Source organism: Piliocolobus tephrosceles, chromosome 2, assembly GCF_002776525.5.
Source record: "Piliocolobus tephrosceles isolate RC106 chromosome 2, ASM277652v3, whole genome shotgun sequence".
NCBI lineage: Eukaryota > Metazoa > Chordata > Mammalia > Primates > Cercopithecidae > Piliocolobus > Piliocolobus tephrosceles.
In genome coordinates, this window is record NC_045435.1 from 100760169 (window position 1) to 100830019 (window position 69851).

Genomic DNA, 69851 nt, shown 5'->3' on the forward strand with positions numbered 1-69851 from the left:
TTTTTTTTTGAGACAGAGTCTTGCTCTGTTGCCCACGCTGGAGTGCACTGGCACAGTCTCAGCTCACTGCAATTGCCACCTCCTGGGTTCAAGTGATTATCCTGCCTCAGCCTCCCGAGTAGCTGGGACTACAGGCATGCGCCACCACGCCTTGCTAATTTTTGTATTTTCAGTAGAAACGGGGTTTTACCACATTGGCCAGGCTGGTCTAGAACTCCTGATCTCATGATCAGCCCACCTCAGCCTCCCAAAGTGCTGGGATTACAGGCGTGAGCCACTGCACCCAGCCTTCATTTGCATTTCTATGGATAAGAATCTGTTGCATTATTATCTATTTGCTACAATTTATAGAGTTATAAATATCTTAAAAACAAGGAAAGGCTCACAAAACTGATAATGGTGCCTTGGGTAAGGACACCCAGCCGTCTTTGTTTCCCATTTCAAAGTCTTTCACTATTTTCCTTGACAAGATGATATCAACAGGATTTTGGTGATTAACTGGATGTGGTGATGATGAGCAGGGAGGATTGAGAGAAAAGTCAAGTGACCATCTATTCAAAGAGGCTGAGGGGTCATTTAGCAAGATGCTGATGTTGGAACAGAAGGGTACCATGAGAAGGTTTTGGAGGAAAGGGAGTCTGAGATGTGGGGTCAGGGAAAGGATGCATGGAGAAATATAGGGTTAAGACTCAAAACCAGAGGGGCTTACATCTTGGGCAGTAATGAAGGAGAACAGGAATGTGATGCAAGGTGGTAGTAGCTGGCTACAAGATTTGAAAAATTAATCAGATTTGAAAGATGATTCTGTTTAAAGGTAGAACATGGAGAGAAGGCAAATGAGTGTGGAAAAAGCTTTTAAGAGGGAGAATGGAAAAAATCTGAGAGAGATTTAGGAGACAGAATTAATAGAGTGACTAGCCACTCCCAAAAATCTTATCCAACTGCTTCCCCAGTCTCTGGATGCCTAGTTGGCAATTCAAGTTTAATGAGACCAATTCAAGTTTAAGGAGCTCCTGACCTTCTCCTCCTCCCCACTGTCTCCCATATTTCAGTGAATCTCAACTTCATTCTTCCAGTTACTCAAGCCATAAAACTTCAGAGTCATTTTCAACTCTTCCCTTCTTACCCCTGATGTCTGGTCCAACAACAAATCCTGCCAACTCTGCTTTTAAAACCTCCACAGAATCTAACCACTCTCCACAACCTCATTGCTACCACTCTGGTCTAAGCTACTATCATCTTGCCTATTTTATGACAACCACCTCCTAACAGGTCTCCCTGCTTCAGTTCTTACCCCCTATAGTCCCTTCACAAAGTATAAGCTAAAATGATCCTTTTAACACCAAAGTCATGTCATTCCTCTGGTCAAAATCCTTCAATGCCTGCATGCTGTTGCAATCCTGCCATCCCAGCTACTTGGGAGGCTAAGGCGGGAAGATCACTTGAGCCCAGGAGTTTGAGGCTGTGTACTACGATGGCTCCTGTGAGAGTTACCATACTCCAACCCAGACAACACAGTGAGACCCTGTAGCTAAACACAAACACACTGAAAAAACCAAACCCTTCGATCACTTTTCTCTTTCAGGAAAAGCCAACATCTTTACCATCACTCTAATGCTTAATAGAGTCATCCCTGACCCCATCGCCTCTTCTTCTCCTTTTAATATCATACTTGACTGTTGAGTTTTGATAATTTATTTCGCTCTGCTTCCTGTTTTAGCCCTTGACTTCCTCCAGACAAATTCCTGTTCTCAGAGAGCTTATATTCTAGTGTGGAAAGACAGGCAGAAATAGAAGAAATCAAGTAAGGAAGGGAGCCAGACATGGGCAGGGTGGAAGCAGAGTTGCAATTTCAAATATAGAGGTCTGGAAAGTCCTCATGGAAAAGGTAACATCTAAGCAGAGACCTGAATGACATGAGGAAGAAAGCAGTGGGTAACTGTATTAGCCCTTTCTCACGCTGCTGTGAAGAAATACCCAACACTGGGTAATTTATAAAGAAAAGAGGTTTAATTGACTCACAGTTTCACATGGCTAGGGAGGTCTCAGGAAACTTACAACCATGGCAGGAGACACCACTTCACAGGGTGGCAGCAGAGAGAATGAGTGCTCAGTGAAGGGGGAAGACCCTTGTAAAACCACCAGATCTCATGAGAACTAACTCACTATTGATACGAACAGGAGACAGGGAAATACTGGGTAGAAGAGGGCGGTTCCTGGCAAAGGCCCCACCCTCAAGCCTGGATACCTACTGTCCTAAGTGAGAAATAAGCATTCCTGTTTTTGAACCCCAAAAGTCGCCTTTTGGCCTGCCATGCCCCCTATCCTGTACTCATATAAGCCCCAAACCCCAGGCTCCAGAAGCAGACTAGGAGACGAGGAGACAAACAGACGACACAATGATGCAGCATCGGAGAGAAGAGAAGGAATGTCAGGAGTTTGGGTGGGGATGTTCGGAGAATCGGCCAAACTCCAGGAGAAGGTCATATTCCTACTCCATCCCCTATCTAGCTCCCCATCCATCCCACTGAGAGCCACTTTCACCACTCAATAAAACCCCTGCATTCATCCTTCAAGTCCATGTGTGACCCGATTCTTCTGGGATGCTGGATGAGCTTGGGATACAGAAAACTGTCACACTAGCCCCCTCCTTTTGCAAAAAGGCAGAGGGTTCACTGAGCTGGTTAACCCTTAAACCACCTGCAGATGGCAAGGCTAAAAGAGTGCACTGTAACACATGCACACTTGGGCTTTGAAAGTTATAGACACCTACCCTTAGATGCTGCCATAGGGCGGGAGCCCAAAAGCACTTGCCCCAGTTCCTGCACCTGCCTATATGCATGCTCCCCCTCCCTTAAAGGGTTTGAGCTTGCAGTGGCAGAACAGAGAGCCACACCCCCGTCGCACATCCTGTGGCAGGGGACCAGGGAACTCTCCCGTTTCACTATCACGAGAACAGGATGGGGGAACCACCCCCAACATTCATTTATCTCCACCTGGTGACTCCTATGACATGTGGGGATTATGGGAACTACAATTCAAGATGAGATAGTAACAGAGGGAGATCATTCTAGGTTGAAGAAGCAGCCAATACAAAGGCCAGAGGCTTTGTATTGTGCGGGTGTTTTGGAGGAACAGCAAGCAAGCCAGGGTAATGAAGCAAGTGAGGGAAGAGTGGCAGGAAGAGAGGTCTGATAAGGCATTTCCAAGGCCCTGTTGCAGGGCATTAGCAGGACTTTGCACTTTACTGGGAGCGCCATGGGGCTGGGAGTTTTTAGAGGGTTTTGAGCAGAGACCTGACATGATCTGACAGTTTCACATGGATCCTTGGGAGGCTGAAATGAGAATAGATTGAAGGAGAATAACCTGATTTGATTTACATTGTACAAAGATGGCTCTGACTGTTGAGGAACAAACTGTAACAGAGCCAGGAAGGTAAACTCCCCACACTGCATGCTTGCAGACTCCCTGGAGGATTGGTCAGGCGTTGGATATTCACTACAAACCCACAGGCCTCTCACACTTGTACCTTTTGCTTATTAGGAAGTGAGTGGAGAGAAGACTTCAGAGTATAGCTTATGTAAGCTTTAGCTTACACCAACAAGTTAGCCCCGTGACTGGGAAAGGGAGATAACGTCAGTGGTCAGTGTCGTTGTCCCGCTGAGATCAAGTTACAAATCAAATCATGCCACCCCTTTACCACATCAAGAACTAAAGCAATAGGATACTTTAAAAAATTTCTTCCAAAGGGCTCTTTGTTCAGCCCACTCTTGCAGGCTCTGAAATTACAAACAGGAAGACAAGAGAGTGAGCAAAGTCAGCAGGCCCTAAAAATTAAAGACTTTTTACCTGTTGCTCCAAACACTGTAATTACTTTCTTGTTGGCCATGTCACCAGGAAAAGAGAGAGTCGGTGGAGTAGAAGAACTTTCCCTGGAGCAGCAACACCAGCTGAAATGCCGTGTTTCTTCTCAGGTGAGAATTATAAACCCACTCCAATGACCACACCTTTTATTGTGCCTCTCTTTGTTCCTGTTACCACTAGCCTGCTTACTCACTGTGACACTGCAATTTTCAATTTTCTTTTTTTCTTTTTTTTTTTTTTTTTTTTGAGATGGAGTTTTGTTCTTGTTGCCCAGGCTCGAGTGCAATGTCACAGTCACAGCTCACCGCAATCTCCGCCCTCTGGGTTCAAATGATTCTCCTGCCTCAGCCTTCCAAGTAGCTGGGATTACAGGCACGTGCCACCATGCCTGGCTAATTTTTTTTCTTTTTTGTATTTTTAGTAGAGACAGGGTTTCACCATGTTGGCCAGGCTGGTCTCAAACTCCCAACCTCAGGTGGTCCACCCACCTCGGCCTCCCAAAGTGCTGGGATTACAGGCATGAACCATGGCATTCAGCCAACACTGCTGTTTTCTTTTCTCCTTCCTTCCTTCCTTCCTTCCTTCCTTCCTTCCTTCCTTCCTTCCTTCCTTTTTTGAAATGGAGTTTCACTCCTGTTGCCCAGGCTGGAGTGCAATGGCGCAATCTCAGCTCACCGCAACCTCTGCCTCCCAGGTTCAAGCAATTCTCCTGCCTCAGCCTCCCAAGGAGCTGGGATGCACCATCACGCCCAGCTAATTTGGTATTTTCAGTAGAAGCAGGGTTTCACCATGTTGGTCAGGCTGGTCTCAAACTCCTGACCTCAGGTGATCCGCCTGCCTCAGCCTCCCAAAGTGCTGGGATTACAGGCATGAGCCACTGCATCCAGCCTGACACTGCAATTTTCTAAATGAAGACTTATTCACTCATCTATTTATTTGTTCAACAAATGTGTCTTGAGTGCCTTTGGTATACAAGGCATTGAACTAGATGTGCTGGTGATGTGGATCTCGTAAGGGGGCTAAGCTCATAAATAAATAAAACTGTAGTACAGGGGAATGGCAAAGGGACCTAGGTCATGGAGGAAAAGCACAAAACCCAAAATTAGGGAAGGTTTTCTCAGAGAAGATAATGCTGCAATTGGTCTGAAGACCCAACATGAGTAATTCAATCAGGGAGTGTAGGGAGAGAAACCATTGCAGGCAGGAAAAACTTCACACAGCCAAGCCAAAGGCAGGGCAATGATCCCACAGGGTCATGATGGCTACAGCAATGCTATGTGAGCAGCAGGAAATAAGACGGAAGGAGAGCAAAGGCCCAGAACACAAACAGCATGCTAGGCATGGTGAGGAGCTTGGCTTATCCCAACAGCCACAGCAGTATTATGAGATCTTCTGGCAGCAGAGTAGTGGCTGGGTTGAAATAAGACAACGCTGGAAGCCGGGACAGTCCTAAGCTTATCCTGAAGAAAAGACATAGGTGAGAAGTACTAAAGGCTTGAACAGAGGCAGTGTTGCGAGTTGTATTGTGTCCTCCCTCCACCACCAAAATCCATGTTGAAGTCCTCATCCCCAGCACCTCAGAATATGACCTCATTTGGAGATAGGGCTTGTTTGTTTGTTTGTTTGTTTGTTTTTGAGACGGAGTCTTGCTCTGTTGCCCAGGCTAGAGTGCAATGGCGCGATCTCGGCTCACTGCAACTTCTGCCTCCCAGGTTCAAATGATTCTCCTGCTTCAGGCTCCTGAGTAGCTGGGACTACAGATGCGTGACACCACACCTGGCTAATTTTTTGCATTTTAAATAGAGACAGGGTTTCACCATGTTGGCCAGGCTGGTCTTGAACTCCTGACCTCAAGTGATCCGCCTGCCGGGGCCTCCTGAAGTGCTGGGATTACTGATATAAGCCACCACACCCAGCCTGGAGATAGGATCTTTACAAAGGTAATCAAGGTAAAATGAGATAATTAGGGTGGATCCCAGTCCAATTGACTGGTATCCTTGGTAAAAGGGGAAATCGAGACACAGACAGGTACAGGGGAAAGGCAATGTAAAGATACAGGGAGAACACCTATGATCATGAAGCTAACTATCTACCAGCCAAGGAGAGAGGGCTGGAGCAGAGCCTTCCTTCATAGCCCCCAGAAGGAACCAACTCCACCAACACCTCCACTTCCAGCCAAGAGGAGACAATGGAACAATACGCTTCTGTTATTTAATCCACTCACTTGGCGATACTTTGTTATGGCAGCCATAGCAAACCATTATAGGTGGTGACAATGGGAGTAAAGCGAAAGAAATTTAAAAGGTAAACTGAGAAGGTCTTCATGATTGACTGGATGTGGAGAAAGGGGAAGTAAGGAAGAGGAAGGGCTAAAAAAAATGACTCTGCCAACTGAATGGGGAATGGTGAGGAGCAGCAGGGGTCACGGGGAATGACTTCAGAGTTGGACTGGCTGGAATTTAAACTACAGCTTGGGAGGTGAGGAAGTGAAGAACACAAGTACAGCTGCCTCCTTTGAAGAGCCCTGCCATGAAGGAAGGACAAGTGAACTGTGGTTACAAGATGAAGTGGATTTTTTTTTTTTTGAGACAGCGTCTTGCTCTATTGCCCAGGTTGGAGTGCAGTGATCTCGGCTCACTGCAACCCTGTCCCCTGGGTTCACGTGATTCTCCCACCTCAACCTCCCAAGTAGCTAGGACTACAGGACCACTATGCCCGGCTAATTTTTGTATTTTTTGTAGACACGGGGTTTTGCCATGTTGCCCAGGCTGGTCTCGAACTTCTGAGCTCAAGTGATCCTCCTGCCTCAGCCTCCCAAAGTGCTGGGATTACAAATGTGAACCACCAGGCCTGGCCCTGGAATTATTTCAATAGGAAAGATATGAACATGTTTATGAACTCTGCCTCCATGCCCTTCAGCTTTCTCAGGAACCTAACTCCACCAGTTATACATTCATAATAGCATATGCATGGAATTGAAAATAGCAGTTGAAATAGAATGGCATATGAATGGAATATAATACCATATGGATGGAAACTGCAAATAGTGGTTACCTAAGTGATACCTGGGCCTTGCTGCCAAACAGAAATGAATACAGACCCAAAACAGGGGCAAATCATGGATCCGCAGCCCCTCTGCTCTTTGCCTGTCCCTCTACTCTTTCATTTACATCTCCTGCTCCTGCCTGATTATTCTCCCAAGAGGAAGCAATTCTAACTTCCCTCCTACACAATTGTAAACCACACAAAACTGAGAGGAAAAATCTGGAGCTGTCGAGATTAAAAGAGTTGGTCGTACGCAAGTGTTCATTTCTTGAGGGCAAAGATATAGTCGCTGGCCTGGACAAGCTACATCCAGAGGACCCAGGTAAGTGGGAAACTGTATGCTCTCATTTCCAAGATGAAGATACTAATGGAATAGAGTGAGATATGTCACAAGAAAGATATATAGTGCCTCTGCTACCCTAAACTACACACAATCCTACACTAACCATACGGGGAATTTTCACTCCCATTCAAAGTAGAGGCGCAAAAGAGACAAAGATTGACATCCAAGGTAGTTTATCCACAGCATTATTTGTATTGACAAGAACTGCAGATAAGCTAAATATCAACCATTATAATGTGAGAAATGCTCACAATGCAAAGTCATATGGAATCATGATATAGGAGTTAAAAAGAAAGTATTTAGGCAGATAGTGAGGGGAAGGAAGTCCTCAGTAATGTTTTCCTTTTAATGAAAAGCAGCCCCAACATCATTTTCTTCTCTAACAAAGAGCAGCCTGTAAAATCAAGCTGCAGACATAGACAAGCAAGCTGGAAACTTGCACAAGTGAATGCCACCAGTCGTGCCAATAGGAAAAGGCTACCTGGGACTAGGCATGATCGCAATGGCGGCTCCATCTTCCCTTCTCTTTGCCAGCCACACGTACAGTAAGGAGCAGACAAGATGGCACTGGCCAAATGGAAAGCCCATTTGCATAATAAGATTAGGGTGCAACTCGCCTGTTCCATCACCTTACACCTCCCAAGCTGTAGTTTCAATTCCAACCGGTCCAACTCTGAAGTCACTCCCTGTGACCCCTGCTCCTGCTCACCATTCCCCATCCAGTTGGCAGAGTCATTTTTTTAGCCCTTCCTCTTCCTTACTTTCCCTTTCTCCACATCCAATTAGATAGTTGTAGTGAGGATTAAATAAAATTAAGCCACTTAATCTATATGGCATATTCAAAAGAAATTAACTGTTGTTATTTCTCAATACACACTATGTAAATGTCACACCTGGTCAAACCAATCTATGGGCCCTACATAAATCAGACATTGCCTCTTCAAGCCTACCTGTAAAATCAGCTGTGGTCCACTGCAGGCCAGCTTTTCCCTTTCAGATGTCCCTCTGTCTGGTAAGAGAGAGAAAACTGCTCTCCTTTCTCTTTCTTTTGCCTATTAAACCTCTGCTCCTAAACTCACTCCTTGCGTGTGTCCATGTCTTTAATCTTCTTGGTGCGAGACAACAAACCCTGGATATTTACCCCAGACAATGAAGCTGCTTCATCAGCAGTATAGGGAACTTCATATGTAATGTGATTCACGGATGTAATGGAAAAAAAAAATCTATACATGCACACACACACACGCACATGTACATGCACACATATTACCTAAGACTAATCGAGTGGTTTTATGCAATACATTGGTGGTGGAGCCAAAGGACTGGGTGGCATGACATGATATTATTGTTGTCACACCTTGATTACAGCATGATACAATGAGCTGCACATCTTAAAAGTTGAGTGAAAAAAAAAAAATCAAAAGTCTGCGAGGACATAACCACACTACCTATGGTAGCCAAAAGCTGGAAGCAACTCAAATGGCCAATTCTAAGGAGTAAAAGGGTAAAGTGTGGCATAGTCATACAATGACATACCATACAGCAAAAAGAATCAATTAACTTTAGCAACAGCAACAACCTGGAATAATCTCACAAATATAATGTTGAGCAAAAAAAAAGTAAAGGAGTATCTAGCACATGATTCAATTTCTATAAAACTCAACCACAGGAAAAACTAATCCATGCTGTAGACATCAGAATAATGGATACTTTGATGGAAAGTGATTGAAAGCCACTTAATGGGAAATTCAGATTTCTTAATCTGGGTATTGACTGCATGTGTGCATTCATTTTGTAAAAAATTATCCAGCTTTACAGTTAAGATGTATGTAATTTTCTATATGTATCTTCAACTTCAGTAAAAAGTTTATTTCTGAAATAATCTTTAAGGAAAAATGAGAAGTACAAGTGACTCAACAAGCAAAGCTAAAATGAACAAGCACCGGTCTATAAACATTTACACTGGGAGCAAGAAGCTGTGGCTCTTTACCTAGGCTAATCTCTACCAGGACAAACCCACTAAACTTACAAACCATTAAAAAGCACTGTGCTCACAGAGCATCATCAATGATGCCCTTTTTTTTTTCCAGTTTGTTGAACTGAGGTCAAGGTGTTTATTTAGGGTCCCTTTGATGAAAGAAGTCTGCTTTGGGGTCTATCCAATGAAGAAAATGAGCAGGATTCTTGACTCCTAACATTCAGCTGTATAATATTTTGCCTACGTTATCTCTTACTTCCAAGTATAATTAGCTCAGCCCAGCCTACTCTGAACTGGAAGGCTGTATATCATAAAGATTACAGCTTCTGAGCATGACAGTCCTGGGTTTAATGTTTAACACCAAGTTCTACCACCTACAGACTATGACCTTAGGCAAGTTTTACTATTCCTCCCAGCTTCAATGTCGTCATCTATATAAAATGGGTGTAATAATGGTATTTACCTCATATAGTTGTAGTGAGGATTAAATAAAATTAAACCACTTAATCTATGTGGCACATTCAAAAGAAATTAACTGTTGTTATTTCTCAACACATTTTTTTCACTCTCAGCCTAGTTTCCTGCCCCAGCCAGCCTCTCACACTTTATCTTCTCCCACCTCCTGCCTAAAATGGTAGTGCTCAAAAACCAACAATTCACTTATAAAGAGAAATAAGGCCAGGCGTGGTGGCTCTCACCTGTAACCCCAGTACTTTGGGAGGCTGAGGCGGGCAGACTGCTTGAGCCCAGGAGTTCGAGACCAGCCTGAGAAATATGATGAAATCCTATCTCTACAAAAAAATACAGAAAAATTAGCCAGTTGTGGTGGCATGCACCTAAAGTCCCAGGGAAGAGGGATCGTTCCCTGATTTCCCCCTTGAAGGACGTGCGACAGGGGTGCAACTCGCCTGTTCCATCATGCTCAAATCCCTAGGGGGAGCATGCAAACAGGCAGGTACAGAGGCTAGGGCAAGTGCTTTGGGCTCTCAGCCCTGCAGTAGTGTCTAGGGATGGGTGCCTGCAACTCCCAAGTTACCAAGTTCTTTCAGCTTTGCTGTCTGCAGATGGCTTGAATGTTAATCAGGTCTTATCACAAGGGCAGAGGGCCAGTGTAACAGCCTTCCATATCCCCAGCTCTTGCCCAGTGCTCCGGAAGAATCGAATCACACACAGGCTCCAAGGATGAGTGCAAGGTTTTGTTTGTTTGTGTGTGTGTTTGTTTGAGGTCCACCTCACTCTGTCACTCAGGCTGGAGTGCAGTGGCATGATCTTGGCTCACTGCAACCTCTGCTACCCGGGTTCAAGTGATTCTCCTGCCTCAGCCTCCCAAGTAGCTGAGATTACAGGTGCCTGCCACCAAGACTGGCTGATTTTTGTATTTTTAGTAGAAACGGGGTTTCACCATGTTGGCCAGGCTGGTCTCAAACTCCTGATCTCAGGTGATCTGCCCACCTCGGCCTCCCAATGTGCTGAGATTACAGGCATGAGTCACTGCACCAGCTGAGTGCAAGGTTTAATTGAGTGGTGGAGGTGGCTCTCATCGAGTTGAGTGGGGAGCTGAAAGCGGGGATGGAGTGGGAAAGTGATCTTCCCTGGAGTTGGGCTGCCCAGCAGCTGGCCTCTTCTCCAACTGCCCCTGGCCAAACTCCCCTCAGCATCCAGATGTCCCTCCTCTTCTCCCTTTCTCTGCCATGTTGTTCTGCCATTGCTGGTCTGCTGGTCTCCTCTGGAGCCTGAGGTTTGGGGTTTCTGTTGGGGCAGGATAGGGGGCCTGGCAGGCTAAAAGGCAAATTTTGGGGCACGAAAACAGAAATGCCTGTGCTCATTTAGGGCTGCAGGTATCCAGGCTTGAGAGGAGGGCCTTTGCCAGGGAGCCGCCCTCTTCTACCCAGTATTTCCTTGTCTCCTGCCTGTGTCACCAGCTACTTGGGAGGCTAGGTGGGAGGAATGCTTGAGCCTGGGAGGTTGAGGTTGCAATGAGCCATGATCATACACTGTACTGAGCCTGGGCAACAGTGCAAGACCTTGTCTCAAAAAAAAAATCACAATTCTAAATGAAGACAAGATCCAAGAGGGCCACAACCTGTGCATCCATCAGTGGATGAATAGACTTTTTTTTAATGTGGTATATATACACAATGGAATACTATTCAGTCATAAAGAATAATAAAATCATGTCATTTGCAGCAATATGAATGGAACTGGAGATCCAGTCCTTATATTAAGTGAAATAAACCAGGCATAGAAAGACAAATATTGCATGTTCTTACTCATATATGGTAGCTAAAAAAGTTGATCACAGCTGGGCACAGTGGCTCACGGCTATAATCCCAGCACTTTGAAGGCTGAGGCAGGTGGATCATTTGAGGTCAGAAGTTTGAGACCAGCCTGGTCAACATGGTGAAACCTCATCTCCACTAAAAATACAAAAATTAGCTGTGTGGTAGTGGTGCATGCCTGTAATCCCAGCTATTCAGGGGGCTGAGGTAGGAGAATCGCTTGCGCCTGGGAGACAGAGGTTGCAGTGAGCTGAGATCACGCCACTGAACTCCAGTCTAGATGAAAGAGTGAGACCATGTTCAAGAAAAAAAAAAAAGTGATTCTCATGAAGGTAGAGAGAGAGTGCTGGTTATTACAGGTGAGGTAGAGATGAGCAGGCTGAAGACAAGTTGGCTAAGGGATAAAAATATATATAGTTAGATAAAAGGAGTAAGTTCTAGCATTCAATATAGTACAGTAGGAAAATTATAGTTGATAGTAATTTATTGTATATTTCAAAATAGCTAGAAGAGATGTGAAATGTTCCCAGCACAAAGGAAAGATAAGTGCTTGAGGCGATGGCTATCCCAATTGCACTAATTTGATCATTACACATTGTATGAAGTTATCAAAATATCATATGATCCCAAAAATATGTACAACTATTATATATCAATAAAAAAGAAAGAAAATCAAAATTTTACATTTTTTTGAGGAACTCAATAAACATCTCTACAATTTATTTAGAAGAATAAAGTTTCATAAATAACTAAGTCAATCTTTTTAAAAAAAAATTATAAAGAAAGTGTATCGGGGTTAAGACAGAAAAACAGAACCCTCCCTATATGGAAGATATATATTAAGAGAATTATTTCAAGAAATTGGCTCACAGGATTTATGTGTGTTGCCCCCAACAAGTCTGAAATCCATACAGCAGCGTGTCAGGAAAGGCAGGCTGGGATTCTCAGGGACAGGACTCTGCAGTCCATAGGACTAATTTTTTCTTTCTTAGGGAAGCCCCACCTCCGCTCTTTAGACATTTAAACTAATGGAATTAGGCACACCCAGTTTATGTGGGATAATTTCTCTCACTTACAAGTTAACAGAGTAATGGATTTTAATCGCATGTACAAAATACCTTCCTGGCAACACCTAGATTCATTTTCATTGAACAACTAACCAAGCTGACACATCAAAAAGATGATTGCAAAGGGAGTCTTGTCTTACCAGTTTTAATGACACACCCATAAAGCCTTAGTAATAAAATGTTTTTTTTTTTTTTTTTTTTTTGAGACGGAGTCTTGCTCTGTCACCCAGGCTGGAGTGCAGTGGCCGGATCTCAGCTCACTGCAAGCTCCGCCTCCCGGGTGCACACCATTCTCCTGCCTCAGCCTCCCAAGTAGCTGGGACCACAGGCGCCGGCCACCTCGCCCAGCTAATTTTTTGTATTTTTAGTAGAGACGGGGTTTCACCGTGTTAGCCAGGGTGGTCTCGATCTCCTGACCTCGTGATCCGCCCGTCTCGGCCTCCCAAAGTGCTGGGATTACAGGCTTGAGCCACAGCGCCCGGCCGTAATAAAATGTTTTAAGCAATATTGTTGCAGGCACAGTCAAGTAGACAAATGGGAGTAGATAGCTTAGAAATAGACATGTGCATATATGGAAATATACAATAAAAGTAGCACCACAGAGGAGACAAGGACAAGTTACTTCATACCCAATGTTGGGAAAACTGGTGATATCTATATGGAGAAAAATAATACGATCTATATCTTATACCAAAGTTCCTAGTATACTGGTAGACAGTTTAAGACTTAATAGAGAGGTGCTACAACAAAAGTACCTTAAAAACAACAACAAAAAACGCCTTAATAGAGAGGGTATCAAATAGAAGAACTATATCAGCAGAGTCTCCGTTAAGACACTTAGAAGTAAGCTACGCAGTCTGAATTAGAGTCCCCACTTCCCAGGGTCCTGGCAGGGAGTATTAGAGAAATGCCAAAAAGAGAAAGCAAGCACCTCCCTAGGGACTCCCGAGACTAATCAGGAAGGGTTGGGGCTGACTGGATATGGGAGGCAGGGTTTTAACTAGTCAGTATCGAAACTTTTTTATAACTGGTCATGTGACTTTTCACCTTGTCATACTGCTGTTGTCTGTGAATATTTATGTTACTTTTTTCTTTTTTTTTTCTTTTTTTGAGACAGAGTCTCGCTCTGTCAGCCAGGCTGGAGTGCAGTGACATGATCTCGGCTCACTGTAACCTCCGTCTCCTGAGTTCAAGCAATTCTCCTGCCTCAGCCTCCTGTGTAACTAGGATTACAGGCGTGTGCCACCACGCCCAGCTAATTTTTGTAATTTTAGTAGAGATAGGGTTTCACCATGTTGATCAGGCTGGTCTCGAACTCCTGACCTTAGGCAGTCTGCCTGCCTTGGCCTCCCAAAGTGCTGGGATTACAGCCGCTGCGCCTGGCCTTTTTTTTTTTTTTTAATGTAGAGATGGGGTTTCCCTCTGTTGTCCAGGCTGGTCTTGAACTCCTGGGCTCAAGTGATCCTCCATCTCTGGTCACTCAAAGTGCTGGGATTACAGGCATGAACCACTGTGCCCGGCCTTTGTTACATTTTTTTAAAAACTCAGTCCACTCTTTGGGTCTTCTTTTAATGGTGTTGGCCCCATAAATATTCTATCTTAGCAAAAAAGTCGCTTAAGGAATCTATCTTTTTTCTTCTTCTTCTTCTTTTTCTTTTATTATTATACTTTAAGTTCTAGGGTACATGTGCATAACGTGCAGGTTTGTTACATATGTATACTTGTGCCATGTTGGTGTGCTGCACCCATCAACTCGTCAGCACCCATCAATTCGTCATTTATATCAGGTATAACTCCCAATGCAATCCCTTCCCCCTCCCCTGCCATGATAGGCCCCAATGTGTGATGTTCCCCTTCCCGAGTACAAGTGATGTCATTGTTCAGTTCCCACCTATGAGTGAGAACACGTGGTGTTTGGTTTTCTGTTCTTGTGATAGTTTGCTAAGAATGATGGTTTCCAGCTGCATCCATGTCCCTACAAAGGATGCAAACTCATCCTTTTTTATGGCTGCATAATATTCCATGGTGTATATGTGCCACATTTTCTTAATCCAGTCTGTCACAGATGGACATTTGGGTTGATTCCAAGTCTTTGCTATTGTGAATAGTGCCGAGGGAATCTATCTTAAGCAAAAAAGTTCTGGTGAGGACAATACTAACATTAAGACATGCCATTTGCCCATAGAAAATCAGTAAAAGACAATCTCTCATATCAAATTTGTCATCCTCTTTCTCTTCTGTTCAATTCAGAAAATTCGTTTCTTCACTGAACCTTGTTTTCTGTCATATCTCCAGTGTTTTCAAAGTGAGAACTTCACAACTGCTGTCAAATGTTTAAAAGAAATCACTTTTTAAAACCTAGAGGAAAATGTTAAGGATACATGTCATCTCAGAGTGAGAAAAGACATTCTAAGCCTAAATGTAATAAACTTTTAACAAAGAATATTTGTAGGTCTGAGTACAGAAAAATTTAAAACTTCCTGTGACTGACACAAATTGAAATAGCTACTCAGCTCACAACGATTTCCTACTAACTATATTTATGTCACTCTTTTTTCCAGTGATAGACCTGCCTCCAAGGAAGAGGGGTAGACACACGACCCAGGTTAGCCAATCATAGTACCTTTCCTTTCCTACTTCCTATTCATTTTTTTCATGCATTCATTCATTCCACAACCATTTATTGAATGGAAATTCAACGATGAGCAAAAGATTCTTACCTTCTTGAAGCTTATAGTTTTGGGGGAATAAGCATTAATTGAACAATTCCATTAGTAAACATAATTTCAAGTAGAAATAAGTGGCTCAGGAGAACACGAGTCTATGAGAACATCTGTCAAAAAAATCAGACATATTATTGGAGGCAAGAAGAGGGCAGTCAATACTGAGGGGTGTCACTGGAGATGAAAGATGAAGAATGGGTAGGAAATAACCAGATGAAGGAGATAGTGTGGGTGCAGAGAGCACAGCAGGCAGGGAGAACCACAGCCATCATTTCATGGTAAAAGCAGTAAGAGATTAGCAGTGATAATCCATGTCACTTGTAAAAGAAATGCAAATTAAAACTACAAGATGCCATTTTTCACCTATTAAAAAAGTTTTTAGTTATTATGGCAATGGTGTAGTGAACAGTCATTGCTACTAGGAGTGTAAATTAATGCAACTTTTCTGGAAAGTAAGTTGACAATATGTTTCAAAAGTCCTAAAAAAGATCATACTTGTTGACAAAGTATTTTCTCTAAGTATTCTTCTTTTAGGAATCTATCTTAAGCAAAAAAGTTTAAAACTCAGATATAAATGTATATATAAAAATATTCAATTTTGTTATTTAAAATGTTGAAAAACTAGAAAAAAACAAAGAAAATGATTAAATAAATTATGTACAACCATATGGTAGAATATTATGCAGACAGTATTATACATGCAAGATATAACATCACTTTCATAATCAGGACAAAAAAGCCAATTACAACATTCCATTGCCAACAAAAAAAAAAATTCAGTGTTCAGTGTATAATTAGTCACTTAATTACTCCATGCTAAATAAAAATTCATGGATGAAAGCAAATATGATTTATAACTTCCAAATGTATAATAATATCCAATTTTATATTTGTATATTCAACTGCCTACTTGACAACTTCCACTCTGATGTTTCAAAGCATCTCAAACTTAATTCAAAATGAAACTCTTGTCCCTTTAGCCCTGCACAAACTCCTTCTTCCTCAAGCTTCCCCAGAGCTTCCCCATCTCTGTCTGGGGCACCATAGCCCCTCTTGAGTTCTTGACATCTCTATCCCCTTACTCTATTACAAGTCCACTCAATTCTGGCCCCAAAATAGATCTACCACTGCCCTTTTGTCTCTATCTCCTTTGCTATTACTGTGTTGCAATAGTCTGTTGCCTGGACAAATGCAATAGCTTCCTAACTGGTCTCCTAGCTTTTAACGCCTTCCAACACATTTTCCATCCAATGGGGAATGTGATTTTATAAAAATAAAAAACTGAGTCAAGGCAGTCCCCTGATTAAAACATTTCAATAGCTTCCCGTTGCATTTTATGTATGTATGTATGTATGTATGTATGTATGTATGTATGTATGTATTTATTTATTTATTTTTGAGGCAAAGTGTCACTCTATTGCCCATGCTGGAGTACAGTGACATGATCTTGGCTAACTGCAACCCCTGCCTCCCGGGTTCAAGAGATTCTCCTGCCTCAGCTTTCTGAGTAGCTGGGATTACAGATGCCTGCCACCACGCCTGGCTAATTTTTGTATTTTTTTAGTAGAGATAGGGTTTCACCATGTTGGCCAGGCTGGTCTTGAACTCTTGACCTCAAGTGATCCATCCACCTGTCTTGGCCTCCCAAAGTGCTGGAACCACCGTGCCCAGCCCCCACTGCACTTAAATAACATCTGACATCCTTTCCATGCTGCACAATCACTGCTGACTTATTATGGGTTAGACATTGTTCTAAGGGCTTTATGTATAGTAATTCTTTGGATCCTGACAACAAGCCTAGGAAGTAGGTATTATTATCATTCCTATTTTACAGATGAAGCCACAGAGGCATAGAGGTTACACTTGCCCAGGATCTGTCAGATAGCTACTGTGGAGGCAGGAAACAACCCCAGGAAGTCCAAGCCCTGCTCTCTGCACCACAGTCTCTCTCCGGTCCTCAGATGGACCCACTGGGATCCCACGGTTTGGTCTCTCTGTTCCTGGAACCCGACAAACATCCTCACCCCAGTGCCTTTGTGACTTTGCTCATCCCTTCCCAGGAACACAGTTTTCTCTGCTCTTTAAATAGCTGGCTTCTTACCCTCCAGGTCTCCATAAATAGGGAATGGTAAGACAGGTTATGGCATATATTTGCAACGGAATACCGTACAGCTGTTTTAAAATATGAGATAAATCTATGTGTACTGACGTGGAACAATATTTAGCATATTTTAGATTGCTAAGTGAAAAAAGCAAGTTACAGAAGACCATGTTAAAATTTAAAAATATGCGCCGGGCATGGTGGCTCATGCCTGCAATCCCAGCACTTTGGGAGGCTGAGGCGGGTGGGTCACCTGAAGTCGGGAGTTTGAGGCAACAGCCTGAGCAACAGAGTGAGACTCTGACTCAAAACTAAATAAATAAAAATTTGAAAAAATTAAAAATATGTATAGCATGATTCAATTTGTTTATGAAAAGAAAATTTTCAAATTTATCTATCTAAGGTCTAGAAGGTTACACACTACATTTTTTAACTAGGGTGACCTCTGAGGAACGAAACTGGGAAAGAGAGGATAGAAAATAGGATTTGCATTTTTCAGTTTGCACATTTCTTATTGTTTGAATTTTTATCCCTACCCTATATTAGTAACATAATAATAATTCTAAGACAAAACATTTTCTTCATATGTTTAACGTTTGAGCTCTAAATTTTGTTATTTGGGTATTCTAATTTTTATTCTCTTCCTCTCTTTCCCAGATTTATCTTAAGTATCTGGAGAAAGTCTTTTATTTAATTCTTCTCTCTCTCTCTCTTTTCTTTTGAGACAGTTTCGCTTTTGTCGCCCAGGGTGAAGTGCAATGGCGCCATCTCTGCTCACTGCAACCTCTGCCTCCCGGGTTCAAGTGATTCTCATGCCTCAGCCTCCCGAGTAGCTGGGATTACAGGCATCCACCACCACGTCCGGCTAATTTTTGTATTTTTTAATAAAGGCAGGGTTTCACAATGTTAGCCAGGCTGGTCTCGAACTCCTGAGCTTAGGTGATCCACCTTTTTAGTGTTCAGAACATTGAAAGTGATTGGTTGTTTCAACTCGGTTATCTACAATATGTAGCCATAGTCAGCATAGTAACTCAATGTTGTTCTTAATCTCCACTCAGTCCTAAGCTGGTTCATGAAGACCTGCCTTAACTAAGTCTCAAAGTTGTTTTGAGACTTTCCATGTAGTGAGTGGGTGTTCAGTCACTTTATATACAGAGATGCAGTGCCATTAGTTCTCTGAGAGCACTCCTACACCACTACCTTGAAGATCTCACCTACTCAAAGTAAGGTTTCTTTGACTATCTCCATATTAGTAATTTCATTTCTGTATATTCCACTCGGCTATCCCCTGAGCCCCAGGCTGCTATAACCAGTACTCACTTGATGTCTCCATTTGGAGATGGTGCCATTGATACAATTAACTAGGAAGAAAAATGAGGAGGGATAAAATGATGAGAAGTTACTCTAGCTTCCCTCTCTCCTTCACCTCCGCATCTCAGTAGTATTTTGAGAGACCACTTCTGGCAAAAATTCTGAGTCTGTCCATTCTGAATTCTGGTATCTCCAATCAGGAGAGATCAAATACACAGTAATTTGAATAGGAGAAGCTACATATATGTAATTACTAACTATAAGTTAGTAATAGGGGTACTGAGGTGAGTGAGGATAAGGGTAATGAGGGATTAACTAGTAAGAAGTAAACAGAGCTCTTAAGAATACGGAAATAGCAAATATAAGGAGGAGCCCTAGCTCTAGGTCTGAGATAGAGTACCCAAGAAGAACCTCCTTTTCCCTCAAGAGCTGAGATTCAGACTTTGGAGAGGGCACAGTAATGAATCTCTGGAACACAGAAAAGTTTCCATGACACCACATTGGCAGAACTTGATGAAAACCCGCCCCTGGGATTTTCCAAAAACCTTTAAGGTGCCAGGGACAGTTGTTTATGTGGGGTATCTCACCTACAACTACCTGATGTGGCTCCAGGAGAGGCTGCCCTCTGCTGGTTGCTGCTGGGAGCTACACACTGCAAGAGCCAGACACTGAAGAAGCTGCAAATGCTGTTAGGAAACCTGGCCAGGGGTGGGAACGGGTGCTCTAGAGGCAGCTGCTGGCCACTAGGTGCTACTGGCTGCCAGTCACTTCAGGAGCCGGGAAACTAGAGACACTGTCAGCATACTACAGAAGCTCAGTGCTGGAGAGAGCTATGCTCTGCAGGAGCTGGTCCCTGGGGAAGCCTCATGTGCTACAGGAGCCTGTGGCACATACACAGGAATCAGAAAGTAAAATCTTTCCTCCTGTAATGCCTGTCCAATTCTGACAAAACTTCTGTGCCATCTGGCAAAGAAAAATATTGAAAGATTCCAGATCTGTTTTCACAGAGCGGGCAAAAAGTATGAATTGGGAGCAACTCGCGTAGCAAGTCATCTCCATCCTCTCTAACCTCATTGGCCACTGCCTTAGGTCAGGTTCACTTACTTGCTTGCTCTTTTTATTCCTTGTCTAGACTGTTGAAAAAGTCTAGGAACTGGGCTCCCGGCCTGGCTGCCACTGGCCCAAAGAATGATATGCGAATGTGAAAAAGGAGGCCCTTCCTTTGGGTGTACAGAGCACAATGCCTGGCTCTCAGCTCTTATTGACCCTTGCTAGGTACACCAGGCACAGCTCAGAACAGAAGCCTGGCTCCTCACCTGCTCCCGGTCTCCAATCTTCCCTGCCCAAATCCTCGTCAAGCCCATGCACCACACTGCTACCACTTTTCTCGAACTTGAAATTGAAAGTATAATTCACCTTTTCAACACCCTTCAATACTTCTCTACTGTCCATTAAATAAAATCTGAACTCCTTAGCTAGGCATACATGGTCATCATGCTCCTTGCCTGTTATCCAGTATGTTGAATGACTAAATGAGAGAAGGCAAAACAAAACAACGACAACAAAACCCCACTAAAGACGGAATGCACTAGTGAATTCCAGGGCAGAAGTTGAAAATTAAACAAGAAATGTTGGAGGAGAGAGTTTATGACTCTGGAGGGAGATGACAACAAATTTGAGTGCAGCCTCTGGCTTGGCTCTGAGCTACAGGAGTAAGTCTGTTAGACAGCACTCCCAATTGGGTGCATTATTTTCTCCTGTATATATCTCCCCTACCAGGACTAGAAATTTTTGTTGTTGTTTTTGTTCTTTGAGATGGAGTCTCAATCGCTTCTCGGCCTTTTGGCTAAGATCAAGTGTGAGATGGAGTCTCACTCTGTCACCTAGGCTGGAGTGCAGTGATGTGATCTCGGCTCACTGTAATCTCCACCACCCAAGTTCAAGCGATTATCCTGCCTCAGCCTCCTGAGTAGCTGGGATTACAGGTGCCCGCCACTACGCCCAGCTAATTTTTGTATTTTTGGTAGAGATGGGGTTTCACCATGTTGGCCAGGTTGGTCTCGAACTCCTGACCTCAGGTGATCCACCTGCCTCAGCCTCCCAAAGTGCTGGGATTACAGATGTGAGCCACCTCACCCAGTCTAGGGCTCAAAGTCTTTACAGTCATTTCTGACTGTCCCTTTCCCCATATTCCTATCACATTGGCCAGTCAAGCCCACCCTTTCACAGTCTCCTTACTCCCTCCTTAGTCCTCATTCTTGCTGCCTTGGGAATCTAATCCTCACTGCCTCATATTTACAGTACTGGATCCATATCCCACATGGCCACTCATTCAACAGCATGGCCTTGTGCTAGATGCTGGAGATAGACATGAATGACACAAGACCTCCAGCCTGACCTCCCTATCTTTGCCGGGACAATCTTGCCTACTTTTAGCAAGTTAGTCTCCTGCTCAGGGACTTCTAAAAGCACCCTGATGCCTACCCAATCAATTCTAAATTCATACGTTGCTTTCTTTTAATCACTCAACAAGTACTACTAAAGGCTTACTGTGTGCCAGGCAAACCATGTATAAGGCAGTGGTCAAAATAGGCACCAGCCCTACCCTTAAGGAACCTACTATCTAATGTGGAAGACAGACCTAAAAGCCATAATCACAGAAATAATGAAAATAGGGCTGAGCGCAGTGGCTCACGCCTGTAATCCCAGCACGTTGGGATTTTATTGAGTTATAAGGGCTTGCAATTTGGCTCTTGGTTGGTGTAAAATAGTCGTCCGGAACAGAATTAGTATTTGAGGTACCTGAGACCCAAAGATTTGGTGATGACTCAAGTGTTAAGTGACTAAATAACTGTTTTTTTGAGACGGAGTCTCGCTCTGTGGCCCAGGCTGGAGTGCAGAGGCTGAGGAGGATGGATCACGAGGTTAGGAGATCGAGACCATCCTGGCTAACATGGTGAAACTTCGTCTCTACTAAAAACACAAAAATTAACTGGGCGTGGTGGCATGCGCCTGTAGTCCCAGCTACTCCGGAGGCTGAGGCAGGAGAATTGCTTGAACCCAGGAGATAGAGTTTGCAGTGAGCCAAGATAGCATCACTGCACTCCAGCCTGGGCACCAGAGCGAGACTCCATCTCAAAAAAAAAAAAAAAAACACACACACACACACACACACACATGCAAAGAAATAATAATGTAAATAAAATAATTATATAATTATTATTCTTTAATGATAGTTGTAATATGAATGTCAAGGGGTGCCACAAGAATGTATAAACAAGAGATCTAATCTAAACCAAAAAGTAAGAGAAGGCTAGAGAACTGAGTAGAAGTCCAGGTTTTGGTGTGTGTTGGGATTACAGGTGTTCTCAGGAAAAGGGCACAGCTCGTTCAAAAGTTATTTAGTTAGCAGCGCGGTAGGTCGCGCCTGTAATCCCAGCACTTTGGGAGGCGGAGGCGGGCGGATCACGAAGTCAGGAGATCGAGACCACCGTGAAACCCCATCTCTACTAAAAATACAAAAAATTAGCCGTGCGCGGTGGTGGGCGCCTGTAGTTCCAGCTACTCGGGAGGCTGAGTCAGGAGAATGGCGTGAACCCGGGAGGCGGGGCTTGCAGTGACCGAGATGGTGCCACTGCACTCCAGCCTGGGCCACAGAGCGAGACTCCGTCTCAAAGAAAAAAAGTTATTTAGTCACTTAACACTTGAGTCATCACCAAATCTCTGGGTCTCAGGTACCTCAAATACTAATTCTGTTCCGGATGACTATTTTACACCAACCAAGAGCCAAATTGCAAGCCCTTATAACTCAATAATAAAAAGATAAATAACTCAATTAAAAATGGGCAAAGCATCAGAATATTCGTTTCTCCAAAGATCTACAAATCACCAATAAACACATGAAAGCATTATCATTATCGCTAGGGAAATGCAAATCAAAACCACACCGAGATACCACTTTACACCCACTAGTGTGGTTATAATTTTTTTAATGCAATATAACAAGTATTGGTGAGGATGTGGAGAAATTAGAAGGCACATACACTGCTGGTGGCAGTGTGAAATGTAAAATGAATGCAGCCACCGTGGAAAACAGTTTGGCAGTTTCCCCCCAGATTAACCGTAGGGCTACTGTACAATCCAGCAATTCCATTCCTAGGTATATACCTAAGAGAATTAAAAACATGTGCTTGTACAAAAATTTGCACATGAATGTTTACAGCAGGATTATTCATAAGTTAAAAAATGGAAACCATCCAAATGTCTATTAAATGATGGATAAATAAAATGTGATATATCCATACAATTGAATATAACTTGACAATGAAAAAGAATGAAATAGTAGTACATTCTACAATATGGTTGAACCGTGAAAAGGTATGCTAAGGAAGCCAGTTACAAAAGATACATATTATATGATTCCACTCATATAAAATGTCCTGAATAGGTTAATCTATTGAGAAAGAAAGATTTGTGATTGCCTAGGACTGGGAGGGCTGTGAGGAGTGGAGAGGAGGAGGGATGCAAAATGATTATTAATGAGTGTTTCTTTTCTTAATGTGATAAGACCGTTCTAAAATTGTAGTGATGGTTGCACAATTCTGTGAATAAAAGCCATTTGAATTGTACACTTTAAATAAGGGAATTGCATAGTAGGTGAGTTACATCTCAATAAAGCTGTTTAAAAAAAAAAAAAAAAAACCGGAGTTGGGGATATGGGGTTGAGGCAGGAGGATCACTTGAGACTGGGAGGCAGGCGGAGATTGCAATGAGCCAGGGCACTCCAGCCTGGGCGATAGAGCGAGACTGTCTCACAAAAAAATAAAAATAAAAAATCAAATGGCCCTTTATCAGTATCAAAGTGCCTCATCAGCCAGGTACCACCTTTTCAATGGATGGGGAGACTGAAGTGTAGAGGAATTAAGTATCCGACTTGGGGGTTGGGAGCAGTGGCTCACGCCTGTAATCCCAACACTTTGGGAGGCCGAGGTGGGAGGATGGCTTGAGTCCAGGAGTTCGAGACCAGCCTGGCCAATATGGTGAAACTCCGTCTCTATAAAAAATACAAAAAATTAGCCTGGCGTGGTGGCGGGTGCCTGTCATTCCAGCTGCTCCAGAGGTTGAGGCAGGAGAATCACTTGAACCCGGGAGGCGGATGTTGCGGTGAGCCGAGATCCCGCCATTGCCCTCCAGTCTGAGCGACAAAGTGAGACTCCGTCTCAAAAAAGTATCCGACTTGGTCTTTGGCTCTTCTCACGATAATCCAACACATTCTCTTACATAATGGCAGAATTAATGTTCCCTCCTTGTGACACCCCTGTAGTTGTACATGCCTCTAGCACTTACAGTTTGTAATTGTGTTTAACGGTTCTAGCATATTATTTCTTAACTTCAGAATAGATATTGTGTCTGATTCCTGTGTATCAAGATCTTACCTTTTTTAATTTTTTTTTTTTTTTTAACTGGAGTCTGGCTCTGTCGCCCAGGCTGCAGTGCAGTGGCGCGATATCGGCTCACTGCAACCTCCGCCTCCCGGGTTCAAGCAATTCTCCTGCCTCAGCCTCCCAAGTGGCTGGGACTACAGGCATGTGCCACCACCCCTGGCTAATTTTTTTTTGTATCTTTAGTAGAGACGGGGTTTCACCATATTGGCCAGGCTGGTCTTGCACTCCTGACCTTGTGATCCTCCCACCTAGGCCTCTCAAAGTGCTAGGATTACAGGCGTGAGCCACCACGCCCGGCCGATCTGACCTTTTTTAAACGAAGACACATGCAGGAAGGAAATATCTACAAGTAAGACAAAATGAAATAAGAACCCAGTGCACGAACATTCACTTCTCTAACAAAGACACAAAACGAGAAACTAATAAGGCGGAGAAAGGTATTGAGATTGGGGAAAACAGCATCTCCTCCCTCCCCGCACTCTCGACATGTTCCCTGGAAAGTTCTAGAAGGGATTCAGAAGTGATTGGTGACATCACCGTGGCCCCGTGGCGCCCACCACAGCGGCCAACTGACACGCCAGCTTTCCCGCCTCATAGAGGCCAGGAACGGGGGTGGGGCCCTGCGAGGGGCGGGGTCACGTCACTTCCTGTGCGGGACGCACTACTGCTGGAGAGGAAAGGCAGAGCGAGGAGGGGCGAGGCCAAGAAAGCGCGCGTTTCTGGGAGGGGAGGAGCCTGGCTAAGGAGGGCCGCGTCACATCCGGTAGAGTTAGAGCCCGTGCGGAGGCGGTGCGGGGCGGTTGGGCTCTGAGCGGCTGGGCGACCGGCGCGTCGTGCGGGGCTGCGGCGGAGCCTCCTTAAAGAAGGTGCAAGAGGTTGGCAGCTTCGATTGAAGCACATCGACCGGCGACAGCAGCCAGGAGTCATGAGCGACAGCGGCGAGCAGAACTACGGCGAGCGGGTACGTAGAGCTGCTGTAGGGGGCGGCTGTGTGGTCCTAGCTCCTTGCATCTTTTTCTAGGCCCATCGGCCTCGGGCCAGGAGGCAGGGGCGTTTTAGGCTCCGAAGTCTGAAGCCGGGAGGGCAGGCAAGGGAGACAGCTTTTAACCAAAAAAAGCCCTTGTGGATAGTGCCTTAGTGCCTTTGGTCGTGAAGGAGGGAGGCCACCGGCGGGTTTATGTGGCTTCTGCCCGAGACGGCCGTTTTTCCCGTTATAAGCGGGGGAAGATGAAAATGGCCGCTGCGTCCCCGCGGTCTTGGGGGAGGGGAGCGATATCTTATTTCGGCGTTGCTCTCCTGCGAAGGTCCGCCGCAGCCATCTTGGGCTGGCGGGCTGGGCGCGCTGCCAGAGGCACAAAATGGCGGAGGAGCCGCGCGGCAACGCGGGCCCGACCCACCGCGGGCCGTGCTTCATAAGGTCGCGTGGTGGGGTGGAATGAGACAGACGACGTTCTTTGGGGTCTTTGGGCCGGTGTTTAGGTTAACGAAGGACCGTCTTTGCCTCCACGGAAAGGACGGAGTCTGGGATGTCCTTGGGGCCTCTTACGATGAAAACTAATCTGAGGCCGACTTAAGTTTGGGCCCGTTAGGTGGAGGGGATTGCGTGAGGGCTTTGTGTTTGGCCTAAATGAAGCGCTTTTCTCTGATAGAGGGCTTCCCAGGCAAAAGTCTGCATCAGTATTCTGTTAGAACAGACCACAAAATCGCTAAGATTATTTTGTGGACATCGCCTTTCCACGGGATTGTGGAGGAGAAATTGGCGGGCAACAATTTACGGCGCCGTTATTTCCTTTGTTTTGAGGCGTTCTAATACTTAGAACCACAGCGTGTGTTGGGTACACTTTTCTTTCCCTTAAGTTTCCACCTTTTAAAGGTGTTTAGTGAGGGTTGATTGAATTGCAGGAACAAGACAGTTCTAGGATTTAAGCAGCATACCTAGCTGGTCTGTGAGGCTCTGGGTATTAGATTCGGAAAGCATTGAATGATGCGAAGATACGAGGCTTGCTAGAATTAAGAGGAATCTGTTAGAAGGGTAATAGAAAAGCACCATAGAAATTGATTTTTGAGGCTGTTACCGGGAATAATTTGTGCTTTAAAAAAAAATTGTTACCTAAGTTTTCCCTTGTTGGTAGAGCTACCTTAAGATCTGAGTATGATTTATCAGGTAAATAAGGTTATTAAATATCTTAGCAAACTTTTGATTAAGATTTTAGATGATTCGTTAGAGTATTTTAGGAAGAAATTTTCAGTGATGAAGCGTGAGTTTCCTGTGTAATTTTGGAGCCCAAACTGCTTAATTTGGTTTGAACTAATCAAGCCTTGCGTTTACATACTCGGAAGAGCATAGAGTTTTTAGTTTTTGATGTTTTTCCCTAAGCTGGCTGACTGCAACGTCACGAGTGTTACAGATTTTTTTTTTTAAGTTCTTGCTTTCTTGGGTAACAAAGTTGGGATTGAGCTCAAAAGTTGTTAAAAAGTTGTGACTTCTGTTTTTTGGCAGTTGAATCTGTTAAAACTAGTCATAAAGTCTTTTGTTATTAAACAGAACAATTACTGAGTACCTTTGTACTCCTTCAGAAATACAAAATGACTGGCTTCTGACTAAAGGAGCTCTCGGTTGAATACACGTGAAGAATGCTTGAGAATGGAAAATTGCCCAAAGAGTTCATTAGTATATTTTACGTGAGAAAGGAAACAATTGAAACTGGGTTCCAGTTTGAGACTCGGTTCAAGAGAAATTTGAAATTTTCTGATTGGTTATCTTTTTACTAGTAAAAGTACATTTGTTTTTCACAGTCTTTGAATTGTAGAGGGAGGTTAAATTAACTTAATGTGATAAAAATTGAAATTATTTTATTACATAAGAGTCTTCGCTTTCTGGCCGAGATCTCTAAACTTAAAAGTTGTGAAGTACTTCCATATTGTTGTGTTTGGTGTTTGTGTTCCAATTGGAACCTTTAAGAGTTGGAATACACCTGAATCAAACACGTGTCTAGGCTTCCAAAGCAAGCTTGGGAAAACCATAAACCTCAGTGGAACAGTTTAATCTTAGACATGCCTGTATGATGCTTCTCTGGAGCCAGAAAAATGAGTGTCATTCAACTCCAGGCTTCTGGACTGGGTCTTAATGTAAATCACTAATCTCTTCAAATCAGTGAAATTCTCCCTTTTTTATCTGTCTCTAATCCAGTCTCACCCCTCTGTGCCCCACCTTTTCCAGTGACTAGGAGTTTGTTGTTGTGTCCCTCCCCTATAAGGTTGGGCGTGTGGGATAAATTATTCTCAGTTTGATCACTCAATACATTTGGGTGGATATAATGACATTTAAAGAACTGGTGTGTCCCTCATCCCTTGTTGGTCTGTGGGATTTATTTTTTACCCCCATCTCAAAGGTAATAGATTTACACTATATAGGCGTCTAATTAGCAGACTTAACCCGATCTGGCCAAACCACTTTCAAAAGTAAGATCTCATTTTCATCTCCAGATTCAAGCCTCTTCCCCCCAAATTGCTTGCATTTTGTAAAGGGGTTGACTAGCACCCTTTCTTTGTAAAAAGAGGCACTCCTAGCTGTTAAGTCACAATTACAAGAACTTGAATAAAAAGTTGATAACAAATTTAGAAGTGCAGGGTAATGTTTAGAGCCCAATAGTGGTCACAGTGTATAGGGTGTGTGAGATTTGTATGTTGGTCTGGCACCTTCAACATTTTAATGAGTTTCTACAAGTGAGTGTTTACTATTGGAATCCAAAAACTAAGGAGATACTGATGTATGCACCAGATGTTAAAGAAAATGTTTTGACCCAGCAGATACTCGGATAGAATACTGGCTGTTAATTTTTGTAGAACCGATGTGTTTGTAACATAGGCACATTATCTTTATCATTAGAGATGAATAACAGCATCTGGACACCAACCCATCAAACTGCCTTTCAAATTCTGCAGTTTTTCTCTTCTTCTGCTTAATCTTGGGATGTCTTTTTGTATTCCTTGGTTTTAGCTCCTAAACTCTAAATTCTAATTTTCAAAACATCTCTGAATCTACTTCTTTCTAAAGAATTGTAGCCATCTCACCAAATTCCTTTAAAAGATTGAATTGTCAAATAGGAAATTGTATTGTTGTGAGTCTGGTTAGGTTTATCAGTCTCTTGAAACCAGGTTGAAATATTTTTTTTCTTGGTTTTAAACAAGAATGCTTTAATATTGTGGATATTGTCTGGAACTAGAACGTGACATTTTCAAGCTGACATTACAAGTGATTTTATAAGGTAAGTACCACTGGTTTTGCCAAGAGGTTGAAGAGGAATTTAGGTGGTGGGGGAAGTGTTAATGGGATTTGCCTTGCACAGCCTTTTTTCCTTCTTTCTCTACAATAAAACCCAAATCTAGGTGGTAAACATTAATGCTTTCATAGTTATTTTGCCCAGGACTAGGACAGAGCTAGTTGTGTATATTTATTGAGCCTTAGCGTTATGTTTTATGTTGATCAGTGTTTTTACATATGCGACTGTTAACAAGGCATGGTGACTGATGTTTAGGAATTTTAAGTGTTTTGACCCATGTTAGTATTTGGGGGTGTGGGATATGTAGAATTAGATACTGAAATCACTTAGTATTGTTTTTAAACTGCAAGCCAAAGCAAGTTCTTCACCATAGCAAATTACAGTCTTGAAATTCCCCCAAAATCTCTGCTTTGAATTGGGTTTTGGAGGTTACACTGAGATTGATGTTATCAACATAGATTGTTATGTGACAGTTTGGATGAGGGGCCCCTTTTTCTCTTTAATTTTTGTGGTTAGAAATTAGGTTAAAAGGTAGTCTTCTGGAAAGTCAAAAGATACTTAATACTTTTGTTGGGGAGTACTGAATGTTTTATGAATGTAAATTTAAGAGTCTATGCTATATTTGCAAGAGAGTTTTTGTAAGCACGGGCCTACAACTAATTTCAGGTGATGGTTTTTTCCAGACACTATTCTCCAGTTTTTGAGGGTTTTATCTATCCATTCACCCTTCTGGTAGACATTTTGTCCTTATTATATTGATGTGAGCATTGACGTTTCCGTAACAGGATTAATTAGTTTTTCTTTTCCCCATCCCTCCCAATTTTTAAAATACTGCCTTGTCTGTCACCTTAATGAGTTTGTGCATGTTTAATGTTAAATGGATTCCAGTTGTATCCCCTAGAAACGTTTTAACAAAAATGTGTTGATAGGACAAGTTTCTGTTTATTTCTAACTAGGATCTCTTAACTAAATGTACATAACACTAGCCCAATAGTTGGTCTTCTGGTTTTATAAAGTAGCCACTCGAACTTAGCTGAGTTGAAATAAATCTAATATTTATATTAATTTAGTAATGGTTTTGTTTTTAAACTATAAGAAAAGGAACCAGGTTAGGAAGGGGTAATGAAATAACAGCGGGAAGGTATCCATATTGGAAACAGTTGTGATAGCTACAGCTATGGTCTCTATTCCTGTATCTTCTGCATCTAAGTGCCCTATTTGTATCGAACTTTTAGGAGGCCCTAAGGAAACCTGCTTGGGCATTCTGATTCCACGATTACATTTGTGCTGCTAGAAAACATTTCCCATTGCATTTTAGTGATGGATATTTAAAGAAAACCAATTACTGTAACTCCCTTAAATAAAAATGTATTTTAAAATTTTTGGATTAAACAATAATTGACTTTAAAACTAGACTGGAAATTATCCTTTTTGTTAGGAAAGACATCCCAGCACTTGCCAGGTTAACAATGATTGTCTTTATGCCCAGATAGGTATAAAGACTTGCAATTTTTTTTAATAAAGCCTTACATTTTTTTCAGGAGGAAAAACTAAGAGAGGAAATAATTGACAATAAAATGAAAGATCATCAAGGTGAAATGTAGGATAACAAGAAAAATAGAATGTTTTATGGAGGCAGTATTTATTTTATTTAGCGTGTTCAGACATTTAGAGATCAGCTAAATTCAATCTTTTTAATTATTTGAGGAGGTGAGCTATAATTTTAATAGTGCCACCTTTTAAAGTAGTATTTCTCCTTTGGACATCCAGAAGACTTAATATTTTCTTCATTGAGGGGGAAAATGTACAACAAAACTCTTCGAAAATACCAGTGTTGGATTCAAGTTTGTTCTGCTTTCCTTCATAGCTACTGGCATATTGTAGGTGGTTGACTTGATTTTGTCTTTTTGTGATTCATACTATAATATACCATTAGAGCAGCTTTTCAGGGGGTGGGTTACACTTCAGTTCCAAATTGTCAGGTTCCTTGACACTGTCTTTCTACAGAACTCTTAAATACTCCTAAGTACTCTTAAGTACAAAAGTGTGTGACGCTAAATACGTTTCTTTATCCTACCTAGACAAGTCACAATACTGTAAACCTCTTCAACCCTGAGCCTTTGTCATCGTACAAATGAATTGTCCGTGCTTTCCTTTCTTGCACTTATGTATTAATGTGTCACTTTTTGACTAGAGGTGTGCTTTTGACACTTAACCTATTTTCTATTGAATATAATAAGTGTGAAATGTAATAGTTCTTAAAATGTTAAATGAACAGTAAATGTTCAGTTGCGCACTTCACATTCAACTTAAGCATGATAAATCTATTTGGAGTAGAGAAATGAGATTGATTACCATATATTCTAGAACCAGCAGAAAACTATGTAGTTTCAGTTTTTTGAGCTGCATATTCTAGTTTCTTTTTTAATCCAAATCAACAAAAGGGATTTTTTTTTTCTAGTTTCAGTTTTGGCACTGGATTTTATCCTGGAGTTTTAAAATATTCTTCATCCTGTTCTTTTTCTATTAAGGTTAATGTTGAAGAAGGAAAATGCGGAAGTCGTCATTTGACAAGTTTTATAAATGAGTATTTGAAGCTCAGGAATAAGTGAAGCTGAAATTTGAAAAAATAAAAGAAAGAATGCATGCTAATTATCAGACCAGAAGTCCCACTTGTAGAATATTGAGCAATTTGTGTGAAGTGGGGAAGATGAAAGAAGTCAGAATTTGAAACGGAAGAATGAAGAAAAGAAATAAAAATGAAGTTAAGATAAGAAGTAATCTGGAATCAGAAAGCACTACGCTAAGTAATTACTAGTCTGTTTATGTGTCCCTGTATATTTTGCTAAACATGCATGCATTATTTGTTTAATAGAAGAAAATATATACAGGGTAAAGAAGTGCCTTCCAGGGGAAACGTTTAAATTAGGTAATTCTGATTTTAACTGCTTAGTCAAATGATTGAAATGCAATTTTTAAAAAACAATATTTAGTAGTCAAGCACCAGGCAGCAATGAGCTCTCCAGCATGGGTAACAGTGGGCTTCATGTTGTCCTCTCTAGATAAACTTTTTACCTATCTAATGTTGCTGGTCCTGGGGCATGAGTGAATACCTCCAGGGTTGGAACTAGTGGTCTTTGCCACCTCCCTGGACTCTTAGATTGCACTGATCCCTTTCCTTCAGTACTGAGCAATGTGTAGTAGAATATTTTCTGTTAAATGATTTTCAAAAGAATGTCACCAAGATGGTTATGGAACCAAACCCCCAAAATCCAAACAAAGCATTGAATAAAATAGTTCCCTTTGGCATTAGTGTGTTAGTTTTTTCCATATGGCAGTAGTGGAAATCTATGAGCATTTGGGCCCTAAATTTAAGATGCATATTTGCTAAATACACAGGGATGGTTTTTCAAATTCTGTTTCTGTTTAATGCCTATTCCAGCTGATTGACTAGGGTTACTGATAAAATACAGTAACTTCCCCTTAGAAGAGATGGGTCACACAAGTGAACAGGATAGCTAATACAAATTGTAGTAGTAGCAGATGCTTTCATTCCTGTTTCTCCTTTTCTGCTATCAACATTTAGTTATTGTAATATTAGAGGTATAGGTTACAAAGTAGCTTTATTCTGGTTACCCATCCCTACCACTTACTGAGAAATTCGACCCAAAAACTGTCTCTTCCTTTTCTGTGTGTTTTGTTTTAGCTGAGTAGAAGGGTCAAGTGATTGTTGTAATGTTGTTACTCTCCGTTGGATGAAACAAGTACACACATCAAAATAATATCCAGTAGTAGCTGGCCAACAGTTTCCTACCCAGTTGAGAATGCCAAGAGTATCATCTCATACAGTTCTTCCTGAAATAAACTTTCTCTGAGAGTTGTCAGGTCTTCATGCTCTTGGAGAAAGTGACTTAAATGGCATTTCTTAGAGAATCCATTTTCTGATGCTTTCAGGCCTGTTTATTTCTGTATCTTGCAAGCAGAAGAAAATTTTCTCATAAGAAGTTTTGCATTCCTTTGTCAGATTTCTTGCCATAGATAAACTAATGATAACATAAATATTACTTTTATGTTCCAAATTACTCAAAGAACAGGCAGGAAGCTGAGGTAAAAGTGATGTGAATGAATATTACATTTTAATTCCAAGCCCATGGATTCTTTTATCAAGAAACCTGACAGGTCCTTGGGGTGCAAAAGAGGAAAATACCTCTTAACCCCCCAGCCCACTAAAGGAAAGAAAGCAATTTGGAATCCGGTTATGACCCAAGCTGGATAGACTTAAGGTGAGAAAACATTACTAGTGGACTATTGTGTCCATTTGTTTTTGTTTTCCCCCTTGACCAAAGCATCTGTGGGTCCTAGTGTGTCTCCTCCTCGGACCATAGGGAAGATGAAGAGGAGGCTGGCTTCTGTTCCTGAGAACAGGCAGGCAGTGTGTGAAAGACCACCTTAATCAGAGGTCTGATTAAAGCTAGGGGGGAGTCAAAGCAAGGAAGTCGGGATAACAGCGTTTCAGGAAGGTAACCTTTGCCAAGAGAGAAAAAATCAGTAGGAAGCATGTAACTTCTGAAGTTGACTAAGTCAAGTAAGTCAGACTTAATTAGTATGATAAATAGTGTTTTAAGAGATGCAGATGCCCAATTCCAGGCCACCTAAAAACAGACTCCAGTTCAGAGTTCTTGTATTTGAAAATGCTGTAGACGTTTAGTGCATACCTGTGTTTATGAACCACTGTTTTAAATCTAATAAACTACATTCAGTTTTTAAAATAATACAGGGATTGGATGGTGATTCCTTCTTTCAAATACGTTTTTGTAAGGTGGTTGCTGTTCTCAGAATAGGGAGATATAGATTATTTTGTTGGAAGGCTAAGTGTGCTGTATTTTTACTTGATGTATTCCCTGCAGGTTTTGTATTAGGATGTGGCTGAGATCCAGTCTGTGAGAGCTTGATTGATTCCCTGAGCATTTTGCAGGGAAATTTTGGCTTTATTCACGCTAATTTTCGGTTCATGGTCCCTTTTTGTGAGGCAGTGGTGTCCAGTTCTGTCTCTTGGTGTGGTTTTAATGTGTTGACCATGTCAACCCTAACAGTGGAATTTGAAGTATCCTTAGATTTAGGGGCTTCCCCAACTGGTTTTACAGATTTGCCTGTCTGCATTAATATTTAAAGTTAACATTATGTTTTCGATTTGGGTGCTAATTTTAGGTCTTATTTTTTGTAGACAAGCTTTATTTATTTCCTTGCATATGTATTTCCCAGCCAGTTAAATGGCCAAAATAACTTTAGAAGACTTTACTTTTTTAAGAAAATATCACTGATAAAGGTGGAGACGTTTAGGTGCTATCCCAAACACGTGTCAGTATAGAAAAGGAAGCCTCTGCATTCTGGTATTTCCGTTATTCCTGGCCTAAGAAATGATTGCTTACAAAATATATCTGCGTAGTTCGTTAGTTTTGGAGGCTGAGTGAAAACTGTGGTTTCCCAAATATTGTATCTGTGATCTGCTGGAATTTAAGGAGAAAACTTCACTAAGTCTTATTTTCTAGGTTAGGAGTAGTATCTCTTCCCTCAGTGGACAGGCTGCTGAAACATCTTAGCTTAGAATAAAGGCTTTTCTGTTAAATAAAGCCAGGAGCTTATTAAAGAGAATCTTGACTTGACCCATTCTTCCTTTATACTCAGATTCCTGGGCCGACTGATTTCTGTTAACTACAGTTACTTTATTGGTAGTCTTTTAACTGTTAATGTGAAACATCCATATTCTGCTTTCACTTTCATTGAGGTAATCTTTCTAGTGTTGGAGTAAACAGGCGTTTAGCAACTTTTGGGTTCCCCATTTCTATCTTCTCACCTGTATTAATTTTTGCCTGTGGTAAAAGTAGCAAAAACTACACCCTCATTTTTGAGTCTCAGAGTACTTGATAGGGAACTCCAAGGGATTGTTATTTATTGGAATCCCCAGAGCATCACTACAGCCTTTAACCATTTCTTGATGTTAAAGGCAGCTGTCCTCACTAATAAAGAATGGTATCATATTTTTCTTTTAATCTCTTTACAGTCGTTCATGGAGGGAGGTAGAGGGGAAAGGCTGTCACATTTCATGTCACCTCACCAATGTTTTATAATGGCCTTGAACTCATTTTACTGAATGAGTTAGCCTTTCCTTCTCTGTTAAACCTCAAACCTTGATTTGTCTCTTCTGTGTTACATTATACATTTTTTCCGTGAGCATCAAAGGATCATCCAAATTTTACGTTATGCTGTAAACCACAAAACTATCTTCTAAAGTGTTTTGAGGTGTAATTTAAAATAATCCTCTATCTTCTATCCTTTCAAGAATGTCCAGAATACTCTGAAGATGTATCACACAAGGAAATCTCTTGTGATTAAATTTTATCTGGAAGCTTCACCTTTGATTCATGCCATATAGTGACTTATTGTAATACTGCTTCCTTTTGAGTCTTGCTATTTCTGCTCTCTTGAGTAGAAAGGCTCACCAGGCTTCATTTTGTCTAAGTTGGATAACCTAAAATAAAGGTAGCCTTATTTGATAATTTTATCTATCAGACTGATGAGGAGTAAGTAGGTTCTGTCCCTTCCTCATCTACTGTTTTGGTGCCTTGGCAGAACTTTTCCTTGGTTTCGTTACTTAATATACCTTTTGTTGATTAATTTTGACCATGTGTCTTTAACTCGATGGTGACCTAGTTGTCCTGGTTAGCCATTCCTTTGCTATTTTTCATTACAGATCCCCCCACTCCTTAACATGCCAGCCAATCTCAGTTTTGATTGGGAAAGCTTTGGCTTTTGTATGTAGTTTCTATTCTCTTTTGCTTCCTGGGCCCTAGATTAGGAGCTCCTGATTTAGCTGCCCTGGTTTTAATGTGTGCTTAAGTTAACTAGCTAAGTTAGGATAATTCCTGGTTTCCCGTAAGTTTGCCCTGGCTCGTCTCCATGTAGCTGGAGAAACTGTGAAGGATCTCTGATATCTTCTCTCCTCTTATTTGTGTGTAGTTCACTGTTCTGTTGTAGCTCCATCTGGTTGCTTTCAGTTTTTTAGGGGGCCTCCCACCATGGTTAGATGCAATAGGGTTTTACAGGGTTTAGTGTTTTTCAAGCTAGCCTTTGCTTTCCACTAGGTTTCTGCCTTTCTCTAGGATTTGAAACTGAGATCATCATCTTTATCTCTTTTATCACTGAATTATAAATAATAACTTGAAAGGTCAAGGTCTATTTTTTAAAGTAAATTATATAAATTTTATAGGGTTTGTTTTATTGATTGCAACTTGATTGAAATAGGTATAAAGTATAGGTGTCGTAGTTAATAAGGTTCCGTCTCACCCTAGTCTTTATGGAGTAACATTCTGAAACACAGTCCTTGGACAGTTCCCTTAACTGCTTGACTTTGGCACCCCTTTCTGAAGGAAGTGGGGTCAAATAATTCTTATCCCTGCTCCAAAAAGGTGGAAGAAAGGACAAGTTAATTGACTTATGTCATTTGGAGCAATGAAACTATTAACACCAGGTATATTCAGTTCCTGCCCTTACCTATATTTTCTTATCTTGGAAGGGGATTGCTGTCCCTCGCCATTTATCTCACAGCAGCTTATTTGTTTTTAAAGTTGCCCAGAAAGTGTGCAAATTAAACTTTTAACATCTACGTGTAGGAATCCCGTTCTGCTTCCAGAAGTGGAAGTGCTCACGGATCGGGGAAATCTGCAAGGCATACCCCTGCAAGGTCTCGCTCCAAGGAAGATTCCAGGCGTTCCAGATCAAAGTCCAGGTCCAGATCTGAATCTAGGTAAGAAAGACTGGGATTTCCTCGTTACTCTTAGCTCTGAAATTGGTGCGTGTTTTGTAAACCAGGAAGTTAGAGAGGGTTAGATTATTTGTTGGCCTATTAAATATTGGTACTAGAAGTGAACTTAAGTTCTGGGAGGCAAGACTAAAAGCGGTTAAGAGCCTGGGCTTTTGGAGTCAGGGTTCTCTATTTTTGTTGGTTTGGGCAGATTATATAACCTTTCAGCATTAGCTTCTTTATAAAAGGCAAATTAGAAATACAGTACCAGTTCTTCAGGGTGGTTGTGAGGATTTACTGAATGTAAGTAAATTGCTTATTAGTATGGCAAATACACTGCAGAACATTGTCTTTCAGTAATTGCAATTCTTGATAAATAAGTATATACGTGGTGCGCTTTTTTTTTTTTTTTTTTTTTTTTTTTTTTAAGTGTTGGTGAAGAGTAGGCTATATATATATACATCCTGGTTTGCCTGGGACAATACCAGTGTATGCCTGTGGTCAGGCATAATTAACAGCACCCCTTTTCTTAAATGTGTCCTGGTTTCGATGACAACTTAGAGTCACTCTAGTTAGTCAAGAGCCACTCGATTTTTTTTGTTTTTGTTTTTAACTGATGGAGAATACTTGTGATTTTGTTACTGTATTAAGTTAATGGTGGGCATAATGGGAGACAGAAAAGTAGAGAAATGGTTTTCTGAGGGGGAAAGATGGGCACAAGCCAACCTAGTAAAATGCTGCATGCCTTGATTTGCAAAAGATAAGTAATGTGTCTTTAATTGGAAGAAATACTGGAGGAGAGCTTGTGGTTTTTAGAACGCTTCCTAGCAAAGTTGAAATGACTTAATAATTAGAGAAGAAAAGTATTGATCCTATTAAGTTGGTAACCATGTTAGCATATTCCTGGATTGTTCCCTCTTTTGGAGTTTAACTTTAGAATAGAGTAATAAAGAAGATAGTATCTGTTGTCAATCGTAACCTTAGGGAGATGTCTTTGTCTTGCAGGTCTAGATCCAGAAGAAGCTCCCGAAGGCATTATACCCGGTCACGGTCTCGCTCCCGCTCCCATAGAAGATCGCGTAGCAGGTCTTACAGTCGAGATTATCGTAGACGGCACAGCCACAGCCATTCTCCCATGTCTACTCGCAGGCGTCATGTTGGGAATCGGGTAAGGCGAAAAACTGGTTTTGAAGCAGTGAACTGCCTAAATTTACTTTTTCTTAAAGTTAGAGCTATTTTGCCAGTAGAGCTTTAGCAGTGGGTGCCTGAGTGGACTTTTTAGTGTTTTGAGACTGTCTTTTAAGTTCATCTTCATGATGGGGTCTGCGTTTGGGCTACCTGTCATTTAAGCATAATACTGACACAATGGTGTAAACTCCTTAGCCCATCAAAAGAAACTTCCCACTGTGCATTACTATACTGTACTATAGTATTAGCACATTAGTTCAAAATATAGTTGTATGCTAACGTTACTCTTTTTTTCCAGGCTGCATAAACCCAGTTAGATGCTCTCCTAACTTTCTCATTTAGTTTGAAGCTAATTTCTTTTTGGTGGTGTTAAGGTGTTTTTTACATTTCATGAAAGACTTCAAATAAGATGATATTTATTGTGATTTCATTGTATAATCCAAGTAGTTTAGGAGGAGGGTGCGGGGGGACTTAATGTTTTTACAGTAGAGTAGAATTTTTCCCTAGTAAATTGTTAGTTTATGAAATAAATGGAATCTTTAGGTAAATTCATCACAGCATCTGGAATGTTAGCAACATATGGTTCATTCTTTATTCTTCCTCTGTCATCTTTTTTTGAGACAGGACGTCACTGTCACCCACTCTGGAGTGCAGTGGTGCAATTTCAGCTTACTGCATCCTCTACCTTCCAGGCTTAAGCGATCCGCTCACCTCAGCCTCCTGAGTAGCTAGGACTACAGGCATGCACCATCACACCCAGTTACTTCTTGCATTTTTGTAGACGTGGGGTCTCTGTGTTGCCCAGACTAGTCTCAAAACTCTCCTGAGCATCAAGCAGTCCATCAGCCTTGGCCTCCCAGTGTTTGGATTTCAAGCGTGAGCCACTGCACCTGGCCAACTCTTGTTTCTTATGATTGCAAGCTGTTTATGACCTGTAAAATGGTTTGGTACACATCCCCTTGGGCTTCATTTATGTACATACACTTGTGTATTGTGTTTCTTGAAAAATCAAACCATGCATGCTCATCAATTCAGAGCATTCTATTGAATGGAAAGTGTGTCAACATTAAAATTTTTTCTAGCTGATGGACTCTGTGGTTCCAGTTATCCTTGTGTGTCATTACGAATATGTGGATTTTTCTCAAGAGCAAATTCATAGAAGGAAAGATGCCAGGTTGCTTGTCACCAGCACGAGTGCTTGTTTCCCCACTTAATTCTAAGGTTGAAATTTTTCTTTTGCATTTTTCCTACCCATTCCCAAAAATGCTTGTAGTATTTGCTGTAATTTTGTAATTTCTAAGTGGTATTTGGTCTAATTATTGTGTAATTTTCTTGTTAGTGACATTTTGGCTAGTATCTAGCTCCCTTTTTAAAAAACTTTGATTTTATGACACCTTTCCAAAGTTTAAAATTTTTTTTTTCCCTAGGCAAATCCTGATCCTAACTGTTGTCTTGGAGTATTTGGGCTGAGCTTGTACACCACAGAAAGAGATCTAAGAGAAGTGTTCTCTAAATATGGTCCCATTGCCGATGTGTCTATTGTATATGACCAGCAGTCTAGGCGTTCAAGAGGATTTGCCTTTGTATATTTTGAAAATGTAGATGATGCCAAGGAAGTAAGTAAAAGTCAACCTGTTCCTTTGTAAACCACCAGTTCAATTGTTAACGCCAAGTACCAGTGACCAGTTGCTAGGATAGGGACAAGAACAAGTCAATAATACTTTGAACTTTTTCTCCAGCCTCTTGTGGAGACTGAGGTACCTGCACAATAACAGAAAATTTTGTATAATTTGGGGAAGTTGGTCCTACCACCTACTTGATTAGTTGCCACCTACTGGGGTCAACTATACCCCAATTCCACCAGGATATGCAGGATATGTAGTCAGTGTTTACATTGAGTTTACATTCTAGAGTCGAAAATAACCAAAAGCAAAGTTATGTTCCTTTTTTGGCAAGTGAATGATGTCGTATTTGGATTTTGATTTGAGGCAGAATATAGAAGGAGTCCAGATTTTATAAGTGAGGCTAGATCCCATTTAAGAAATTCAGACTTCAGGTACAGTAAGGATGGTAGCTAAAGTCGTCTGCAACATAGAGAAGAGGAAAAACTGAGAAACACTTAATGACAAGCTCTCTCATAGTCAATGTTGAGATTAGGTATTGAGCTCCAGGTAAAATCACTTTAAGTAGGTCTTTATGGAAATTAAAATTTTTTAAAATGATAAATTTTTAAAGGGGTAACCTACTAATGGAACAATTAAAAGCTGAATGCAACTAGTTACAATGAGTGACTTTGTGGAATTGTAAGATTTGAAGAGACCTCTTAAGTTACACAGCTTCATTTTAGGAAGAATTGAGATGCCAAAGGTGTAAGTAGGATTAGCTTGAGTTCGCCCATTTCCTAATTAAATTTTTGCAATGGGATCATAGCTCTCGGAAGATAACATAAATTTTATCTTAATCTCTAGTGCCAGAAACTAACTGGGGCATAAACACTAGTTTGAACATCTGAACTGGAATATAGCATAGTATTGGAATTGGAAATTTTAATTGTATTTAGGTAAAAGGATGTTTCCTCAAATTATGAACAAACTTTAATGTGTTCGAAATGGGTTATTTTTATTTTTTAAATGTATGCTGTTAATACGGACTCTGGGAAAAGGATCTATGTACTTAAGACTTTGCTTCAGTCTTAGCTTTTGGCTTCCAGAGAAGGGCTAAGAAAACTTCAAGGGTTAAATAATATGTTCAGGTTTCAGTCATAGGATCTCAGTCACAACTATTTAACTCTGCTGTTTGAACCCAACAGCAGCCAGATAAATGAGTAGGGCCCTATTCCAATAGAAGATTATTTTGGGGCACTGGAATTTGGATTTCGTGTGTTTCTTCACTTGTCATGAAATATTTTTTTTTCCCCCTAGTTATTTAAATTCTTAGCTTATGGGTTATACAGAGACAGCCAGCTGGCCAGATTTGACCTACAGGCTGTAATTTGCCAATTGTGTGCTGCTTTGGAACTGGAAATACTGTCAGGATTATAGTTAGGTAAAATAATTGCTTCAAGTTTTTATGAGTAGCTTTTACAAATGAACATTTAGTGGAGGGAACAACACATTGTAAGTGTTGTAAGCCAGAACCTTAAGTGTTGTAAGCCAGAACCTTATGTTCTGGCTAACATTAAGATAACTTAATGCACCTAACTGAGGTGTCCAGTGGGACCTTACTCAGCCACGGGATAAATTAGTGGCTTTGTTCAGGATGTATATAACAAATTTATTTATCTTTTGAAGGCTAAAGAACGTGCCAATGGAATGGAACTTGATGGGCGTAGGATCAGAGTTGATTTCTCTATAACAAAAAGACCACATACACCAACACCAGGAATTTACATGGGGAGACCTACTTAGTAAGTTTATTTTCAAAATAAATATAATTGGTAATTGTTCACTTATCAAAGAAACACATTAGTGGAAAGTCTTCAGCACTTAGGTTTGTACCATAAACCTGACTGTTGATTGAAGTTTAACTATTACAGGTAAAACTGTAAATCTTAGTCACATGCACTTTTAAATTTTCTTTTTTGTTTTTGTTGTTGTTGTTTGGTTTTGTTTTTGTTTCGTTTTGAGATGGAGTCTCGCTCTGTCGCCCAGGCTGGAGTGCAGTGGTGCAATCTCGGTTCACTGCAACCTTCGCCTCCTGGGTCCAAGTGGTTCTCCTGCCTCAACCTCCCGAGTAGCTGGGACTACAGGCACGTGTCACCACGCCCTGCTAATTTTTTGTATTTTTAGTAGAGATGGGTTTTCACCATGTTAGCCAGGGTGTTCTCAATTTCCTGACCTTGTGATCTGCCCTCCTCGGCCTCCCAAAGTGCTGGGATTATAGGTGTGAGTCACTGTGCCCGGCCTAAATTTTCTTAAATAGAGCAAAGTGATACTGTTTTCTTTCCTCTTAGAAATACGTGGGATATGCAAATTGACCTCTGGCAGGATCTGTGTGCCTCCTTAACCAAAGATTTTTAAAAATAGATTTATGTATGTTGAAACAGGGGAAAAGGGCAATGGTAGTTCAATATAGGTGAGAATTTTAACAGGAATAATGTTTATTTTCCAGTTAATGTGTCAGAAAAGACCTACTAGCAGATATAAAAAGTCATGTCCAGAAAGATAAGGGAGGTCACCTGATATTTTTTTCTTCATAGTGGCAGCTCTCGCCGTCGGGATTATTATGACAGAGGATATGATCGGGGCTATGATGATCGGGACTACTATAGCAGATCATACAGGTAAGTTATGAGGTAGAACGGTCAACGTCTGAATCTCAGTAGTGTACAGAGCAGCACTATGCTTAAGTTTTAGCCTTTGGTAAAAGCTTTGCTTTAGTACTTTTACTCTGAGAAATGCAGAGCAGAAGCGTAAATCAGATTTTAAGGTTCTGTGTCTTTTAATCAATTTAATGTGTAATTGGATTTCTGTTCAAATATTCTAGAATATAAATGGGATTTAGATGATAACTTGTAATGTTAATAATAAAATGTTGTATTCTTTTTAAACATCGAATGAGGCTGGGCGCAGTGGCTCACGCCTGTAATCCCAACACTTTGGGAGGCCAAGGCAGGCAGATAACCTGAGGTCCCAGCCTGGCCAACATGGTGAACCCCGTCTCTACTACAAATATAAAAATTAGCCGGGCATGGTGGTGCATGCCTGTAGTCCCAGCTACTCGGAAGTCTGAGGCAGGTGAATTGCTAGAACCCGGGAGACAGGTTGCAGTGAATTGAGATGGCACCACTACACTCCACTCTGGGCAACAGAGCGAGACTCTCTTTCAAAAAGATTAGATAGATAGATAGATAGATAGATAGATAGATAGATATAGATAGATAGGATAGATTAGATAGAATAAGATAAGATAGATATAGAGAGATAATGAAAGCAGAATTATAGGCTGAGACGGGAGGATTGCTTGAGTCCCAGAATTTGGGACTGACCTGGGCAGCATGGGGAGACCCCATCTCTAAAAAATTGAGGCAGGAATCCGGGGATATTGAAGCTGCAGTGAGCCAGGTACACTCCCATCTGAGTCTCCTCCCACCAGAGCAAGACCCCACCTTAAAAATTAAAAAAAATAAAAATTATAGCCTCTGTCTTAGTCTTGTAAAAGCAAATTTCATAAGCCATTTTGGAAAGCCACCACTTTTCAGGCAGTTTCTTGGAATCTCTAATGGATGCATCGTACACTTAGAGGGCAGGTAAAACTGATGCCTTGGAAGAGTCCAGAGAATAATTTTAAGACATTAATTTAGTATGACAAGGGTAAGTGACTTTTTATTGCCCAAAACTTGGTATTTCGGGGTTTGGGTAGGGAAATGTCAGTCATATTTTAAAAATAAAGATACCTTTGAGAATACTTCCAAAGATAAGAATGAAGTAAAATCGTGACATTTTGGTCCTCCCTTGCTTTGTCAAAATGGGTAATTTGACAAGTCAAATAATACAGTTAGTATTGACCACAGTTGTCATTGATAATGGTATTGAGGTATGGATGTCTTTTTTGTGTATTATTTGGTAATGTTTAAGAAGTTAACAGTTGTTAATCATTGTCTGAAAATGAGTCTATAAGTGTATTCTTTATTGTTGTTCAGCGTTTTATCACCCATGAAAACCCTTTTTTATTTAAAACATCACTCAAATGGTACTAAAGGTACTGATTTGTTGGGACTGAGGTTAAGCTGTTTGTTTGTTGTTGTTTTTGTTTTTGTTTTTCTTAAAGAGCATTTACTTAGGAATGTTCTGTGTTCTACTACTACTCATTTCAGCCACCAGAGAGAACCCTATGCAGGTTTCTAAAAAGAGTGGCAAATCACTTGACCTGCAAGAACCATCTCATTCATGCTGTATGAAAGTTTTTATTTTACTAAATGAATGACATCATTTTTTAAAACTTACAAACTGAATACCTGTTGCCTTTCTGTCTTCACAGAGGAGGTGGCGGCGGAGGAGGAGGATGGAGAGCTGCTCAAGACAGGGATCAGATTTATAGGTATGCCAGGAGAGGACTTAGCATCTGTACAACAGTAGAAAGCTTCACATAAAGATGTTTGCCTACTAATGTTTTGGTAAATTATAAGTGGAATACCCAAAATCAGACTGTTTGAAGCTCATGAAAATATTGTAACGAAAACTAAATGACTACGTAAAATCTTTGTATATTTATAAAAATTAATTGGGTTTACAATGGGTTATTATTTAGTGGTACCATTTTATACCTTGATGAGGTACAGTGATGTTAAAGTGACTTTAACTTTAAAGTGAAGTTAAAGTCACTGATAAGAACTCATTTTTTTGTCATTACGTTCTTGTATTACATTTTCTTTGCTTTTTGTAAGCATCTAATAGCACATGAACAGCTTTTTTTACACAAAGCTAAATCCTGAAGTACTTGTGGAATTAGTTTTGGGTATTCATGAGGGTGCTGTTGGAATTATTGAATGATATGGGAATTTTCTCTCATTTTTATTTTTAATTTTTGGACACAGCAACACACTGTTGCCTAGGCTGGAGTACAGTGGAGCAATTTCAGCTCACTACAGTTTCTGCTTCCCGAGTAGCTGGGATTACAAGCATGCACCACCACACATAGCTAATTTTTTTGTATTTTAGTAGAGACAGGTTTTCACCTTGTTGGCCAGGCTGGTCAAACTCCTGGCTTCAAGTGATCCTCCTGCCTTGGCCTCCCAAAGTGCTGGGATTACAGGCATGAGCCACCACACCCAGCCAGGAATTTTCTTTTACCTCTCTTAACCATACTTCACAAAATTTAAGAGGTAAGCAGATTAAAATATAGCAAGGATTATTTGACCTGAAAGTTATTTGATACTTGGGCCTGATAATGTACTTCATTTTCAAGACTTAAACAGACATCGAAGGTTCATGCAACGTTTCCTTTTTTGGGAACTGATAAAAGGGCAGTATATATAGTCATAAATTTATATGTTTGGTCTAATTATTGAGACTTAGACAATCTTGACATTTGTTTATAGAAGGCGGTCACCTTCTCCTTACTATAGTCGTGGAGGATACAGATCACGTTCCAGATCTCGATCATATTCACCTCGTAAGTTTTTATCTTAATGATTGTTTATATTGTAGTAGTATGGCTTGCTCTGGTGACAAAATACACCAAGTAACTATTCCCTTTTGCAGATAATGGATTGCTTTCAGGTAGTTTTATCTATACCTATGATTCTACACACACCCTGAATGGTTTTTGGTTCAAGAAAGTTTATGGAAACAACCCTTAGAATCCTATTATTTTTTAAGAAGGAAAAATTGGAGAGCCTCCTTAGCCAGAGTAGGCTCAGAGACTCCTGTTGTTTCTAACTGAAATAGTAACTTTAGTAGCTTTTCAAGAGTCCTTAAAAATTTTTGAACAGCACAGAAACATGGATTACTTAGCCCTTTAGCTCTCAGATTGAGTTATACTTCCCTGCAATTTCTGTTATGCAACATTGCTATCTCATTTCTAGTGTAATACTTACATGGAAGTCTTTCTCTGTTTCGGGGTGGGGGGGATCTGGTACATAGGAATTTCTTAATGGCAGAATATTCTGAAATTCTCAGCGTTAAAGTATATTTGATAATTAGTTCACTTAATATTAAAGCATGTTCATTCTTTTCTTCCTAGGTCGCTATTAAAGCATGAAGACTTTCTGAAACCTGCCCTAGAGCTGGGATATTGTTTGTGGACAATATTTTTTATTGTCTCTTGTTTAAAAAGTGAACAGTGCCTAGTGAAGTTAGGTGACTTTTACACCTTTTATGATGACTACTTTTGGTGGAGTTGAAATGCTGTTTTCATTCTGCATTTGTGTAGTTCGGTGCTTTGTTCAAAGTTAAGTGTTTTCAGAAAAGTATGTTTTGCATGTATTTTTTTACAGTCTAAATTTTGACTGCTGAGAAGTTTCTATTGTAAAAAACTTCATTTAAAAGGTTTTTTCTACTGAATCCAGGGTATTCTGAAGATCGAAGCCTGTGTAAAATGCTACCAAATGGCAAAAAGCAACAATAAACAGTTTGATTTTTACTTTTCTTTCTAACATATCAGTGCTTAGCAGAACTATTCAGATTGTCAGTAGTAAATTTAAAGACAAATACCCGTTTTCCTCCAGTCCATGAAACATACCATACTTATATAACTGCAACTAAATGTTAAAAATTATGCTCTGTAACTCTGTACTGCTAGTATTAGAACTAAAAACCGTAAAATACAGCCAGTGCTTAATGCTTATATAAATGTGGATTTGTCAGCTTTTATGTAATCTGTAATATGTATAGCAGGAAATAAGAAACGAAGAGTTACACAGTGTATGCCTTAAAAGGCTGTTTCTTAAAAAGCTGTTAGAAGGGGATAATGGTATTTCAACTAGTTATCAGCAAGTGACAATACATTCCACCACAAATATACTCTTGTTCTTCTAGCTTTTAGACTATATGAAAAAACTGGGTGCTTCAGAGTACATGATAAGAGAAGGGAACACTACACCTGTGTCATGGATGAACTGAAGACTTTGCCTGTTCATTTTTTAAATATTATTTTCAGGTCCTTTGCTTACCAAAGGAGGCCCAATTTCACTCAAATGTTTTGAGAACTGTGTTTAAATAAACGCAAATGGAAAGAAAAATGCTGGTGCAGCTGTTTACAAAGAAGTGTTCTTGTTCTATTACTTAGAGTTCTTCTGTAGTTAATTGTTAGGGCAGTGTGTTCCTTGGACTGAGATGTATCTTTGCTATTTTGGGGAGGGGGAGATGAATTTCTGTTTCTGTTGCTGAAAAATTCAGAGTGATGTCCATTTGGGGATGGAGTTATAGTAAATAACTAGACTGAGGGTACTTGAAATACGTGTTCTTAGTTTTCTTTTGTATTTAAGTAATTTTCATGATCATTGCAGGGATGTTGCTATAGGTAGATTATTTTGTTACCTTGCTAACCTTTATCGCATCTAGAGATTGGTACATTTCAGGTACTTTGAGAAGCACTTTACATACAATCTTTAGCAATTAAATGATGTAGAGTAACTTACCTTAGTTCAAATAGCTGTTTAGGTGGCAATGCCACGATCTGAACCTAGGTGATGTTAGTCCATAGTTCTATTAATCGTGATGTCATTCAGCCTCAAATCTGGGTAGCTGGGTGATGGAAAATACCAGTAATGGAGCATAGGCAGTATTGGCAGGTCTTAATTTGTCAAACTTACTGTCCAGGGTGTTGATAATCTCCACCATAACCCTCAGTTTCTGTCTTAAAGCCTGAGTTGTAGCCCTTTTCGTCGTGTAGCTGTCCTTTATCCTGCTGGTTAAAAGTTTCCTTTTTTAGGCTAGTCTGAGTTATTTTTCTGGCTTTTAGATTTGGAAGAATTTTAACTATTTGACATGGCCACAAAGAGTGTTAACAGGCAAAAGACCTTGAGGAAAACTTGGAATTTTACCAGGTTGAGACAGACTGAAAAGTAGTGAGACAAAGTGGTAGTCTTTTGATGTGCTGTAATGCTAGTCACCAGTTTCATGAAAGGCAGCAGTTGAATCAGAAAAAAAAAAAAAACTATGGGAAAGGATAAATTTGAGACTTAGAGTTCTTGCCTCAAGGCAAAGGGACTTGGAGAATTTTATATGCCAGTACAAACAATCCATTGCTTATAGCTGTAGGGCTGAGACTACTAAAACCAAATGCAAAGTTCATTTGGAAGATTGCTCAGTTAAATACAGTTTCATACTGTAAGGCCCTTGTGAAACATCTCAGGAAATAAATAGGGTCCCAACAAATGTAAATAAGGCTGTGTCAAAAGATTTGTAGACCTGGGAGCAGGGATTTCCAACCTCCTGGCCATGAATTGCCTGAGCTCCGCCTCCTGTCAGATCAGCAACAGCAGTAGATTTTCATATAAAGAACCCTATTGTGAAGTGCGCCTGTGAGGGATCTAGGTTGCGCATTTCCTTATGGAAATCTAACTACATGTTAGAGAATGCTCAGGCTCTACAATATTTACATTGTTGGCCCATACATAAGGAATATATGCCTTAGGATATATTAGCTCTTAGCCCTCTTACTCCATTGACTAGGATTCCAATTCTGCAAGGCCCAGGAGGAGAAATTGAGAATTAGAAGTTTCACCCAGAAGAAATAAAAGGATTTGGTTTGCATTATCAAAATTTCTGTAAATTCTACGGAAATTTTGAAGATGGATTAGGCTGGGTTTATTATTAGCAGTGGACACGCCACCAGTATTCCTTCAGCGTGCCATCTCAGTGGTTTTTGTGTGATTGACTCTTGTAGGATTGGACTTAATGCTATGTAAGGGGTTATTGTATACAGTATAAAGGATTATTATATGTAATCTTTTATATATAATGTAAAGACTTGAAAGTGATAAGAATACTGGATTGGTTCTTTTCCACTCATTCTGCCCCTTACAAGACAAGACCCAAAATAATCCCTTTTCCCCATGAGTAATCAGTTGATGAAGTTAAGAAAACTGTTTCAAGAGTTATACTGCCCTGGCAAGAGGAGATGAACTGAAATGGGATTCCATGTTTGTAGAGACCAGGTAATCACTGTTTCTTGGTGTGTGGGGGGTTTGGTTTGGTTGGTTTGTGTGTGTGTGTGTGTGTGTGTGTGTGTTCTGAGACGTAGTTTCACTCTTGCCCAGGTTGGAGTACAATGGTGAGATTTCAGCTCACTGCAACTTCTACCTCCCAGGTTCAAGTGATTCTCCTGCCTCAGCCTCCCAAGTAGCTGGGATTACAGACACGCACCGCCACGCCCAGCTAATTTTTGTATTTTTAGTAGAGACGATTTCACCACGTTGGTCAGGCTGGTCTCGAACTCCTGACCTCGGGTGATCCACCCACCTCGGCCTCCCAAAGTGTTGAGGTTACAGGCATGAGCCACCCACACCCAGCCAAGACCAGGTAATCACTGTTAACCCCTAGAAGCTGAAGTTGGCAGGGTTAATAATTAAAAGGATCAAGATACAATTAGTGTGTGAAAGGATCTGGTAGGAATTTCAAGCTGTAGTTAACTAGATACTAGGTTCAGGCTGGGCGCAGTGGCTCACGCCTGTAATCCCAGTACTTTGGGAGACCAAGGCAGGTGGATCACCTGAGGTCAGGAGTTCAAGACCAGCCTGGCCAACATGGTAGAGACCAACATGGTCTCTACTAGAAATACAAAAATTAGCCTGGTGTGGTGGCAGGTGCCTGTAATCTCAGCTACTTGGGAGGGTGAGGCAGGAGAATCGCTTGAACCTGGGAGGCAGAGGTTGCAGTGAGCTGATTGTGCCATTGTTCTCCAGCCTGGGCAACAAGAGTGATACTCCATCCCAAAAAAACTAGGTATTAAAAAACCCAGCCTGTTACTGTGCAAACTTTACAGGTAAGGAAACTAAGTCTCAGTGAATGTAGGTAGAGAACTTAAATCAAAATGTATTAAGTCATAACTCACTGAAGCAAAAACTAACAACTACATCTACTCTGGGAAGGTGGGGGGCAAACTAGTGTCAGGATAAGAAAAAAATCTGAACTGTAATTGATGTATTGCCAGAGGCTTAATGTGGAAAGCCTGAGAGTTAAATAAAACAATGTATTCAAAAAAAAAAAAAAAAACTAGGTATTACATTCACAGAAATAAAAACACACAGGTCTTTTGCCAAAGACACCTGCAACTATTAAACTATGTTGTAGAAAGATAAATACTCAAACTTACCTAGAAATAATAATTGACCAACGTCATGGGTTTGAACTGTGTGGGTCTCCTTACAGGAATTTTTTTCTGCTTCTGCCACCCCTGAGGCAGCAAGACTGGCATCCCCACCCCCTCAGCCTACTCAATTTGAAGATGATGGAGGATGAAGACTTCTGATCCACTTTGATGTAGTAAATAAGGATTATAAGAACAGACACAATATATGCACAAGTTTTGTGTTATATAGGTTATTGGTAAAACTTCTGACCAACATTATGTTCAAGGGGAGTCAAAGGTTGTGCGCAGCTGGGTACAGAGGATTACGTGAGAACAAGGACTGTAGGACCTCGAGAAAAAGACCTTGCTCATTGCTGAGATCTGGCCACTGCACTCCAGCCCGGGCAAAAGAGCGAGACTCTGTCTCAAAAAAAAAAAAAAAAACCTTGCTCATTGTCTTCGTCTGGAGGAATAGGCATGAGTGTACAGGTATCTTCTGGACAGATCAGTATCTAATCGTCTCTGTGATTAAAGGGTTTTAGCAGCAGAATAGATTGGTAACAAAGCAAAGGCAATGAACATATCAACATGGATATCTACTCAAGTTTAAACATTATTGCCACCACTGGCAATAATGCGAAATACACTTTCATGGAAATAACTGCAATATTAAGTTTCCCTGTGAAGGGGGGACAGTAATTTTCACTGAAAATAACATTCTGGATTTGGTTTCTTGTCATTCCTTTATGCGACCTTATATCCATACCCGTATTGTACTATGTGACTTGGCTTCTGTGCCAGAGTTCACTGGAGAGAAAACCATTTCTATATAGTTGATACCAACTATACATACTGTTTGTATTGATTTTGTCTTGAGAGAGGGTCTCACTGTGTCCCCCAGGCTGGAGTACAGTAGTGTGATCGCAGCTGAACTGCAGGCTTGAACTCCTGGGCTCAAGTGATCCTCCCATTTCAGTCTCCAAAGTAGGGAACTAGCAGGTCCAGCTGTTTTTTGTGTTTTTTTTTTGAGAGGGAATCGTGCTGTTACCCAGGCTCAGGTGTAGTGACATGATCTCAGCTCACTGCAACCTGTCTCAGGTTCAAGCGATTCTCCTTCCTCAGCCACCCAAGTAGCTGGGATTACAGGTGCCTGCTACCACGCTAATTTTTGTATTTTTAGTAGACAGGGTTTCACCATGTTGCCAGGCTTGTCTCAAACTACTGACCTCGTGATCCGCCTGTCTTGGCCTCCCAAAGTGTTGGGATTACAGGCGTGAGCCACTGTCTCCTGGCCCAAGTTCAGCTGATTTTAAGAGAGAGGGGTCGCACTATGTTGCCCGGGGTGATCTCAATCCTCCCACCTTGGCCTCTGTAAAGGGATTACAGGCGTGAGCCACCGCATCTGGCCAGGTTCTCTATTTTTAAATCCTAAATTAGAATTAACTGAAGCGTAAGGTGTATGAACATTTTTAAAGTTCTTGAATGTACCAATACACATCACTAAATTATTTTCCAGGGCTGTACTAATTAACCTACCAGGAAATGTATGAAAAAGTGCCTTGAATCCTTAGTCTTAACACAAAGTTGATTGATAAAAGCACTTTGCTCAAGTTTGAAAATATCTGGACTATCATGTGAAAGGACATATGCTTGTAAACTTGCCTGTGCCCTTTAAAGTTTGCTTTTATTCACTCCATCTCAAGGCAAGTAACAACGGTGAATAGGGCATAGTTGTCTTCCATTCATTGCTTTTTTTTTTTTTTTTTTTTTTTTTTTTTTTTTTTTTTTTTTTTTTTTGGTGATACGAAGTTGAGCTCTTGTTGCCTAGGCTGGAGTGCAGTGGCACCATCTTGTCTCACTGCAGCCTCCACCTCCCAGCGGTTCAAGCAATTCTCCTGCCTCAGCCTCCTGAGTAGCTGGGATTACAGACACCTGCCACCACGCCTGGCTAATTTTTGTACTTTCAGTAGAGACAGGGTTTTGCCATGTTGGCCAGGCTGGTCTTGAACTCCTGATCTCAGGTGATTCGCCTGCCGCGGCTTCCCAAAGTGCTGGGATTGCAGGCCTGAGCCACTGCCCCTGGCCACATCACATTCATTTCTGCTTATCTCCCCCAATACAGTATCGCCAAGTGCAGTGGCTCATTGTAATCCTAGCACTTTGCAAGGCCAAGGCAGGCGGATTACGAGCTCAGAAGTTCAAGACCAGCTTGGACAACATGGTGAAACCCTGCATTTACAAAATAAATAAATTAGCTGGGCATGGTGGCTCGCACCTGTAATCCCAGTTACTTGGGCTGAGGTGGGAGAAAAAAAGTTATATTCTGGAACACTCCTTGTTGCCTTAATTAAAGCTTTTGTATGCTTATTTGCCAACCGTTCTATCACCTTTATGGAGCTCCTTGGAATATTCAAGTGTGTTTAGTCAGCTGTTGCTGCATAATAACTAATTGTAAAATCTTAGGCATACAGCAATAAGCGTTTGTTTAGCTCACTGAGACAGGGTTCACCTCTGGCTGTGTTGATCTTAGCCAGGCTCTCAACTCATCTGCATGGCAGCAAGGATGTTGACTAAACTAGGCTGCAGTGGCAGAAACATCTTCACCCTGCAGGTGTGTGGGTCTGCTCCACATGTCTTAGCCTCCTTGGACAAGTGGGCAAGCCACCACGAGTTCCTCTAATGGTGATGGCAGAAACAAGTTCAACCACCCAGATTCATTTCAAATGCTTGTATTACGTCTACTAATTTCCCAAGGCAAAAGCAAATCTACATGGCCAAGGCAAAAGTCAAGGAATGAGGAAATCAGCTGGATGTGGTGGTTCACGCCTGTAATCCGAGCACTTTGGGAGGCCAAGGCAGCCGGATCACCTGAAGTCAGGAGTTAAAGACCAGCCTGGCCAACATGGTGAAACCCCATCTCTACAAAAATTCACCGGGCATAATGGCAGGTGCCTGTAATCCCAGCTACTTGGGAGGCTAAAGTGGAAGAATGGCTTCAACCCGGGAGGCAGATGTTGCAGTGAGCCAAGACTGCACCATTGCACTGCAGCCTGGACAACAGTGTCAGACTCCATCAAAAAAAAAAAAAAAAGGAATGAGGAAATCACTAATTTTACTTGGGGAGATAGCAAAATTAGTGGCAAAGGGCATAGAAAGGAATCGATAATCCCCCCACACCAAGCTTTCCATGCTGATATTGAACATGTGTCATTTTTTCTGCTGCTCAGCTCCCTGGCATTAAGACTGCCTTTAGAAAGTTATCCATTGAATGAGTCTTGATGGGAGGCAGAGCCCACTTTAACGCCACAAATGCTGAAAATCCCAAATACTTGTGTACCCAGGCTCTTGCATCTACAGCATATGCATGTGTATAGGACCTAAGCTTGGTCATTCAGGTGCATCTAAACTAAATCAGTAATCAGTGACTCACAAGAAGTAGGAACAATGGAAAATGTGTTTAAGTGGATGATAAGGATGTCTCAGAAATGGCAGCAACATTGGGGGGAGTGATGAAGAAGGGTAGTTCTAGCTCTAATGGTCAAGTTTCTTGTCTGCTACCAGTGGCAGCTGTGTGACAACCTGTGGTGTCCAGGGTTTGGCAGTGGCCGTGACTTCACTGAGCTTTGTGGTGTGACTCTAGCTATTAAGCTTCCTTCTATGCTTGTTTTCCAAGCCTGGTTCTCCCCTCTCCCTGCAGTCTTTCAACTACGCAGTGTTCTTCTTAAAAAAAAAAAAAAAAAAAATTCTGCTCAAATCAGCTGGCATTGTTTCTTATCACTTGTAACCAGTAATCCTGATACAATATTCCTTCCCTATTATGATGCCTAATTGGTAGCCATCCCTCTAATCATGTCCCCTCCATTCTCCACCGAGTGGTAGAAGTGAATGTCTTAGAAGGTAAATCAGATCACGTGATCTTTTGTTTTCAGTTGCATCTTGCATTTAGATATAAATCTTAGTAGTCTACTGGGACCTCCATTATCCAGCCCACCTCACAACCCCTTCCTCCAACCTCATCTTGCAACTTTCTTTTCCTTTGACCACTGGAAGCAGTGCTTCCTCAGTTTTAGTAACCTAGAGTAGAAAAGTCCCAGCAAGGGCCGGGCAGGTTGACTCACGCCTGTAGTCCCAGCACTTTGGGAGGCTGAGGCAGGTGGATCACCTGAGATCAGTTCAAGACCAGCCTGGCCAACATAGTGAAACCCCGTCTCCACTAAAAATGCAAAAATGAGCCAGGTGTGGTGGCACACGCCTGTAATCCCAGCTACTTGGGAGGCTGAGGCAGGAGAATTGCTTGAGCCCAGGAGATGGAGGTTGCAGTGAGCCAGGATCTCGCCGCTGCACTCCAGCCTAGCTGACACAGCAAGACTCTGTCTAAAAAAAAAAAAAATTTACAGCAAGAAGCCACTTGGGGAAGAGAAAACAGGAGAGGCAAGATAGAGCTAAATCTTGGAAATGGGTTCCTGGGTATTTCTTAGGCTTGGGACAAGTTCCCTAATCCTTTCATTATGTTGCTACGGCATCCTTGATGTTTGTGATTTTGATACAATCTGTTTAAAAACATTATTTAAAAGTAGGTAACCTAATTTTTTTTTCGTGATGTTCCAAAGCTGTAAGTGCCCTTACAGTTTCTTTATGTGTAAATATTTTCTCAATATGATTTTTCTCAATACAATCAATACATTTTTGTCAAAGCTAAAAGGTTATCAGCTTCTTCATCCCTGAGAGATCTGAGGGAAAAAAGGTATCAGATTCATAAAACAAATACTATATTTTTCTCTCTACCCACCAAAATGATTATTTCTCATGAGTCAATATAAAGAAGAATCTTATGTAGAATCTTATGTTTATATTATAACTCTGCATCAGTGTAAATGTGTTATTTAAATGAAAAAGGAAGCAATGATGGCAATGAAACCACTGGCATCCGTCTATGTAACCAACCAACATCCATCTATGTAAAAAAAAAAAAAAAAGAGCTTCTTAATTGCAAGCACTTTTTTCCTCCATACATTGTTTATTGTACAATTTACATTATCCAAAAAAGAATTAGTTTTGTCTATTCTCAATCTTCATGTAAACAAAATTATCCAGTGTGTACACTTTTGTGTCTGGGTTCTTAGCATGTTTTTGTGACTTGCTTATATGGTTGTATATATCAGTAGTTTGTTCTTTTTATTGCCAATAATACTCCACTGTCTGAATATATGACGTTTTTATCCATTCTCCTGTTGAACACCTGGCTGTTTATAGTTTTTAACTATTATGAATAAAGCTACTATAAACATTCTTATACAGGTCTTTTTGTAGACATATTTTTATTTCTCTTGAATAAATACTTAGGAGTAGAATTTCTGGGCCATAAAGTAAAAGTATGTTTAACTTTTAAAGAAACTAAGTTTTCAAACGTGATTGTACTATTTTATATTCCTACCACCAAGGTATGAGAATTCCATTTGGCCCTTATTTTGCCAATATTTAGTATTGCCGGTCTTTTAGCTTTTGGTTGGTTTTGTAGTGACTTCTCATTATTTTATTTATTTATTTTTTATGTATTTGTTTATTTTTTGAGACAGAGTCTTGCTCTGTTGCCCAGGCTGGAGTGCGGTGGCACGATCTCAGCTCACTGGAACCTCCACCGCCCGGGTTCAAGTGATTCTTCTGCCTCAGCCTCCCAAGTAGTTAGGACTACAGGTGTGTGCCACCATGCCTGGCTAATTTTTTGGTATTTTTAGTAGAGACAAGGTTTCACCATGTTGGCCAGGCTGGTCTCCAACTCCTGGCCTCCCGAAGTGCTGGGATTACAGGTGTAAGCCATTGCACCTGACTGTTTCTCATGATTTTAATTTGCATTTTGCACGCTTTAAAAAGTAATGTATTAGGATTCTCCACAGAAACAGAACCAATAGGATGTATATTAATATTTCTAGAAAGAGATTTATTGTAAGCTATTGGCTCACTCGATTATATAGGCTGAGAAGTCTCACAATCTGCGTTGTACAAGCTGGCGACCCAGGAAAGCTGGTAGTGTAGTTTGCAGGACTTGAATGCAGAAGTGCTGAGGGTATTGATTCCAGTTCAAGTCGGAAAGCCTGAGAACCAAGAACAGTGAATGCAGAAGCCCTACGTCCCAGCTCAATCCGGCAGAGAGCAAAGTCAACTTTCCTCCACTTTTTTGTTCTATTCAGGCCTTCAACTGACTGGATGATGCCCATGCACATTGGAGAGGGCCGTCTCCTTTACTAGGTTCACCAATTCAAATGCTAATCTTTTCTGGAAACTTTCTCACAGACATGCAGAAATTTTTTTTTTTTTTTTTTTTTTTTGAGACAGAGTCTCACTGTTGCCCAGGCTGGAGTGCAGTGGCACAATCTCAGCTCACTGCAAGCTCCACCTCCCGGGTTCCTACCATTCTCCTGCGTCAGCCTCCCGAGTAGCTGGGACTACAGGCCCTCGCCACCATGCCCAGCTAATTTTTTGTATTTTTAGTAGAGACGGGGTTTCACGGTGTTAGCCAGGATGGTCTCGATCTCCTGACCTCGTGATCCACCCGCTTCAGCCTCCCAAAGTGCTGGGATTACAGGCGTGAGCCACCGCGCCCGGCCACAATCTGTTTCTTTCTTAAATATGAACAGATAATCAAGGATCACTAGGTTTTAAAACCTTCAAGAACAAAGATGGGCACCTAAACAAACCATTGGAAAAGGGAATTAGGTTAAACAATAACCAAGAAACACCAATCATTTAAAAAAATTGCAAAATTGTACTTCATTAAAATTTAAAAAGCTTTGTGTTGCAAACAATAACATCAAGAAAGTGAAAATAAAGACTTCTATAGGGTTTGATAAGAAAGAGAAGGGCATTCTCAGGGGAGAGGGGACCACAAAAAAAAAGGTCTTTGGGGAGAACTTAGGGTGTATGATAGAGACTCTGTGATCCACACTGCCAGGTTACACTGACACACAGTGGTGTCATCGTCACATGCCAGCCTGGGAGCCACATCATCTGGATTTGAGCCCAGATTCTGCCTTTTAGCCCACCCATGCCTTGGTTTCCCCTTTTGTGAGTGGTGCTAATCCATAGTACCTGTACCTCCTTCACAGAGAATGTTGTGGAGAGTTAACATAAGAAAAGTACTTAGAAGAGGGCCTATTATTTAAGATAAATAAGCTTAATGAAGGTTTGCTATCATTACTATGTATTACTACTACCTCTTCCACTAGAGGGTCCTGGGAATGGGGCTGGGTTGACAAGGAAGGCCTTAGAATCTCAGGTTACAAGGTTTGAACCCAAAGGAACAAAAGTAAGAGAAGGCCAATTTTAGTTGAAACAGGATAAAAGTGTTTAGGACAATGAAACCAGTAGGAGTACGTAGGCCTCCCCTAACACGTCTCCCCATCTGGATTACGGTCCCAGCTAAGGGCTTCCTCCATCATCACACTCACCCCAAGACACTTTAGTTGCCTGTTAATTACCTGCCTCCCCAGCAAGGCCATGTCTGTGTTATGGGTGCATCTAGTGTCTAGTGCAGTGTCCGGCACTAAGTGCTCCACAAATGCTCTTCTGATGAATGAAGGCATAGATGAATGGAGTAGAATGATAGTTTAGAAAAGGAAAAATCTATAGGGAGACCAGCCCAGGGGCAGGCTCCTGGCTAGAATGAAGTCTGAGAGAGTGACAGAAAAGTAAGAAATGCAAGAGGTGTTTGGAAAAAAAGAACAAATAGGAATTTGTGAAAGACTATGGCAGTTAATGGGAAGGGAAGAGTTGTTGACTGCGAGCCTGGGCTCCTGGACGCCAGCAGTGGCCCTGTTAAAAATGAGCAGAGGCCGGGCGCGGTGGCTCACGCCTGTAATCCCAGCACTTTGGGAGGCCGAGGCGGGTGGATCACGAGCTCAGGAGATCGAGACCATCCTGGCTAACACGGTGAAACCCCATCTCTACTAAAAATACAAAAATTAGCCAAGCATGGTGGCAGGCGCCTGTAGTCCCAGCTACTCAGGAGGCTGAGGCAAGAGAATGGCTTGAACCCAGGAGGCGGAGCTCACAGTGAGCTGAGATTGTGCCACTGCACTCCAGCCTGGGCGACAGAGCAAGACGCTGTCTCAAAAATAAAACAAAACAAAACAAAATAAAATAAAAAATAAAAATGAGAAGAAAGAAAGGAGAAGCTGGTTTGAGGGAGAAGATTTGCCCTTTTCTTTACCCTTGTTGAGCTTTATAGAAGTTACTGGTGATAGTCATGCCTCTAATCCCAGCACTTTGGGAGGCTGAGGCAGGCGAATCACTTGAGGCCAGGAGTTCAAGACCAGCCTGGCCAACATGGCCAAACCCCATCTCTACTAAAGTACAAAAAAAAACCTAGCTGGGCATGGTGGTGTGTGCCTATAGTCCCAGCTACTCGGGAGGCTGAGGCAGGAGAATCACTTGAACTCAGCTACTCAGGAGGCTGAGGTGGGGTTTGCAGTGAGCCAGATCATGCCACTGCACCCCAGCCTGGGCGACAGAGCAAGATTCTGTCTCAAAAAAAAAAAAAAAAAGTTAAACATAGAATTACCATACAACTCAGCAATTCTACTCCTCCTGGGTTTATACCCAAAAAATTGTAAACATAGGTTCACACAAAAAATTGTACATGAATGTTCATAGCAGCATTATTAGTGATAGCCAAAAACCAGAAACAACCCAAATGTTCCTTCAGCTGATGAGTTGATTAATAAAATGTGACATATCCATAAATGGGATATTATTTGACAATGAAAAGGGCTGAAGTAATGATACGTGCTGACATGAATGAACCTTCAGAACATTCTAAGGGAAAGAAGCCAGTCCCAAAAGACCATATATTACATGATTTAATATGTATGAAATATGCAGAAAGAGAGTTCTGTGGAGAGAAAGTAGATTAGTAGTTTCCTAGGGATGGCAGTTTGCAGGAGGAATGGGAAGTGACTGCTAATAGGTATGGCAGTCACTTTGGGCCTGAGGAAAAATATTCTGAAACTGATTGTGGTGATGGTCACTTAACTTTGTAAATATACTATACTAAAAGCTATGGAATTTTGCACTTTAAGCAGATGGATTTCATCTTAATAAAGCTGTTAAGCCCTTCCAGTCACCTAAAGACACTATTAAGAGAGTGGGGCCAGGAGTGGTGGCTGACACCTGTAATCCTAGCACTTTGGAAGGCTGAGGCAGGAGGATCCCTTGAGCCCAGTAGTTCAAGACCAGCCTGGGCAATATAAGGAGACTCTGTCTTTTAAAAGAAAGAAATAGGCTGGGTGTGGTGGCTCATGCCTATAATCTCAGCACTTTGGGAGGCCAAGGTGGGCGGATCACCTGAGATCAGGAGTTCAAGAAGAGCCTGGCCAACATGGTGAAACCCCATCTCTACTAAAAATACAAAAATTAGCCGGGTGTGGTGATGTGCACCTGTAGTCCCAGCTACTCAGGAGGCTGAGGCAGGAGAACAACTTGAACCCGGCAGGTGGAGGTTGCAGTGAGCTGAGATTGTGCCACTGCACTCCATCCTGGCAACAGAACGAGACTCCGTCTCAAAACAAAAAAAGGGCATCACAGCTTTTGCTCTCCTCCCTCTTCAGTCACTTGCTTTAGGAAAGACCAGTCATCCTGTGGAGAATCCATGTGGAAAGGAACTGTGGCATCTTGCCAACACTCTGCCCCATCTTGCAGTCATGGGAGTAAGCCATATATTATCTTGGAAGTGGATTGTTCAGCCTACGAAAGCCTGCAAGTGGCCACAGCCCCACGTAACCTCTTTACTACGTAACCTCTTTGCATTACTCTTTAATGCAACTTCATTAAAGACCCTAACTAAGCTAAACCATGCAGCTAAGCCACTCCAGAATTCCTAACCTACAGAAACTGAGAATAAATGTTTATTGATGTTTTAAATCAGTATGTCTTAAAGGAATTTGTTACATAGAATAGTTAAATACAGAACCCTATTTTTTTAAATGCACAACATCTTGAACAGGCATTTCATGTAAATAAAAAGGATATGCAAATAGCTAATAAGCTTAGCAAGGAAATGCAAATGAAAGCTCCAATGAAAAACTGCTGTATTCTCACTAGAATGACTCAAAATTTTGAGGTTTTTTTGAGGCAGGGTCTTACTGTGTTGCTTAAGCTGGAGTGCAATTGTGTGATCATGGCTCACTGTATCCTCAACCTCCCAGGCTCAAGCAATCCTCCAACCTCAGTCTCCTGGGTAGCTAGGACCACAGGCACATGCCATCACACCCAGCTAATTTTTAAATATTTTGTAGAGACAGGGTGTCCCTATGTTGCTCAGGCTGGTCTTGAACCTCTGGGCTCGAGCGATTTGCACTCCTCCGCCTCCCAAAGTGCTAGAATTACAGGTATAGCCACTGAGCCCAGCCCAGAATGACTAAAATTTAAAAATTTACAATAATAAGTGTTGACAAGAACATAGGGCAACTAAAACTTGTATACATTGCTGGCAGAAGTACAAATTGGTACAACCAATTTGAGAATCCATCTCAAAAAAATAAAATAAAATAAAATAAAACCAGGAACAATCAGAGAATAAGATATAGTTCTTAAAAATTAAAAACAGGGCTGGGCAAGGGGGCTCAGGTCTGTAATCCCAGCACTTTGGGAGGCCAAGGTGGGCAGATAACCTGAGGTCAAGAGTTCAAGACCAGCCTGGCCAGCATGGTGAAACCCCCATCTCTACTAAAAATACAAAAATTAGCCAGGTGTTGTGGCACACAGGTAATCCCAGGTGCTCTAGAGGCTGAGGCAGAGAATTGCTTGAGCCCAGGAGATGGAGGTCACAGTGAGCCGAGATGGCACCACTGCACTCCAGCCTGGGTGACACAGCAAGACTCCGTCTCAAAAACAAAAAAATAAAATAAAATAAAAATAAAACCAGAAACAATCAGAGAACAAGATAGAGCTCTTAAAAATTAAAAACAGCCAGGGCTACATGGCTCATACAGGACTTTGAGAGGCTGAGGCAGGTGGATCGCTTGAGCTCAGGAGTTTGAGACTACCCTGGGCAACATGGTAAAACCCTGTCTACATAAAAAAATATGAAAATTAGCTGCAGGTGGTGGTGCTCACCTGTGACGTCAGCTACTTGGGAGGCTGAGGTGAGAGGACCGCTTGAGCCTGGGAGGTCAAGGCTGCAGTGAGCTGTGATTATGCCATTGCACTCCAGCCTGGGTGACACAGTGAGACCTTCTCTCAAAACAATAAAATAAAAACACCATAGGCCAGGCACGATGGCTCATGCCTGTAATCCCAGCACTTTGGGAGGCCAAGGCAGGTGAATCACTTGAGTCCAGGAGTTTGAGATTTGGGCAACATGGCAAAACTCCACCTCTACAAAAAACACAAAAATTAGCCAGGTGTGGTGGCGCATGCCTGTAGTCCCAGTTACCTTAGAGGCTGAGGTGGGAGGATCACCTGAGCACAGGAGGTCGAGGCTGCGGTGAGCTGAGATTGTGCCAGTGCACTCCAGCCTGGGCAACAGAGCAAGACCCTGTCTCAAAATAAAAAAAAAAAAAAGAAGAAATTAAAAACATTATAGATGGAATTTTAGTTAAATCAAAGGTTGAAAGGTAAAGTTGAGGAAACTCGCAGAAAGTATAATAAAACACAGAAACCAAAGAGATGGAAAATATGGGTAATAAAAAAAATAGAAATTTATTCCATGAGATTGGGAATAACAGACATTGCAGAAAGAGAGAGTATGGAGGCGAGAAAATTATTTCAGATATGGTACAAGTAGATTTCCCCCAACCTCATGAATGTCACCTCATTGGAAGTCACCATATTGAAAAGGCCTACTGTGTAAGCACACAAAGCCATGCTGTGAAATTTAAGAATACAGGTAGGTAAGGAAGAGAGGGAAGGAAAGAGAGAGAGAGAGAGAGAACATAGTTCTCATTCAAAGAAATAGAAAACAGAATCAGAGTGGCATTGAAACTTTTCAAAAGCAACACAGGATGCTAAAAAACAGTAGAGAAATGACTACAAAATTCTGAAGAAAAAGTATTGTTGTTGTTATTATTATTTGAAAGAGGGTTTTGCTTTGTCACCCAGCTGGAGTGCAGTGGCTCTATCTCGGTTCACTCACTGCAGCCTCGACCTCCTGGGCTCAAGGGATTCTCCCACCTCAGCCTCCCAAGTAGCTGGGACCACAGGGACGTACCACCATGCCTGGCTAATTTTTTTGTATTTTTTGTAGAGACGGGATTTTGCTATATTGCCCAGGCTGATTTCGAACTCCTGACTCCTGAACTCAAGGGATCCACCTGCTTCGGCCTCCCAAAGTGCTGGTATTACAGGCATGAGCTATTGAGACAGGCCAAGAAAAACTATTTTCAACCTAAAATTCTAAATTTGAGTCAAGTATGAGAGTTGAATAAGGACATCTTAAGGCATACAAAGACTTCCCTTCTTAAAAAAAAAAAAAAAGAGGCCGGGCGCAGTGGCTCATGCTTGTAATCCCAGAACTTTGGGAGGCTGAGGCAGGTGGATCACGAGGTCAGGAGCTGGAGACCATCCTGGCTAACATGGTGAAACCCCGTCTTTACTAAAAAAAAAAAAAAAAATACAAAAAAATTAGCCGGCGTGGTGGCACACACCTGTAGTCCCAGCTATTCAGGAGGCTGAGGCAGAGAATTACTTGAACCCAGGAGGCGGAGGTTGCAGTGAGCCGAGATTGCACCACTGCACTCCAGCCTGGGGACAGAGCAAGACTCCATCTAAAAAAAGAAAAAAAAAAAAAACCCTATGCAACTTTTGAGGAATCTCCTAGATGATGTGCTTTGGATATATGCACATAAAAACTTAAAACATGAAAAAAATTTGAATTCTAGGATATAAAACAATATTTGTAGGGAATAAGAAAGCCATTCATGGCTGGGTGCCATAGCTCACACCTGTAATCCCAGCACTTTGGGAGGTCAAGGCAGGGAGATCACTTGCGGTCAGGAGTTTGAGACCAGCCTGGCCAACATGGTGAAACCCCGTCTCTATTAAAAACGCAAAAATGTGTGGGTGTTGTGGCAGGTGCCTGTAATCCAGCTACTCGGGAGACTGAGAGGGGAGAATCACTTGAACTCAGGAGAAGGAGGTTGCAGTGAGCCAAGATCATGCCATTGCACTCCAGCCTGGGTGACAGAGCAAGACTCATTCTCAAAAAAAAAAAGGAAAAAGGAAAGCCATTCATGCTATATTATAGTACTTGTCTCAAAAGTGAACAATACTGAAATGGTCAAAATAAGGCAAATACTTCCTATCAACTCTGAAAAGTGTCATATCCCTAAATGATGAATCTGGGAGGAGGAAAACAGTGGGTGTATGAGAAAAGCATGTTCAGTCCTCAAGGAACTGATTTCACTGAAAGATATAGAAACTGATTATACTTGACTTGAAGTAGAATAAAGAATAAATGTGCAAAAAAAGTGTGTACGTAGTTGTGTGTGTGTGTCTCCTAATACTGGCATGCTTTTCATACTTTTTCTGCATTAAATTTCTGCTTCCAAAGGGCTTAGTTAATGCTTCTGAATTTCATGTGGCCTGGGAACTCTGAAAACAGGCTCCTCTGTTTGATGTCCCTCTTATTGCTTTCTTTTCTCCTTTTTTTTTGACAGAATTTTGCTCTTGTTGCCCAGACTGGAGTACAATGGCACCGTCTTGGCTCACTGCAACCTCCACCTCCTGGGTTCAAGTGATTCTCCTGCTTCAGCCTCCAGAGTAGCTGGGATTACAGGAGCCTGCCACCACGCCTGGCTAATTTTTTGTATTTTTAGCAGAGACAGGGTTTCAACATGTTTGTCAGGCTGGTCTTGAACTCCTGACCTCTGGTGATCCACCAGCTTCGGCCTCCCAAAAGTGCTGGAATTACAGGCATGAGCCACTGTGCCCGGCCGGTGTCCCTCTTATTTCTACTGAGAACTTTACATGGCTCAGCTGTGTGGCCTTTCAGGAAATTTAACTACACTACTGCTGATCAAAACTGACCTGTCAGGAAATCAAGAAATGGACAGAGGAGGGGTTTGTTGTAGCTCAAAAGAACACAGAAAAGACAAGGAAACTCTACTTTGCATAAGCAAACGATATGAGAAAATAAAACTCATTCTGAAGGATCCAGCTGTGTTTATGAGCTGCAGTCTTGCCAGTGATTTAAGAGATAGGCTTGTTCTGGAGGATTTACATTAACAAAAGTTGCAAACCTAAAGTGTGGGATTATAGATTTAAAAAGAAAATACAAATTTCATGCTGTATACAGAGTAGTTCTATGAACAAAGTGGGTTTTGTTGTTGTTGTTGTTGTTGTTTTGCTTTTGTTTGTTTGTTTTTGAGACGGATTCTCGCTCTGTGGCCCAGGCTGGAGTGCAGTGGCAGGATCTCGGATCACTGCAACCTCCACCTCCCAGGTTCAAGAGATTCTCCTGCCTCAGCCTCTCAAGTAGCTGGGATTACAGGCATTCGCCCTGTCGCCTGGCTAATTTTTGTATTTTTGGTAGAGTCGGGGTTTTGCCATGTTGGCCAGGCCGGTCCCAAACACCTGACCTCAAGTGATCCGCCCGCCTTGGCCTCCCAGGGAGCTGGGATTATAGGCGTGAGCCACTGCGCCTGCTCTGAACAGTGTTTCTATCGTTTTAAATTTGGTAAGGCCAGGCACGGTGGCTCACGCCTGTAATCCCAGCACCCTGGGAGGCTGAGGCGGGCAGATCACCTGAAGTCGGAAGTTGGAGACCAGCCTGACCAACATGGAGAAACTCTGTCTCTACTAAAAATACAAAAATTAGCCGGGCGTGGTGGTGCATGCCTGTAATCCCAGCTACTTGGGAGGCTGAGGCAGGAGAATCACTTGAGCCTGGGAGGTGGAAGTTGCAGTGAGCCAAGATCGCGCCATTGCACTCCAGCCTGGGCAACAAGAGCCAAACTCCGTCTCAAAATAATAATAATAATAATAATAATAATAATAATAATAAATGAGGCCCGCCGGAAAGGAATTACAGATGTTTCTGACCCTTGTTAAGGGATTAATAAGATTTACAGAGTTAATGATGCAGTCTGGATCTGAGGGCTGGAATCAATTTCCCTGAGACACTCACTTCCATCCAGCAGAAAGTAGGAGGATGTCCAGCAAGTCACTCTCTGACCAGAAACTGCTGACACCAGGCACCAGCAGGTTGCTGACTCAGGCCAAGGGGAGCGCCAAGCCCTCATCACCCTCAGTGCATGAATCTTCACAGCAGCCTTTGGAGCAGGGCCAGGCTTGCAAATGGCCTTTCATGCCACTTACCAAGAGTGAGTGTTCACTAATTTTTCTCCCCTAGGCAGAGGAATAAATGACAGTGACTTTCTTGGCATTCTCTCCTGAGAGAAGTACAGTGAGTTCAAAATGTAGAGTCAGGTAAACTTTGCATTTCTGTACAGGTCCAAGGCTAGAAGTTGTACAAATATAATTGCGTGTATGAGTTTGTCTATTTATTATCACATCATTGAAAAACAGCTACATAGATGAAACATTTATGTGAAGTTTAAAGACAGGGAAAACAATACCGTATTTCTGGAGACACCTACATATGAAGTAAGGTGATAGAAACAAGCATGAGAATAATAAATGCAAAGAGAGGCATACATACGGAGCTTCTGCTTGTGTTTGTATTGCTTTATTTTGTAGTCTGAGTGATAATGATAAGGGTGTTTCCCATTATTCTGTATACTCTTGTGTGTGCTTATATTTAATATTTAATAATATTTAAACATTTCATAATTTTTTTGTTTCAAAAAGTATTTTACCTTTTTCTGAGCTTTATTGGAGTATAATTTACATGTATGGCTGGGTGTGGTGGCTCACGCCTGTAATCCCAACATTTTGGGAGGCTGAGGTGGGTGGATCACCTGAGGTCAGGAGTTTGAGACCAGCCTGGCCAACATGGTGAAACCCCGTCTCTACTAAAAATACAAAAATTAGCCAGATGTTAAATTAGCCAGATGTGGTGCACACCTGTAATCCCAGCTACTCAAGAGGCTGAGGCATGAGAATCGCTTGAATCTGGGAGGTGGAGGTTGCAGTGAGCCAAGATTGCACCTCTGCACTCTAGCCTGGGTGACAGAGCAAGAATAATAAATAAATAAAATAAACATCTACATGCAAAAAAAGTACCCTTATCACACAATTCAATGAGTTCTGACAGGTGTATAGTCACATAACTACCTCTGAAACTCATGATTTAGAATATTTTCATCACTCTCCAAAATTAAAAATATAAAAGCTGAGTGGCAAGTATTTACACTTCGAGCCATGACAGAAACTGATACTCAACCAGCTCTCCCTCCATAAACAGCTATAAAGCTGGACAAAATACGTGGAATAACGGTTGAACCTCAGGCAACACAGCACTGTGATCCTTCAGCAAAGGGAACGAACAAAACGAGCCCACATTTCACGGTTTTCTATCTGGAGCCAATTTCTGGACTGTAGTGTCTGAGGGGTAGCCCAACCAGAGGACAAAAGTCTTCCTGACTTAAGAACACAGAAATAAGAGTTCAGGGCTACCTTGTATCTGGAATGTGTAGGGCAGATTACCAAAGAGAAAGAATCAATGCCAAGGAAGATCTAAAAAATCTGCGTCGGGACCCTCTGAGTCTTCAGCTAAACACTAAACTATGCACGCATAGAACAAGCCTCCAAGAGGCCGGCAATGAACAATTACCAGAGAAAGAACAAATATCATTTTGCTGAGAGCTAAATAACTACCAAATCTCATACAGGTCTGAAAGATGTTCAAGTTTCAACCTGCCAGAGTGGAAATACTTTACAAAAAATGAGGCCACAGCAGACATCTCGGAAAGACCCCATCTTAGGAGAAAGACTAATCTAGCCCTAGAGTTAAAGGTTTCTCTAGACCCACCCTAACAAAGCTAAAAATAAGTTTCAAAAGTATTAAGCTAATTCCCAAGTAAATTAACTCCCTGACAGAAAAAAATCCAAAAATCTATTGATGAAGTTAAAAAAAAATTGGACACTTGACAATTTAGCATCCACAATGTCTAGCACATAATTTAAAAATTACTAGACACAGAAAGAAGCAGGAAAGTATGATCTATAATGAGGAAAAAAATTAGTAAATAGAAATACACCCCAAAATGATGGAAATGATGTTATTGTCAACAAGGACTTTAAACCAGTATTATAAACACATTAAACTATTTTTAGGAAAAGATGAACACAATGACAGAACAATTGGGAAATGTCAATAGAAAAATGGAAAATGCAAAAAAGAATCAAACAAAAATTTTAGAATCTAAAAATAAAATATATTAATTAAAAATTTAAGTGGATAGGTTTGTTGTTGTTGTTGTTAGTTTGAGATGGAGTCTTGCTCTGTCGCCCAGGCTGGAGTGTAGTGGCATGATCTTGGCTCACTGCAACCTCTGCCTCCCAGGTTCAAGCGATTCTCGTGCCTCGGCCTCCCAAATAGCTGGGACTACAGGTGTGTGCCACCATGCCCAGCTAATTTTTAGTATTTTTGGTAAGGACAGGGTTTTGCCATGATGGCCAGGCTGGTCTCAAACTCCTGGCCTCAAGTAATGCACCCACCTTGCTCTTCCAAACTACTGGGATTACAGGTGTGAGCCACTATGCCCGGCCTGGATAGGTTTTTTTTTAAATTATCATTATTTAATTAGAGACAAGATCTCACTCTATCACCCAGACTGCAGTGCAGTGGCATGATCATGACACACTATAGCCCTAAACTCCTTGACTCAAGTGATCCTCCCACCTCAGCTTCCCCAGTAGTAGGACTATAGGCATGTGCCACCACACCCAGCTAATGTTTTGTTGTTGTTGTTTCACTTTTTATGGAGATAGAGTCTTGCCGTGTTGCCTAGGCTGGTCTTGAACTTCTGGCCTCAAGTGATTCTCATGCCTCAGCATCCCGAAGTGCTGGTATGACAGGTGTGAGCCACTGTGCCTGGCCTTGATAGGCTTAACAGCAGACTAGACACACAAAGAAAGATCAGTGAATTTAAACACATGACAATAGAAACTATCCCAACTGAAGCACATCGAGAAAAAAAAAAGTCCAGAAAACTGTTGTCAAATTCTCAGCAATCTATTGGACTATATCAGGCCATCTACTATGTGTGAAGTTTAAGTACCAGGAGGAGAGGTGAGAGATATTCAAGCAGAAAAAAATATCTGAATAATAGTTAAAATATAGCATGTGAATAATTGTCAAAATTGTTTCAGAATTTTGAAAATAGAAGCCCACAGATCCAAGAAGCTCCAAGAACCCCAGGAATGATAAAAATCAAAGAAACATGCCAAGGGACATCAGAATTAAATGTCTCAAAACCAAACCAACCAAAAAACAAACAACAACAAAAACTTAAAACCAACCAGAGGAGTCCGGTCTGTAATCACAGCGCTGTGAGAGGCCAAGGCAGGCAGATCACTTGAGGTCAGGAGTTTGAGACCAGCCTGGGCAACACGGCAAAACCCCATGTCTACTAAAAATACAGGAAAAAAAAAAAGAGCTGGGCATGGTGGTTTGTGCCTGTAGTCCCAGCTACTCGGGAGGCTGGGGTAGGAGGATTACTTCAGCCCAGGAAGTGGAGGTTGCAGTGAGCGCCACTACACTCCAGCCTGGGTGACAGAGCAAGACCTTGTCAAAAAAACAAAAAACAAAAACAAAAAACAAAAAAACGAAGAAGATGAAAAAAAAGTAACCAGAGGAAAAATATGTATTACATAGAGGAACAATGATAGGAATAGCCTCTGACGTCTCATCATAAATAATGTAGCTCAGAACACAATGTAACAACTATTTAAAGTGATGAAAGAAAAGTAAAACCCATCAAACTAGACTCTATATCAAGAAAAAATGTTGCCAGGCATGATGGCTCATGCCTGTAATCCCAGCACTTTGGGAGGCTGAGGCAGGAGGGTCGCTTGAGCTCAGGAGTTCAAGACCAGCCTGGGCAACACGGTGAAACCTCTTCCCTATAAAAAATGCAGAATTAGCCAGGCATAGTGGCATGGACCTGTAGTCACAGCTATTTGGGAGGCTGAGGCAGGAGGGTTGCTTGAGCCCAGGTGGTCAGGCTGCAGTGAGTTGAGATTATGCCGCTGGGCTTCAGCCTGGGCAAGAGAGTAATATCCTGTCTCAAAAGAAAGAAATATTTTCAACAACTTTATGCCAAAACATTTGAATACCTAGATGAAATAGACCAATTCCTTAAAATACACTATTTAAAAAATGGAATTTAAAATTTTTCCCCTTGGCTGGGCATGGTGGCTCATGCCTGTAATCCCAGCATTTCGGGAGGCTGAGGCAGGTACATCACTTGAGGTCAGGAGTTCAAGACCAGCCTGGCCAACATGGTGAAACCCCGTATCTATTAAAAATACAAAAATTAGCCAGGTATGGTGGCGTGCGCCTGTAGTCCCATCTACACAGGAGGCTGAAGCATGAGAATCACTTAAACCCAGGAGGCAGAGGTTACAGTGAGCCGAGATCACACCACTACACTGTAGCCTGGGTGACAGAGTGAGACTTTGTTGCAAAAACAAAATAATAATAATAAAATAAATAAATAAACAAAATAAAAACGTTCCTTTAAAAATAAACCTCCAGCCTGGGCACGGTGGCTCACGCCTGTAATCCCAGCACTTTGGGAGGCCAAAGCAGGCAGATCACCTGAGGTCATGAGCTTGAGACCAACCTGACCAACATGGAGAAACCCCGTCTCTACTAAAAATACAAAAAAATTAGCCAGGCATGGTGGCCCATGCTTGTAATCCCAGCTACTCGGGAGACTGAGGCAGGAGAATCGCTTGAACCCGGGAGGCAGAGGTTGTGGTGAGGTGAGATCGAGCCATTGCACTCCAGCCTGGGCAACAAGAGCAAAACTCTGTCTCAAAAAATAAATAAATAAACAAACAAATAAATAAATAAACCTCCAAAAATAAAACAAAAAAAACCCCTCCGGACTAAGATAACTTCACTAGTGAATTCTATCAAACATTTAGGGAAGAAATAATATCAATTTCATATAAACCTTTTTTGTAAAATAGAGAAAGACACACTTCTCAACTCAGAGCATTACTTTGATATCAAAACTAGACAAAGGCATTATGAGAAATGAAAATTACGGAGGAAATATTCCTGATGAAAATAAGTGCAAAATCAATACCAAGATAATAACAAATTGAATTAACCTATATATTAAAAAAGATGACACATCACAAGTAAACAACCTTTTCTGAGGCATGCAAGTTTGGATTAACACTCAAAAATCAACTGATGCTATTTACCACATTAACAGAAAAAAAAGGAGTAAAGCTACATGACCATTTCAATAGATGCAGAAAAAGTATTTAACAAAATTCAAAACCCATTCATGATAAAAAAAAAAAAAAAAAGCCCCAGTAAACTAAGTATAGAGGAAAAAAAATATTCAACCCGATAAAGGGCATCTATGAAAAACTTAAAACTTAACACCATACTTAATGATGAAAGCCTGATGCTTTTTTCCACATCAAGATGAAGTCAAGGCAGTCCATTCACCATTTCTACTGAACATCATCAATACAAAGAGAAAAGAAAAAAAAAGAAAAATCATACAAGAAAGAAAGAAAGAAAGAAAGAAAGAAAGAAAGAAAGAAAGAAAG

General features: G+C 41.4%; 2 protein-coding genes across 13 annotated transcripts in view; one reads left to right on the forward strand and one right to left on the reverse strand.

Moving 5' to 3' along the window:
* Window positions 1–4028, reverse strand: part of LOC111523227 (nmrA-like family domain-containing protein 1) — a 67337-nt gene extending 63309 nt beyond the window's left edge. For all 9 annotated transcript variants that reach the window (XR_002725469.1, XM_023187677.1, XM_023187674.1 and 6 more), the window contains exon 1: window positions 3850–4028. Coding sequence is in view for 8 of the 9 variants with exons in the window: in XM_023187677.1 (XP_023043445.1) it covers window positions 3850–3889 (40 nt within the window). In the remaining variant the exon portion in view is untranslated. The remainder of the gene's footprint in view (window positions 1–3849) is intronic.
* Window positions 4029–24804: 20776 nt separating this feature from the next.
* On the forward strand, window positions 24805–47024 carry TRA2B (transformer 2 beta homolog). 4 transcript variants are annotated; one of them, XM_023187688.1, is made up of 10 exons: window positions 24911–25116; window positions 30970–31245; window positions 36109–36242; window positions 37245–37407; window positions 38855–39043; window positions 40718–40833; window positions 41626–41709; window positions 43407–43466; window positions 44467–44540; window positions 45111–46095. In XM_023187688.1, exons 4-10 carry the CDS (start codon window positions 37375–37377, stop codon window positions 45119–45121), a joined length of 567 nt encoding a protein of 188 aa, XP_023043456.1. In that variant the 5' UTR covers window positions 24911–25116; window positions 30970–31245; window positions 36109–36242; window positions 37245–37374; the 3' UTR covers window positions 45122–46095. The 4 variants fall into 4 exon arrangements, with proteins under 4 accessions (XP_023043455.1, XP_023043452.1, XP_023043456.1 ...); XM_023187689.2 differs by lacking the exon at window positions 24911–25116 and adding an exon at window positions 28266–28423; XM_023187687.2 differs by lacking the exon at window positions 30970–31245 and having other exon boundaries at window positions 24805–25116; window positions 44470–44540; window positions 45111–47024.
* Window positions 47025–69851: the final 22827 nt, after the last annotated feature.

Excerpts from the sequence above, each read along its gene's own strand:
- TRA2B (XM_023187684.1), top strand. The coding sequence starts at position 25,081 with ATGAGCGACAGCGGCGAGCAGAACTACGGCGAGCGG. Across the intron at positions 36,243-37,244 it reads AGGTCCAGATCTGAATCTAG|GTCTAGATCCAGAAGAAGCT; the intron begins GTAAGAAAGACT and ends TTTGTCTTGCAG. Across the intron at positions 43,467-44,466 it reads GACAGGGATCAGATTTATAG|AAGGCGGTCACCTTCTCCTT; the intron begins GTATGCCAGGAG and ends ATTTGTTTATAG.